Source organism: Triturus cristatus, chromosome 3_2 (genome assembly GCF_964204655.1).
Source record: "Triturus cristatus chromosome 3_2, aTriCri1.1, whole genome shotgun sequence".
Classification (NCBI taxonomy): Eukaryota; Metazoa; Chordata; class Amphibia; order Caudata; family Salamandridae; genus Triturus; species Triturus cristatus.
The window spans coordinates 56,065,191-56,137,279 of NC_140584.1; positions in this window are offsets into that span (position 1 = coordinate 56,065,191).

Consider the following 72,089-nt stretch of genomic DNA (forward strand, 5'->3'; position numbering starts at 1 on the left):
GGTTTGCCCTGTTCCCATCTTGCACTGGGACAGGTACAGACTAATTTGCATGTAGCCAGGTTCTGAGCTGGGATGGTGCAGTGAGCTAAAAAACGGTGATGGATTAAAACCATGATCTCTTGACTTGGTAAGAGTATTCTGCATCATTCAGAAACTCTGTCCATCACCACCCCCTTTTTCCCAAATCGATTTTATCCACACTCAGTGTGGGAGGGTATGCTCAGACGTGAGTCCCTTGCTCATTGCACCATCAGGATTCAGGCAAGCCGGGCCGACGAAGGCTGTGATGCCAGAAACCGGTCCCCGGAAGCTTGTTTCCTTCCCAGTATAAGAATTGGCTTGGTAGTTTGGTTTGCCCTGTTCCCATCTTGCACTGGGACAGGTACAGACTAATTTGCATGTAGCCAGGTTCTGAGCTGGGATGGTGCAGTGAGCTAAAAAACGGTGATGGATTAAAACCATGATCTCTTGACTTGGTAAGAGTATTCTGCATCATTCAGAAACTCTGTCCATCACCACCCCCTTTTTCCCAAATCGATTTTATCCACACTCAGTGTGGGAGGGTATGCTCAGACGTGAGTCCCTTGCTCATTGCACCATCAGGATTCAGGCAAGCCGGGCCGATGAAGGCTGTGATGCCAGAAACCGGTCCCCGGAAGCTTGTTTCCTTCCCAGTATAAGAATTGGCTTGGTAGTTTGGTTTGCCCTGTTCCCATCTTGCACTGGGACAGGTACAGACTAATTTGCATGTAGCCAGGTTCTGAGCTGGGATGGTGCAGTGAGCTAAAAAACGGTGATGGATTAAAACCATGATCTCTTGACTTGGTAAGAGTATTCTGCATCATTCAGAAACTCTGTCCATCACCACCCCCTTTTTCCCAAATCGATTTTATCCACACTCAGTGTGGGAGGGTATGCTCAGACGTGAGTCCCTTGCTCATTGCACCATCAGGATTCAGGCAAGCCGGGCCGACGAAGGCTGTGATGCCAGAAACCGGTCCCCGGAAGCTTGTTTCCTTCCCAGTATAAGAATTGGCTTGGTAGTTTGGTTTGCCCTGTTCCCATCTTGCACTGGGACAGGTACAGACTAATTTGCATGTAGCCAGGTTCTGAGCTGGGATGGTGCAGTGAGCTAAAAAACGGTGATGGATTAAAACCATGATCTCTTGACTTGGTAAGAGTATTCTGCATCATTCAGAAACTCTGTCCATCACCACCCCCTTTTTCCCAAATCGATTTTATCCACACTCAGTGTGGGAGGGTATGCTCAGACGTGAGTCCCTTGCTCATTGCACCATCAGGATTCAGGCAAGCCGGGCCGACGAAGGCTGTGATGCCAGAAACCGGTCCCCGGAAGCTTGTTTCCTTCCCAGTATAAGAATTGGCTTGGTAGTTTGGTTTGCCCTGTTCCCATCATGCACTGGGACAGGTACAGACTAATTTGCATGTAGCCAGGTTCTGAGCTGGGATGGTGCAGTGAGCTAAAAAACGGTGATGGATTAAAACCATGATCTCTTGACTTGGTAAGAGTATTCTGCATCATTCAGAAACTCTGTCCATCACCACCCCCTTTTTCCCAAATCGCAGGCGCTCTCCTAAGTCAGTGGTAAATTCTAAATTCTTTGTGATTTGCTCTTTACACCTTTCTGTGGGCTCGTGTAGATGCCTTCCATGCTGGTGTAACCATCTTTCTTTATGGGTGTAAAATTGGCTCCTTCTCAGAGCAGTTTGACTGGCTAACTACTGAACCTGTGCTTTCTCTAAAAAAACAAATCAGTAAAGGACTACTTGAAATATACATTTTGTCTGTAGTTTCTGGCTTCGCACATTAAGAGATGGCTGTAAGCCCCTAGCCTTGCTTTCTATCAGATCGATACCACATACACGATCTGGCCTTACGCCACATGAGATTGTTTTTGGCAGGCCCATGAATATTTGGGAGGTCCCTAAGCCTCGCCCTATACATGATGTTCCCCACATGTTGATGAGTGACTATTTGTCCCAGTTAACTGACAGATTGTCTTCTATTTATCAGCAGGTACGGGAAGCCCTTCCAAACAGGTTGCAGGGTGAAGGCCACGATCTGCGGCCTGGCGATTTTGTGCTGAAGAAATTTTTTCAATTGACAAGTTCCTTGTCACCTCGGTGGCGTGGCCCAGAGCAGGTCCTCCATGCTACCAGAACTGCAGTGCGAGTGACCAATCGGAAGAATTGGGTCCATGCCAGCCATTGCTGAAAAATTCTGCATGTCGTTGTGAGCCCTGCTGTGTTGACAGATCACCGCGACATCCTGATCACCGAGAGAGGATGAGCAGCATCACCTAAAGGGCCTGAGGAAGTCTTCCCGGACCACACGATCCCTGGTGTATCTAGATATCTGCTTCGATCCAGAAAGAAAGACACTTCATCTCAGAAAGAGACTGTTTGAGCTACTGTCCTGGGTGGTTAAAGACTGACTACAAAGGGGGGGGTAGTCTTTTAGTGACTACTCGTCTCAACGTTAGTGAAGAAACCAACGCCTGCGCAACTTAGGGCACCATCTGTTTTGTTGTTTTCTGACAAGATGAACATGCCTGAGGAGAAGAAATCGAATGCTGCAAAAATCTGTAGCAAATGTACAATGTTCGTTACTGGACTAACTTTGACTGCTGTTATCATTGCTGTAATAATGTGGGTTGTGGAGGAAATTACTCCAGCTTGAAACTTACTGTCTGCTACTACTCCTGTCCCCAAAGAACATTATTACTTCACTCTTCCCTATCATGAAAAGAAGCACTAAATGTCATATCTCAATAACACTTTCATACAAATGTTGCATCATACTCATAATGCTACAAACATTACCAACTGCTGGGTATGTGGAATGATGCCAGCCCTTCAGAAGAAGGGAGGAACTCCTTTCATTCCCTTGCCATTCTCGCATAATGGCTCCTGTAGAGCCTGGTTCGCACTGTTGTGGGTCTCTGAAATTAGTAATATTACTCCAGCTGATGTAGAAGGACTTAATGCTAAACTAAATAAGGTTTGTTACCCCGATGAGGAAGGGGACCCGCAAGCCAAAGGAACTGTATGGGAAATGGAAGAGTATCGCAAAGGAGATTCCTCCACAAGCTATGTTTTCCCCAACACTCGAACGGCCAAGGGTAACTGGCCTCCTGTTATTGCTGTTACTAGAGCTCGAGCGAATCTTTGTGTGAGCAGTTTTGGCAGTATCCCAGTGGAAAAAAAGTGACTGTACTACAGTATTGAATATCACTGGAACGAACAATAGCAGTTTTCTATCCTCAAACAACACTTATTTCATTTGTGGGATTAAAGGCTATCATCATCTGCCAATCGGATGGTCTGGAACATGCTACGTGTCCTTCTTGCTTCTTCCTGTGTTCTTAGCACCTGCATCTCATCATAAAGATCAAAAATTGTTTAATGACATTTCCTTGAACCGATTCAAAAGAACTAGAAATAATGATGAAGTGAATCAAACTGACACTGCATTACAGCAATATGTTGACTTTAATTTGGGACTCTTTTTCTTTGTTGGTGCGGCTTTGAACAGTAGGAAAATTAGACGCTTGACCCGAGTGGTAGAGGCAGTGATAAATCAAACAGCAATGGCTCTTGGAATATTACAGAAGAACTCCAAATTATGAGAATTGTGACTTTGCAAAATAGAATGGTGCTAGATGTAATCTTAGCTGATTGTGGTGGAGCATGTCACATTATCGGGAGGAGCTGCTGCGTGTTCATCCCTGACCACGCCCCTAGCGTTTATGATGCCATTTCCTAAATGCATAAAATAGCCACTGAGATACATCAAGACTCAGGAACATGGACTTGGACTAGATGGTTCTGGAACTTATTTTCTGTATGGGGCCTGAAAGTATTGTCGACCTTATTTATAATTGTTGCAATTCTCTTCTCTTATTGTTTATGTATTCAATGTGGGCCAATACTCTGTTCCCCCTGTATTTCCACTTGTACTACTTGTTTACCATCTAAAACGAATGTCCAAAAAGCAAATGCCTGTTTAGCAATAGAACGATAAATCTGTGAAATGATGTTAATTGACATTCATGATGTGTATCGTACCCCTTTGAAGAAATAAGAAAATGTCTTAAGATTATGTTAAAAGGGTCGTTTGTGGAAAACGTGTAATATTTTACAACAGCCATTTTTGCTGTGGTGACCATTTCATTTCCTTCGTAATTATTTCGTCCTCTGCTGTTCGCCTTTTCATTCTGCTTGTGTCATCTATTATAGTTGACCTACTGACATGGCTAAGCAATGTACGTGCTGGGGGTTTGTAGCTGCCGGTACACCTGGTCTTAGATGTTATTTGTTGACTGTTTACTGCTGCCATGAGCATTCCTGCTCCCCTCCCTATTTGCTGACCACGTAGTCATCCATCTGCCCTTGTTTTCTGATAGCTATTTCTAAACTCGTTCTTTCCATTTCTGTCCACATTGCAGCAAAAGCTGTATATAAGGACGATGGTTTGTGAGTTCAGAGTACCTCCTCCTACAACACTTGAGTGTTGTGTGGACGTGGTCCCACTCATGAGTGATAAATAAACTTTTTATTTTATTTCAACTCCAGTGCCGATCTCTCTTTTTGTTAGTCTTTGGACCCGTGGACGAGAGGGTGACCCTGCACCAGTGTGCTCACTTTTGGGTACATTTCGACATGCAGACAACTTATTGTTAATGCTCACCTGGCCAGAGATGTCTCTCCCTGTGGTAGTTCATGCTCTGGTTGACTTTGAACGGGTTTCAGCCTTTAGGGTTAATATGTCCAAGTCACAAGCCTTAAATCTCAAGATCCCCAAATTGGACCTCACAGCCTTAAATGGGCTCTGCATACCATCCACTATCTGGGTCTCAATTTGACCCCACCATATCGACCTGGACGAAAGCTAATTGGTAATTCCATGGCAAATTTATCTTAGATGATTTTTGCCACCGGTGGTCCCTGCATGTATCCTGGCTAGGGCGACTTAACGCTGTCAAGATGTCTACTCTTCCTAAGATCCTCTACCTATTTCAAATGCTGTCAACCTCTATCCCACAGGAGGACATCAAACATCATCAGCAAGACATTGTGTCTTCATCCGAGGGGCAGGGGGCGACCTAGATTCTCGAACTCTGTCTTGATGCTCCCTAGGGACCAGAGGCGACTCGCTTGCCCCAATCTTTTTGAATACTATTGGGCATCCCACCTCCTTTTTATATCTGAATGGGTGGCATGGAGGAGCGAGAAGCACTGGTTCCACATGGATAGAGCTGTCACCTAAAGACCTTGCATGGCTCCCAAAGCATGCCTGACCGTGGAGTGCTTATATTGCGACCCCCACCAAGACTGTCCTTGAGATTTATAAGGTTGCGATTAAATACGGACTCACTACATTTCCCTCTCCAGACATTCCCCTGGCCCGAAACCCAGACTTCACCCAGGCTCTGGAACGTCACTCTCTTCCTAGCTGAGAGAAGGGAGATTGCTGCACCCTGCATGATATTTTTAGAGGAACCTCCATTAAAACATTTGAACAATGCCAACATTCCTGAAACAGCTAGGCTGTAATATTGTCATCTGCGCCACTGGGCGCTACACCCCACGAGTATACAAGGGGCAACGATACAATTTACTCCTTTTGAAACATTGGTCAGGGCTTATGATGCAATGAAAGGTTTAATATCCCGTACCTACCGGTCCTTAAACACTTAGGCCCAGCACGTCTGCACACATATCAATCACAATGGCAAGCTGATTCCACTGAAGGTATCTCCCAAAAGCAGTGGTAGATGCTCTGGTGAGATATCCTCAGGATTTATCTCCAAATACCACAAAGCGAGTCAGTGTAAAATCTGATGACATAATGGTGTTACACACCGACACACCTTTGCACCATGTATCGCACCATATCTGATCTTTGCTGAGGCTGTAATTTGGCTCTTGGTAATTTTCAACACCTATGGTGGTCCTGCATTGTCATTTCCATTTATTGAAAAGAAATCCTAGACTACATTAAGGGCATGCTGGGCTTCCCCCTTCCTGCCTCCTATCTGACAGCGGTCTTGGGCCTATGCCTCATGGAATTAGAGGCCATGACACACACAGACTGGTGTCTGGTGGGCCACATACTAGCAGCTGCCGGGCAACTTATAGCTTTCCATTGGAAACAACCCTCTGTCTCCCCATGGCCTTATGGTTTACACGCCTCTGACGCGTTATGGACATTCTGATACTAAATTTACTTGCATCTGGAAACCTTTATTTGACTATTTCACATGTTTGCAATGTACCTGTTTCAATCCTCCCAAACCTAAAGTGCTCCAGCTTTTCAACTGAGATACATACACCTAGGTGGGAGAGGCAGGGTCCTGGTACCTTTGGCATGCCCACATGTATCTTTTCTCCCCGCCCATGCCTCCCAACAAATAATCATATTTCACAAACACTTCATGTGGACCGGTGGCCTCTGTGATGATAGGCTTTAACACATTCTTCCTTCTCGATTTTTGTACCGTGTTTTCTAAGTTGTATTATTTTGTAACAATTGCAGGTTCATGCAAAGGTTACAGACCTGTGTGTCCTTTATGCTGTCATTCTGTTGTGAATGGAGAATTTATCAATATACACCTTCTCTGCTTATTATAGCGTTTCATTCTCTACTGTTTCCCTGGCTACAACGGGATGGATATTATTATGCATGAATAATCATATGCTTGAACTGTTATGTTGACTAGTGAAAACATTTTCAATAATACGATTTCAAATTTAAAAAAAAACTACTCATTCAAAGAAAACCTATGGTATTCACAGACAACACATTTCCCTGTTGAGGTTGGGGCTCTAGTTTTTTCGTAGCAAGTCCCTCTCCTACCTGTTCCTCGCATTGTGATTGAGGATATTCCCCATTCGCTGGTGGCCACGTCCAGGGAATTCTCACTAGTAGGGATTTAACTCAAGAGTAACTATGTCTCTTCCATTACAGTCAAAAGTGTCTTAGCACCACAGTTCTCTTAGCAGTGAGTCCACCGGGGCCTGGTAGGACCTTCATAAGTATTATCCTCTCTGGCAAAGAGGAAGCCCGCGGGACTCTCAACAGCTCCGGTCCTGCTCAGGTGAGTCGATCGGACACGAGTGTCGTGGCAGCAGTCGGCGAGCGCAGGCTGTCTCTCTGAGTCTATGCAGTCGTGCTGTGACAGCAGTCAGCAGTGTTTCCATGCTGACAAGCCCGATATTGACAAAATGTCAATCTCAGGCTCCCAACAGAACTCTTTAGAATTCCCTTACCAGCCCCATCTCCATCCCAAGATGTGTCCAGGCCCCTTCCTTATGATATCTCACTGAATCAAAGAGCATCCTGAAGGAAGTGACCTGCTTGGGGACACCCGGGTAACCTCGGACTACCTCTCAGCCTTCCATACCAAATGAAGAGTTGGAGGAAAAGTGGAAAATATACCAATAATTGTTTTATTCAGATCACTCAGAGTGGAGCCCCGTCTGCAGTCTCGAAGAGTGGTACAGAGGGAACAAAAGATCAGCAAGCAAAACAATACATTATGTACATTTCATACCCTGGCGAAGGAACGGCCACAGTGGAATTTTTCAGGCAGATGCAGCTGAACAGTGAAATACAAAAAAAGGTTTCGGTTCTCGTATAGTACACAACTTAGAACAATACAAGTTCGTTTCACCCTGTGCCCACCACCAGACACGTGGGAGAGGGCCTCTATCCAGTGAGAAAGCTATGCCCTGGCACCAACAGTTCATTTTTGCAAATTCAAAACTCAACAGAGGCTTTTATCAGAAACAGTAAAGGATTAGTTTCGATCATCATTCAAAATGGCGTCTAAACATAACATGGTGGCCGTGAATGCTAACTTATATAGGGCACTGTGTAAGCATTCATGGGGCTATTCTAACACACCCTCCTTTTAGCATGAGCTAAAAAAAAATGTAACTAAGCAAAGAAGAACAAAATTGCAAGTGATAATAGAGTATCACATTGGGGTGTAGTTATGAGCACTTCATACCATCAACATCATAAAGCTAAACAGCAAGGAGGAATGAATTCTCAAATATTCCCTGATAAATATTCATCAAATCATCAACATATTTCTGAAGCATTATAGCGGCATTTGTGTCATGAATTGATTTTTTTTTTTGGGGGGTGTGAAAACAGTGGTACAATAAGAACAACAAAAGGGAAGACACTGAACGAGGTCATAGTCATAGCAGAGCATCAATACCACAATAAGATAAATCACTTTTTCAAGTATCCAGCCCTAGCTACCGAAAAGGGACCAACAACAATTCCCACTTTCCATTCCCTTGACATTTTCAAGAATATCTAAAATGTGTTTGGTAATATTCTTTTCCATATTCTTGATCCTGACCACACACTGATCGCGACTATCGCTCATACACCACCACTTTTGGCTAGAATAAAATCCACTGCATATCTAGTCTGTGCCGAATATATCCGCATACTCTCCAAATGAGTGGTGATTTCACACAAAGCTGCCACTGTAGTATTAGATAGAATTTGTAGCTTTCATACAAAGTATTCTCTAGCCTTTTGACCCCTGGCCATGGAAGTATTACTCAGTGTGAAAACAGAGGAAAGGATGTATCCAAAGGTGATACCATTACTGTAATTATTGACCTCTATATCGGTCACTCCCTCACAGGATTCTTTCGTTAGTGTCCTTTTAACCCATCTTATTTAGGCTTGGCATATTTACAGGGCACACCCAAGGGCTACGTCGTCTGTACCATTAGTCATTGGAACAAGTCCCATTAGACAAGAAGAAAAACCCTGGGTGTGCATAAATCGGCCCCTCGTAATCCACTGCAGCGTACTTGGAGTTCATTCTGAAAGTACTTAGATCCTCTTTATTCACTAAGGGGAACGTATGTTTGTACAACACTATTCCTGAGCAATTTATATACAATGAAGTATCCATACTGTTCACAATGGGGGAACACGTACGGTAAGAATCAGCCTCTCGGGGGACTGTAAATTCCTTGTAATGCCAACTCCCTAATGTCACATTCTGTTCTTCCATATAAAAATTATCACAATATGTATTGTTATCACAACCTGGATAACCCACTCCCAGTGGCTTTCTATGGTATAGACATGGCTCCGGATAACCAAAACCAAACAGTCCTTTCACTTCTGTAAACTGAGGTGGCTGAGTATATGTGTAATACACGAGTGACAATGAATATGCAGTCCACAGACTTGTGACAGATTGGGTGGGGTAACAGGCAGTCCCTTCACTGAAGAACACTTTTGTGTTTCCAAGAACACATTACTTGGGGCCATTCTTTTAGTTCATCTTGGGAAAATAACCTTACCCTTACTGCGTAAAGGTATGTTTTGAGCATCTTCCAAAACCCACACACCCCACACAATATTATCAAAAGAACAACGCATGTTATTTTACTTATCCTTGACCACATCATATTTCGTTGAACGGTGGCTGCTCCTCCTCAGCAACCTTTCTGCCAAAGGGATGCATAGGGAATTAAAAAGAAGGAAAATATAAAAGTTCCCAGTTTCCATTAGAGCCTCACTGGCACAGGCTCCTATTTGTCAATCAATAAGTTGGTGCTCTTGAGCACCGGCGGTGGAGCTTGCTCTGTCCTAACCTCTTCTCCTAATCTATCCCATGTCGATAAATGTGGTATGCTTTCAAAGTATACTAATGTTCAAACAACAAAAGCAAAGCAAATATAGAATTTTCACTTATTTCAATTATTTGTTGGTACTATTATTCAGTACAACCTATCTTCTGCAGTCCGTGACTAATCTTTTTTCTCCTTAGATTCAGTAGCCCTCAGCCAAGGACGCAAATTGTACCTGGTAGCCCCAGGCACTGTGTGAACAATGAAAAAAGGCTCTTGGATAACTCATATTTCTGGTGGGACCGCCTCGTTCAAAACATTGTCGTTCTACTTGTCTGTGTCCAGGTCAGTTGAGCATCGCTGAAGGGGACAAACCTGGGCACTTGCTCACATTCAGTGTTGTCAATACCCTCATTGACCCACTTGTCGTGTGGTAACCACAAAGGAATCCTCCGGTAATGGGTGGCATGCACTCAGTTCTTTCGACCAGCCACCTTTACAGCCTTCCTTGTCACCAACAGAACCTGTTCAGGGCCTTTCCAGCGGGGCTCCAGACTTTTCTTCCCCTGCAAGTTCTTGACCAAAATATAATTGCCAGGCTAAATGTCATGGCCGAGCCCCTCTGGCATAGGAGGTAGGGATTCCTGTACGTGTATGGTGAATAGAACGTAAACTTTCTGTTAACTGGCCAAGATAGTCAAGCAACACAGGCTATTCAATATCGGAGTATTTACAAGGACGTGGGACACCCCAGGCATTTGCCGGGCATCCAAACATGACCTCATAAGGTGACAAGCCTGTTCTAGAATGGGCTGTACTTCTTGTTGACAGAAGAGCTAACGGTAGAGCATCTGGCCATTTCAACTCTGTCGTCTCTTGCCAATTTCAGTTTGAGAGTACTTCTCAACCAAACCCGCTGACTGCGGATGATTGGCAGCATGACATTTCTGTTTAATGTGTAAACCTTCACTAATCAATTTAATCAATTTCCCATTAAAATGAGAACCGTTGTCACTCCAGATAATTCGAGTCAAACCAAATCGAGGAAAATACTCTTTAAGAAGTACTTTTGCAGTTCTAATGGCCGTATTGTCCTTAGTGGGGTAAGCCTCAACCCAATTGCTGAACGCACATATGCCCACTAAAACATACTAAAGATTATTGCATCATTCTAATTCAATGAAAGTAGGAGGTGCAAAATTACTAGGCGGTGTAGGGGTACCTTTCCCTGGATTATGTTTCATACAGATCATGCAATGTTTCACCAAATGCACAGCTGTCTTAGAGATGGTACCATTATGCCAAACGGGGGCTAACAACTTACAAATGGCTTTCACGCTGGACCATGTGCCATAGTAACCACAGTAAGTACATATGCATCGGGCAACATCCATTTCTGTTCTACAGATTTATCAAGCCAACATCCTTCCTCATTTAACTGTGCTGTACTGTCCTGCCATTTCGCTAATTCCTCTATCGTGGCTTTGTGTCTCCTTTCCACTCTCAACTGTATTTTCAAACATAGCAACCTCAGGAAACCACCTAGCTGGACCTGCAACAAACATTCTTTTTATTTTACTTTGGGCCATCTCCTTGGCTACCTGATCTGCAAATGCATTTCCTATACCCACGTCATCAGTAACCTTCCTATGGACGCTGTAATTGATTATTGCGAATTTCTTGGGGGGAGTTAAAGTGGACAAAAGCTGCAAAAAACTTGCCCATGTTGGATTTTGGTACCATGAGAGGTAAGAAACCCTCTCTCTGCCCACAGTCGCCCAAAGTTATGTGCCACCCCAAATCCGTACTGGCTGTCTGTATAGATATTGACAACCAACCCTTCACTCAATTCACAGGCTCGTATTAGAGCCACAAGCTCTGCCGCTTGAGCAAATTGATAAGGGACTTGTGATGTTTCCACCACCGTGCGCAAAGTAGTAATAGCATAAGCTGCAGTAGTTCTGTCATCTAGTGATTTAAAACAGGAGCCATCCACATATAGTAACCTTTAGTGTCAGATAAGGGAACATCAGTCAGGTCTACCCATCCTTTTGTCTCATCTTCTGTCCAGAAAATGCAATCATGCTTGTCAACTGCATCATTCTCCGAAAGGTGGGGTAATAATGTGGCTGGATTCAGAGTGGCACATCTTTTGATCTTAATATGTTTAGCAAACAATGTCAATTCATAACTGGTAAGGTGCTGTGTCGTCGTCTTTTTCAAAAGCGTATCTACTGCATGGGGTACCATAACTGTGAGGTCAGTATCAAGTACAAGTCCAGCCGATTGTCTGATTGAAGTGGCCACAGCCGCGACCGCTCGCAGATAGCTCGGGAGGGCTCTTGCAAAAGGGTCAAGCACAGCAGAAAAATGAGCACAAGGCCTCTGTTTATCCCAAAATTTCTGTGTTAAGACAGAAAGTGTGCAACCGGCCATCACATGAACATAAAGCACAAACGGTTTCCAATAATTAGGTGTGCCAAGCACCGGAAACTAGCAAAGCGCAGTTTTTAATTGCTCAAAAGATTGCTGACATTCTGGCGTCCAAGGCAAAGGCTCTTGCACTGCTTTCGTTGTTAATGCAAGCAAAGGTTTGATTAGTAAAGAATAATTTGTGATCCACTGGCGACAGTAGGAAGTAATACCTATAAAAGCACATACATCTTTTTGAGTTTGTGGAATGGGCACCTTGATAATGGAACTGATGCACTCTGGGGTTATCCTCCTACCCTCCTTCGACAGTGGGTGACCTTCTGTCGACAATACTGACATTTTGAAAGAAAGACCTTATGTCCAGGATGTGCCAAATGCAACAACAATTTCACTGTACTGTCCTTGAAACCTTGTTCCTTATCAGAAGCAATTAATGGGCAATCGACATACTGCACCAGTACATTACCTGGGGAAAGCAATAGTGAATCCAACTGACTTTTTAATGCTTGACTATAAATACTAGAACTCTCTGTATAGCCTTGAGAAGCATGACAGAATCTAAAGCTTCTGCCGGCCAGTGTAAATCCAAACAAATACCTACTGTCTGGATGTATGGGAATACTGAAGAATGCATTTTTCAAATAAATAACAGAAAATAATGTAGCAGTAGATGAGATCATTGTTAAAAGCATAGTAATATCAGGATCCTACGGAAATTGAGGAACTACTATTTAATTAACCTCTCGCAAATTAATCACAAAGCGATAGACATCATCAAAAGCATCAGAGGAACCCAAGGGTGTCCTCTTAAGGACCGGAAGAATAGGGCTATTGCAAATGTTCGCAGATGTTTCTTCAACTGCTCCCTTTCATATCAAATCCTGAATAATCTGAAGAAGGGCCCATTCCCCTGCCTGCGGTATTTTATATTGAGGAATATGGGGCAGAATAGCATTATCTTTAACTTGTATAGAAATTGGTGGTATATGCAACAGACCCACATCTGTATCACCTGTGGCCCATAGTGTGAGTGGCACCTGAACAAACTCATCTTGAAGGGGCGCATCCTGAGACAATCACTGTCTAGTACTCACATCCGGACCCATAGTAATATAGACACCATCAGGAGAACAATAAATAGTAGCATGCAACTTCTTCAACAAGTCCAAACCCATCAAATTTTCACCACAATTAGATGTTAACAAGAATAGAGACTCCACAATGAAAGGACCAACAGTAAGTGCAAGGGGGTGTGAAATGGGGCTGGCAATTGGTACACCGGAAAAACCTACTGAAACATTATTTTGGCCAGACAGGGCTGCCTTAGGGACCATATGTCGAGAAACAGAACTTTTTGTCGCACCTGTGTCCACCAGAAATTCCTTAGCCGAGCCTTGCAAATCCGCTGTGACGTAAGGCCCACGCTGATCTACTGGTATCTGAACTGGTCCCTCACCTTGTCCCTGGCTGTTCTAGCGTAAGACATACCTGTCACACCATCAACATCATAGTCATCATGATAATACTGTCCATCTCTGGGGTCATCGAAATAATTGTCAGAGCAGCCAACAGGAGCCACACCATTCTGATTTCTGTCAGTTCTACGGCCTCTATTACCAGAACCGCTTCCTCTAGGGGACGAAACCTTCTATAAAAGCACAGGGCACTGGCTACGCTGATGTCCTTCCTCCTTAAAATACGCACACTGCTTCTGTCCCAAAGGTGTCAGAGAAAGCTGCCTAGTACGTGGAAGTTGTCGGGGAGAACCTCCCTGTCCTCTGGTATTACCCCGAAATGCCTGCTGCAAGAACACTTTTGTCTCTAAATCCTTATGTTTTTTATCAGTTTTATCCTGTTCCTCCTGGTCTCGATGCTCATAATATTGAGCCATATTCAGAACAAGAGGTAGACCAAGTACTTTCAGACACCTGTAAACAAGTCATTATTTCAGGAAGAAGATTAGTAACAAACCTGTTGACAAACAAACTCCTCCCTCCGTGGACATATCCTGCCCACTAAAATCCCCAAAAGTATCTTCAAACCAAGTTAAAAAAATCAGATGAACTCTCATCCTTCTTCTGTCGACAGTTCGTCAATCTATCCCAGCTTACTTCCTTAGGTGGAATAAGTGTATGCATATATGTAATAATACGACCAGGCAAAGCAAGTATCTCAGCACGCGGCTTATCTCCTGGCTTCCTTTCTTGATCCCATCCTTTAATCACATCCCATGTACCACCCAACTCAGCAACATGATCTTGAGTATGCACCTACTGCCAAATATCGACCAGAACAAGAAGACCAAAAAACATTTCAATAGCAGCAAGAGTCATTACAGTAGAAGAGGCAGCTTCAGTTAATTCCTGATAATAAGCTGTGGGAGTTTTCCTAGGATCGGGCAGAGTAGCCTTAAGGGCTAAAACCTCACTCCTTTTTCCATAGTGTATAAACCCATTGCTCCTGGAAACGGGAAGCCACGGCCGGTCTAGTGGTCATACCGTGCTGATCCGTCAGTGCAGGTATTTCTGGATGATAAATTCATGCATTGGGAACTGAGTTATTTGAGTAGCACTCTCATCATACAATCGACCTCTATAAGAGATTATGGTAGAAATATTACCAAACACCTGTTCTGGGGCTAAATCAGTAACATAAATGCGTTCCCTAGTATCAAATAATATTTTGGGAGGCTCTGATTCAACGTGTGTATGCCAAAGGTCAATCAATGTAGCAGACATATGTTGAAGGGCATGCTGTTGTAAAAAGGGTTCAAAATCACGTATAACTTGCCAAATATCTCCTGCGCTATAAACCGCATTACGAGGCCACCACATTGCCTGACTCGCTATCACCCTCTTCTCATTCTCCAGATTGCATCAACGGGCCCATTCGTTCCCTAAATCTCGCCAAATCCCTGTCTTCAAAACCACATACAGGGGTATCAGCATCCAAAAACATCGGAGGATGAATAACCACTTTAGGAGGGGTGATAGGAGTAGTAGGTAGAACTGTAGTAAATGATTGCACCGAGGAGAAAGAACAGAGGGCACAGGAGTCAGGGCAGTGGATGTAACAGAGGCCACAGTCGTCAAAGATGATGAGGGAAGAGAAAGAATAGGGGGCATGGTAACCGGAAATATGCGTATAGCAGCTGTAGATACGGGGGCAACTGGAGCGGACGCGATAGACTACTGTGGCTGTAAAGGATCAACGGGATATATCCTCTGCGGGGCATAAGGCAATGGGGGTCGAATATCTAACAACACCTCTACGAAAGTATCATCTTCCTCTTTAGCCACATAGGTCTTGTCAATATGCAACCAAAATCTCCTATCCTCACATTCTATTCCTGTCTCCTTTGGTTTTCTATGATACACCACAGTTTTCTGTGTAAGAGTCTGCATTCTCCCTTTACGTGTGCCTTTCTCCATTTTTAACCGCCTTTGCATAGGCTCCTTCTGCCAAGTTCGTAGAGAGTCAAACATCGACTGTCTACTTTGTCTCTTTAACAACTGTTCCTGTAAAAAACACAATCTTCTGTTCATCAAAAGAGCCTGTCAGAGGCCACTGCAACTCAGCATTGTCCCTCGTATATTTGTGCCATAATGTACTAAACATAATAGGGCCAAGACCATGTTTCACATACATATCAAAATTAGGGCAACCATCAATAGGCGCAGGCTGAGCTACTTCCAACTGAGCATCTGCAGAACAACAACAACAACACAAACTCCAAATTTTGCTTAGACCAGGCATTGCAAAGGAGAAACAAAATAATTATTTTTACATGGCAAAGTTTATGCAAACACTTCTCATCAAGACAGTCCTTAGACCATAACAAACTCAAACCACAATGGTACCATATCCACGTAGAACCAAAACAGACTCACCTGACATCAGAAGTACAAACAAACCAGTTCTCCACTGCTGACTCTTCAGACCAAACAATCAGATCGAGGGCTTCACCATTCAGGACTCCAGTCGGTATGACCGCTGGGTGCGGCACCCTCTGGTGGGAGAAAGGCTGCAGCTGCGAGTAACAGAAACTCTTTGTGTAAATGTAAATGTATGTGTCTTGTAAAGCGCACTGCTGCCCTGAGGCGTCCTGGCGCTGTAGACCGCTGGGGAACCCGTCCTGGCTATCCCTGTGAGATGGTCCCTCCAGGGTATCTCCAAGGTGAAACCAGGCATCCCCGGCGAATGTGGGGGGCCGTTGTGGAGATGAGGCAAGCTAATGCCCAGAGTCGCCGAGTTAGAGTAGGCACCGAAGCGAGAATTATCGAGTCCGCTGGCCCTGGTCCACGACCCTGCCGCGTCGGGGATTGAGCCCTGGTCCCGGGCCGTCCTCTGCTTCTGGGTCTGCTTCCTCTAACCAGTGAGCCACACCGCTCCACTCCCTGAGCCGTCTGTCCGGCCTGATGAGGTCCTCGTCCTCCCCTCCGTCCACGGAAAGGGGATGGGTCAACAACCCGAAGGACTCCCTGTTCGGGCACCAACTGAAGAAAGTGACCCGCTTGGGGGCACCTGGGTCACCTCGGACCACCTCTCAGCCTTCCATACCAAATAAAGAGTCCGAGGAACAGTGGAGAATATACCAGTAATAGTTTTATTCAGATCACTCAGATTGGAGCCCCGTCTGCACAGCCTTGAAGAGTGGTACAGAGGGAACTAAAGATCAGCAAGCAAAACAATTCATTACTTACATTTCATTCCCGGGCAAAGGCACTCCCACAGTGGAATTTTCCAGGCAGATGCAGCTGGACAGTGAAATACAAAAAAAAGGTTTCAGTTCTCGTATCGTACAAAATCTAGTACAATCCAAGGTTGTTTCACCCTGTGCCTTCCACAGACAAGTGGGAGAGGGCCTCTATCTAGTGAGAAAGCTATGGACTGGCAAAACAGTTCATTATTGCAGAAACGAAACTCAACAGAAGCTTTTCTCAGAAACAGTGAAGGATTAGTTTCGATCAGTTTTCAAAATAGCGTCTAAACAGAAAATGGTTCAGCGAATGCTAACTTATATAGAGCACTGCGTAAGCATTCACTAGTCTATTCTAACATCCACTAAAGTGTACAGGGGGAACTTGGCTCTCCCTCCACCAGTGTGCCTCACCCAGCTCACAGGAATGCAGTTCCTCTACCCCCTCATGCCTTCGCCAGGCAGGCCTGGGACTTCCAAAATGGACTCCAGGGTCCTCATTGTAATGTACCATTAGAGGCACTCTTGCACGTAATGTGTTTACACAGCACACACACTATCCAGCACTGTTACCTCCATGTATCGTACCACAACAGACACACATGCACTCATTGACGTTTTGATACAAAACACTATTCTTATCTTATTTAATGATTGTGAATTTTAAATAAACCTTCAAGGTTTTGACTTTGTACTTGTTTGATGTAAGTTCAATTTGACTTGGTTTATCTCTATTCTGTACTCATCTTCCTTTGGGACTCACCAAAGACTTCTTATCAAGAGAATTAGCACTTCAGAATAATAATTTAATGTCAACAGAGAGCCCACAAATGAGCTCTTAAGAATAATAATTTAATGTCAACAGCTTTTGAGAGTAGCTATTAGGGCCAACAGTAGTCAGGTAAATTCACCCTTGGTGAAGGAGGGAAATGTTTCCAAACTTCAAAAATTTGCAAAGGCCATTCCTAAACTTCAGTTAGCCAATTATGGCGATTAACTGCCTCTGGGTGCTTCTCGATAGGACATTCTGGATAAGGATATTATGGCAGCCTACAGGGCTCCTCCTTTAAGAGGTGTCGGGCTGGGTCAGAGGCCAAGACGCCCACATGTGTGAGGAGTAGACACAAGCTTTTGACTTTACCACAGGGACATCAGATCCAGAACAGGAGATGCTGTATGGCTGCCAAGTGGCACCAGTCCCCCTTTAGTCCAGAGCAGCCTCTCATTTGAACATTTCCTGCTGTAGCAGAAGGTTACTGTTTCTGCCAATGTTTTTTAAACTTCATGAGCTTCACACATTGCATAGTCTGCACAGTTAAAAAATCATGAATTTATGAGTCCAGTTGCTTTGCAACGTCACACACTTCTTACTCAGACTTGCTCCGAACAAAACTTTTCACCAGAAAGTTAATGTCATGTGGGATTGTAATGTTAAATACTGTTCTTCAAACATCTTGAGTAAAATCCAATCAGTGCTTTATGCAAGATAGGCAAAGTATAAAACAGGATAACCTGCATTAGGGTTAAGAACGTTCTGGTGCAACAATAGTCTTTTTGTGTGTTTTTGATGAAAAGACACGAAGATTGAATAGGCAATTTTAAGATCAGAAGTTCACATAAATCAGATGGGAGCCACAGAAAATTGAGTATAATGAACTTTTATCCAAGAGATTAATTAATTTAATGTTTGAGGATGCTATCTTTTTGGTAGTGCCTTAGGCTGGTTTATCACTCTCTCTTTAGTCGGATCTCACTGATCAATGGAATACCTTGTGAGTCACTTCAGGTCACTTGTTTGGTTATTTGTTGAGACCATCTTTCACTTAGATAAAAAGGGGTCAAATTGAGCTGAGCTTTCTACGTCTCGGAGGGTGTGATCTTGGAAACCGTTGCAAAGACAATGTGTCTGCCCTCTTTTCTGCGGTCTGATGATGTGCTCTGGTATCCCATGCCATTGCTTGATAGTCCTCTACTCATTGGTGGCTGGTGACATTTGAAAGTGGTGAGGCGGAAACTTTCTGAGTGAGTACACCGTAGCAAGCGAGCGCAGCGAGCGAGCCCAAACATCTTAAGGGAGGTACGGGGGGTTCTCCCTCCGAGAAATTTTTGAAAAAAGAGTTGGTAAATGGTGCATTATCAAGCAAATTTGAGAAGCAGGAAGGTTAAATAAAGCAATTGTGAAAGTGTAGATATGACATCAATTAAGAGATTTCATATGATAATGACATAGGTAGCTGCTTATGCAATATAACCAGAGAACTTCACAACCCCCAAACACACAACGCACCGACTCACCTGTAAGCATTTTATTTTTATTTACTTTTGCCGTCTCAATATTTTTTCAAGCATGTACCTCCTTCACACATAGTTTCACAGAATCACAATTGCATCTGGAAAAAGTGACCATTGCTCAGTATGTTCAGCAGAGAGGCTAAGGATTGGATGACCAACTATTCTGAGCAACTTTTTGACACACTGACAGGCACTGGGAGACATTTGCGCTGCCTTCAGCCTCTAAAGCTCTCAATGGTCTCCCATTAAAAATGCCTGAAGGTGACTCCGTTAAAAGTATGAACTGTACAAGAGAAATATGCTACACAAAAAAATGCACAACTACAACATCATGGAATTGGATGCTCATTTTATAACAATTCAGCAGTCAGTTGCTGTTTTATGTAGACTCTTTCAGATCAGGGCTCGGTTTCCTTTGAAAGAGACTTCGATCCTGTAAAGTGCATTGCTCTGGAGGATATGGCATTTAAAACACAGCTTTATGGTGCATACATCATGACCCTCTGAGCCCTACTTATTGCAGCTCACAGTAGCATAAAATGGTTGGTGCCTTTAGGCAGTTAAAGAGAAAGCTTTTGACCCTAAGCCGCTCTCCTCTATCCTCTGCCCTCTGTGCTTAATTTGTAAAAAACTCAAAGTGCCAGGGCCCTCATCAGGAGGCCACTGCAGCCTACACCACCCATTGCCTCTGCTAACGCTACCAGTGACAGTACCAAACCAGCTGCTAACCATCTCACTCCTACAAGTGTGACAGTTCAGACTATTCCAGGTCTCCAGAGTTTAGCAAGGGTGGCAGGTATTAGCATTTTTAACTGTATAATAAATTAGTAAACAACTGTTGTTTTGCTCACTCTAAATCAGGCAAACAGCCCACTATGTAGCGGACTGTCATAAGTGCCTGTGCTGCCAATTAAGTGCCGGTGTGGAGCACCAGAAACCACCGGCTCAAATTAAGCACTGTCTGCCCCTAAGCAGCACGCGCATTCAACCAGTGCAAAGATCACATGTCACTTGTTTCTGGAAACAGTCATTACTGTATCCAGCTTTGCAGTTCAGCCCTCATTTGTCAGTACTGCAGCGGCTTCTGTGATCTTGTACAATTTTATCACCATTAGGCAGTTTCACTTAGGTAAACTCTTCACGTTCCGCCAACCAAACCTTATTTTCAGAAACACATGAAGAACATCAAGGTCAGCCTCAGACTGTCTGGAACAGAAAATACGCTCCAGCATGGGCACCAAAATAAAAGCAGACTCTAGATAGCTACAAACCGGCCCACATGATGACATTTGCAAATCAGGACAAATTTGAACTTGTGAAGACGTGGTGATGGTGTATAGTTATCTTACAGTACCTTAGACAGCATGCATTTATGTTTTTGCTGTTGTGAATGTCTGTGGTAATATGATCAGAGAAAGCAACAGTACACATGAACCCCTGTAGCAGCAGAACACAAAACAGGCCAACATACAGCCACAAAAATACAGTCCCACACACAGCTGTCGGACCAGCCCAACGAGCACTGGCAGATTGCCCTTCGTGTTAGGCTAGTCCGACCCTGCAGAAAGAACACCGAGCAGGCCCAGTCTCACCCAGAAATCAAACTCACTCACGCACACACACTAAGACATCTGAGCACTTCGACGTCTGGACAGGCCCAGTCTCACCCAGAAATCAAATTCACACACACACTCTAAGACATCTAAGCACTTCGATGCCTCGTCAGGGCTAATACATGCTATATAAATAAAATGACAATCTAAACTGTTGCTGTGCCTCACCTCCGCTCCTTTAAAAGAGTTTGGCGAGCATCTTCTAACATGCCTTGCCAACGAAAAAATATATGTAACCTGGAAACATTTCCTGCTTCAGCAAAGCACTTTAACGTTCACAGAGCCTAACTGGACGAAAAACACCTGTTTTCTTTACAGGGCAAAGGTTAATTGTATAGCAATCTCTTGTTATAACAGCGGAATTGGTCTGCGAGATTTGTTCTGGACTCAAACCAACCCTCGGGAACTGTCTGATTGCCCTGTTGGCCAGTCCAACCCTGGCCCTGAATATGACTTCCATGCCATCAAGCTGTAGGAAGCTCAGAGACAAGCATCATAGCCACTTTGAGACACCAACTTTTCCCCTACACTGCAACACTCACGAAAATTCTGCATTCATTTGAATTTCCAAAACAAAACTCAATGAATATAGCACATGAAAAGGAAAACAAACTAGCCAACGGACTGATTTTAATTTCATCAAAATTCATCCCATGGGTATAGCCACAACCACGTTGTTAGCAGCACCTTGAGCCTATTTTCTTCTCTTGTGGAATTCACTCAAAACCTCCATTTCAGTTTAAGTACCGGCATGCATAGATGCAAATTCAGAATAACTATCTCTTCAAATGACATTTCAGACACACAACGCACCTGAAGACTCAACAACCAAATCTTCTGAAGGACTGGCTACTTCCCTATAACAAGGCCAAACTAAAATGCTGGACTTTGCAACTGAAAAAAATATATGAACTGCTTTTTGCTTACTTTGGACCTATTTCAGTCTGCACACTAAAATAATACGCCTACTTTTTTGTTTTAAATAAAACCACCAACGCACAAATGCATCGCAAAATGTGAGGTAGGCTTGTGCTTCACAAACATTGTGCACCTTGCAAGTTTGATATTTGTACATATGATATGCGCTCAAAAGTCTAAGAAGTAAACAGGCACATAATAGGAAGCCTACATTCCAACACTCGAGCCTATAGCACATCACCACCAAAGTCGAAACTGTCAGTTAAAAAGGCAAACACAACATCACTACTTCAGCTAAACCCTCTTACCTGTTCTCCAGCAGAGTCATGTGATGGAGCGGGTAGTACAAAATTTTGTATACCTCCCCCATTTTGCATGAAAATTATTAATTCAATAATCCATTAACTATAATATTTTTAAATAAGTTTGCATGTTTGTTAATATTCGAATTACACGTGGGTTTTGCATTTTGATTGGCTAAATAACCTTTTTGACTAAAATCCTTACGCATACTAACAAGTAGTATATGTAGTAATTAGAATACTGCATGATATATGTTGCTTTTGTAATATCTTGTAATGTTGCCCGAGAAGAGGACCAAAAGGGTGAATATAATTGCTTTAAATGTTGCTATACGCTAGATAAATACAAGCACATAGAGGGATTAGTAAGGAGTTAACATTAGATTGATTATTTCCTTGTATTAATTACGCTTTTGTGTTTGTTTCGCTTAAGTTAGCGTTTGGGCCTAAACCCAAGATGGCCGCTGACGCTACACGACGATATGGCCACTGTCCCACGAGGCGCAGAGTGAACTGCACCTGGGCAAAGAATTCTCCTAAAACTCTTCATGACCTGAGGTCGCCATGTACTAGAACAAGGCCACAGTGGGAAAGCAGCCAAGACCGAGAGCAATCGACTTCACAATAAAAACCAGAACAGACTGACTTCTAAATGAACTCATGACCTCACCCCTCGAACTGTACTAAGATCTCAAAAACTTACTTCGGACGATCTCAACCAGCCAATCCTGACTGACCTAAAATATTTAATTTGTATCATCTTTGCTTCATTTTATTATAAAAATACGTAGTAGAATAGAGAGGGACGCTTAGCTCATCAACGATCGATGCTGCTCAGGAGGTGTGCTGCGTTTCCTGAATCTTGAAGGTCCAGATACTGCCCGATTATCTGATGACTGCGAACTGTCCTAAATCTACGGGCAATGATAGATGCTTGCACGTCTTTGGTCCTTTGCCGATCATTGGGTCTGTAGCGTGCTGAGCATAGAACTTTGAGCTTTGGCTTGCTTTCGGACAATTTACGACAAAATTATGCAGAGCCAATGAATTAGAGGACTCCAAAATAGCCAGATTAGGTAAATATAACGTTCTGCGATTTACTAGAAATTTGATAAACTTTCTAAAACTTTGACGAGACAAATGCAATTTCAAAATATTATGAAAATTTAGATAAACAAATTATCGATTAACGAGAAACTACGAGTTGTGAGTTTCATTTAAGAGATAGATTCTGAAGTCTTGAAATGTGTTTTAGCTAGTTCTAAATCACCATCAACCAATCCAACTAATTTGGTCCGATCGACCGAAGTGGGAGAAGTGCCTTGATGTTTAGGATTGAGAATCTGAAGGAGAAAGGGCGTTAATGTATATTTGTAAATGACTTTTCCTTCCCTATAGGTTATAAGGTGTTCCCATCACATGTCTGAAACACTCATCCCTCCTGTGTGAGCAGACCGGTATGGAAGTGACGTGTGAGTGTTGGTGTTATGGGCCCCACCAATGACTGCATGTGTGAATGAATTTAGTTTGACTTTGGGTCTGTGACGCAGGGAGGATACCGGTACGGGTTGTCTCCCGTCTCGCACCCCACCAAACACTTCCACTGGGGGGCAGGTGGAGATGAGCTGCGTGGGGCCCCCAGGAGGGAAATACAAGTCCTCACTTCGCAAGCTGAGCGAAGTGGGGCTGGGGTGCGGCCTGGCGGTGAAGTGCAGCCCCCCGTTATAGTTGGCCGTGGTGGGTGACCCGGACTTCTCTGCCGACACGTGGTGCCTGATTCTCTCCAGGAACGAGGCGCTGACAGACCCCACCTTCACCAGGTCTTCCACACTGCAGAAAGGTCCGTGCTCAGTGCGATAATGCACAATGCCGCGTGCCATGGCCTCCATGACGCCCTGGAGGCACATCAGCTGGGCGGCGGTGTTGATGTTGAGTTTGGTGGCGTTTGCAGAAGAAACAGAGGACAGGCGTTGGTGACACGGGGGGTGCTCACCTCTGTCCTTCCTCAGCAGAGAGGCATGGGGGGAGTGCTGCCCGGAGCCTCCCCTGCCGGTACTGCCCACGCAGATCTCGAACTTCTCTTGCTCAAGCTTGGCAGCCCCCACCTCGCACACCAGAGCCAGGTCTCCTCCACCTTTTTCAACCCCCTCTATGTACTCGCGGTACTCCACGATGCTCTGGGCCACCAAGCGCATGACGCCAGGCAGCGTCATGAGCTCCTCAGTGGCCGCGTTGATGTTCAGAAACTCCGGGTTCACCACGAGGATGTTGCTGAAGTTGCAGGCTGCGCTGAACTTACGGCTGCTCTGGCAGAAGTCCGACGCGACGGGTCCTTGGGGATGGAGCGATAGCATCCCAGATTTCCTCCTATGGTCCTTAACAGGGGCGACTACAGTCGTGTGCTCGAGGCGGCTCACATGCGGTAACGCTCACACCTAGCTGGCAGGTTTCCCCCATCCAAAACCAACATTATAAACCACACACTTTTACTTTAAGCCGGAGTCCGGACCCGTAGGTCTAACGTCCCAGATAGCACCTATGCTCGCTCCAGGTTGGCTGGCTTGAGCAGTAGTACGCATGTTCTGTTTAGGGCTTAAAGATTTTTGCGACCAGCCTGAACATGCGCACTAGGCTGCTCATTAGAAGAGCGGCATGGAACAATCCTCGCTCTTCTAATGAGCAGCATAGTGCTCATGTTCGGGCTGGTCGCAAAAATCTTTAAGCCCTAAACAGAACATGCGCACTCTTGCTGTGCGCTCCGCCAGCCACCTGTACATTCGTCATGCACTTGCACTGAACTCTGTCCTGCTGCGGCTGCCCCGCCCCCTTATGAGCCGACTGCCTCCGGTGAGCGAGTGAGACAGAGAGAGTGATGGCAGCAATGGCACGCACACTTGAAACTCGACTCGTGCCTCAAATTAATTAGTGGGGATACGCCCACGCTCCCTAATGGACGCATCACCCCTGGTATAGATTATATTAAGTGACCGAAATCTTGCCTTAGTTCTGCATTTCCCATGCTTGCACACCGGCCTGTTTCCGTACATACTGGCAACATTTCCTCATGAGGATAAGCGGGAGCAGAAAACGACTGTGCTGTTCTCCAGAGTTACCTTTGAATTCGATGTCTCTGTCATGTTGAAAGAGGATGGATATTTGTCAGCTGGAAGAGGGGTCATAAGTCTCAATTTACCCACATGCAAAAATTGCTACAAACTACGGAAATAAATAGAAATGTATCTATGTTTCATTATTTCTTTTTTTATTTTTATCCTCATCCTTATTCGTACAGTTATTTTTCTCTTCTTGTGCTTTTAAAGGTGTGATTGTTATAATTATTGTTTTTTTCATTGTTGTGATTGTTACTGTTTTTAGTGTTGCAATCATTATTATCATCATTGTTATTGGTGTTAATATCATCATTATTCCTCAGGGGTTCCTCATTGCCCTCTTGCAGCACTCATTGTTGTTAATTTACCTTCTTCAGTTTTATGCTGAACCTTTCGATGTATAAGTCTCTTTAGATTGAGCGGCTGTAGTTTGTGTGCCCAGAGCTTCATTGTGGTCTGAGTGTCCCGTTATTGTCGCTACCAATGAATGATTTTGGTCATCAAGGTTTGTCTTCTTACAGCAGTAAACACAGGAGCTCTCGCAGCTGACACTTTCTGCAACCCTCCTTGGAATCTCAGTTCTCTTCCTTTCTAACTCTACAGTGGCTTGTCATTTTGTTTATTATGCAGTGTGTGACATTTTCGGGGAGCTCCTTTCCTACGCTTTTTGTCTCTTCAGCATCCACAGGCAACCCCTCCATTTATTTTTCATAGTTTTTCAAGTGACTTTCTATATTTCATATAATATCACCAGAGGGTCATTCTTTGTCCATCAACTGAAGAATGTGAAACCTTGATGAGCTTGTGCTAGGAATGGCTTTGTGAGATTGGGGGAAGAAGTGCAAAACCTCAGAGTGGCTGGAAATATAGAAAAAAAAGCCACACCTTCTCTCGAAGGTTCTTCTTAGTCTTATTTTCAACATTCTCCCACTCTGATACAGTAAAGTCTATATTCACAGCTCGTTCATTCCAAACAGCTCATTTCCAAAGCCAAAAATTGTGTGCATCTCTGCTACTTTCCACTTTACAGACTTTACTTTTTATTTTTCCCCTTCTCTTTCTTAAAATTCTTTAAAAGTATCCACCACTGTGGTGTTTAGACATTTTGGAGCATTCACAACCATGTTTTCATATGCTCTTCCAGAACTTTCTGGGTCACTCACTTTCACAGCACTTGTATACAATGGCTCTTACATTCTATACAGTGCTGGCTATGGCATTTAAAAACAAGAAAAAAAATTATGATTTCAAATGCTTGAGCTAATGCTTTTTACTCATGAGAATTCCTCTGGGTGGCCGCCTATTCCGTATTATTTCATCTCCTCGGTGCCGCTGACAAGAGGAACCAAGAATTTGTAAACCGGTTTTGACTCTTCCTTTAAAGGAGCAGTCCAACTGAAATGTCACTGCACATTTGCACAGATGCACAGAAACGCACACATTACCTGACATTTTCTGCCTTATTGAGTCACTTGTGAGACCTAACTTGAGTTCCAGTAAGCTGCAAGATTGGCACCCACATTTGAGTGTACCTCTTTCACTTAGGGAGACTCACAGAGTCAAAGTAAAGTACCGGGGGTGGGGGAGTCACAACTAGATGTCCAGCCTGAGAGCGGTATTTTAGCTCTGCTCTTCTGATGACCAAAATGTCAGCCTTGGCCATGTTCATAGAGAGGAAGCACTGTTTGCGCCAGTGAAATAGGTGGTCCAAGAAAGAGGGTAATGTTCACTTGTCTTTTATTCTTATGAGTTACAAAAAAGCAGACAACGTTGTCCATCTATTAAATACCATGGTAAAAACAACTTGGGGGGCGATTACAATGTCAGTTGGAAAGCCTCCGACCGCTAGTCAGAAGCTTTTGGACTGCGTTCCGACGTGGTTCCGACTGGCTCTCTGAGTTTTCCGGCCGGTCAGACCCACACCGTAATCCCCTATGGTTGGTGTTTCCACCGTCAGGATTACAATGTGGGTTTCTGGCAGCCTTTCCATGCTGGCCTTTCCGACATGAAAAGGCTGCAGTAAAGCAAATTTGGGAGCCCCTAGAAGGGCCCCCTTGCCTCTGTGGCCTATGGTTGGTGGCCGTGGGGGTACCTAGCGTGCCCACCTAAGAATCCCTGCACAGTGTGGTAGGCACCATGGCGTGCCTGCCACAAGGTGCAGGGTTTTACACACACCCCATTTCTCTATGGGAGCCTGTATTACAATGGTTTACAGACGTAACACAAGCTCCCATAGAGAAACAGGAGTATTCGACTGAACAGAGTTCGGTCGCATAATAATCAGGTGGTCAGGCCGACATCCTATTAGGCCCCTTAATATTCAATCATTAAATTTTATCAAAATTAGCGTGATAATTCCACATATATATCTTCACCTGGCAAAGTGCAAAATAATAATTAAAAAAACAGTCCTTAGCATCACGAATTTAATAGCTGTTTTGCTAGTACCTCTTAAACTCCTTCCATTCACATTATTCCTAAGGTGTTTTTTGGAAGGATCCCGGGTTGAACATGACACACAGACGCCAGTACAGCCATGTTGACCAGTGGTTTTACAAAGCCCAAGGGCCTCCCTGCATGTTGAGGTGAGGGGATGTGGGAGCCTCTGTTACGGGCCTGTCTGGAGCTGTGCTGAAGAGGGAGAGCTCGATCTTCACTCCCTCAGAGAGACATGGTTAACATCTTCCTCACCATGCCTTTCTTCCTCATTCTGCCTCTTATTTCATTCCTCATTCTCATTCTCACTTCCCATTTCTTCTTCTCTCCCCTCTAACTTCTATCTATGGTTGATTTTCTTCTCTCCCTTTTCTATTTCACCTGTCTTCTCATCTCTTACTTTCTCACCTGTCTCTGTGTCTAACATAAATCTCCCTCTCTCTCCAAGCTGTCTCTCTCTCTATCACCTATGTCACACTCCTCTCCTTCAGTAATAGCCTCTCTCCTCCAATGGTTGTCTTTCCCGTCTCGCTTGTCTGTCACACTCTCACCCCTGCTGTATTGCTCACTATAGACCTAACACAAAAGCACACACAAGTTGCTTTATACCATTCTCTCTCACATATTACTAGCCTGTCGGTGGTGTCTCTTACTCTTATCTTCCACTGGTCGATTCACCCCTTTCTCATATTTGTCTCTATCTTTTCTCCTCTGTCTCAGCTTTTTTCTCACCTGTCGCTTTATATTCACTCTCTATCTTCTCTCTCGCTGTCTTCCCTCTTAGATCACTGTCTCTCGCTCTCAAACATAGATGTCTCTTACACTCCTGGCTCCTTTGCTGTTTCAGAGGCTCTGTACTGCCCCCTCTCATTTACCTTCCTTGTTTATTTATCATCCCTAGTTGACTCATCGTTCTCCACCTCACATGCTCAGGGATAGTCATGGGGCAACGTTTTGCCTGGTCTCTCTATATTGCAACAATAAATATTCAAAAGTGTTGCAACTTTGTTGCCTTCTCCTTACTGCCTTGGACAATGTTTCAGAAACTATGTGTAGCAACCCATTGGTGGTTCTCGAGCTGATTTTGTGGGTCATGAAATTCCAAGCAATAAATAAAGATACCTTTAATTCCTGTATTTATTTTTTCACATTGCTGCACTTCAAAGACAGAGGTAAAATGTCAGGTTATTCCTTCTGACAAATTGCTACTTACTTGTTAGCATGGCAGATGGTGTTTACAAACTCCCCTCACTTTGTAGTCAGAGAAATGAATGTGAAGTGAATTATGTAACAATCTTGCTGGGGAACAGGGAGTGAGAAAGGAAAGGATATAGGATGTCTTGTTTTTGTAATGCACATCAAAATGTATATACCTGTAAATGAACTGTACACATTCAGCAGTTAGGAAAGACAAAATGAAGCAAATATTTTGGTAATTCTGAAGTGTGATAGAAACAAAGATTTTATTAGGGTCAAAACAAATCAAGACACTTTACTTGGAAATGCACAAATGATAAATATCCACTGAAACACGATTTCCCCACATTATCATTTGTGCGCAGTATAGTTTTATTAGTAAAACTATATGTCTGTGCAAACATGGTGGATATTTCAATAGGAAATGTGTTGTCTGTAAATTTCCATGCGCTACCACACAATGCCTTAGTTACATGAAAAAATTGCCCACCTCAGTTCCATTAAAGTTAGGTGGGTCACAAAAGTTTGTTGTTTTCAAAATTTAGTCATGGTTCTATAAAGTTTGGGGAGCCATTGCACATGGCAGGCTGCAGCCAGACAGCAACTGGGACCGTTTATCATTTTGCCAAATTCTGCTGTTGCTGGATAAGTCTGTGAGGGGCCCATGCAGGTGCATAACACCCATTGGTCTAAAAGGACCCCCCCCCCCCCCCCCGCCCCCTCTTCCTGTTGTGCCCGGGCTGCTGCAGCCTCCGGACACAGGATTCTTTCAGCAGACTTGTACTCTTGGTCTATTGTACAACAAAATGAGGGAGACTTTAAAAAAACAAATCTTAAAAGCTTTCTTGTGCTCTCTGCGGTCGGTCGACCTCTCCTCTGCCCGCAAGGTGTCAAAGACTTGGTTGGGACAGATGAAAGGCCTCATTAGCTCATCTTTCCACCCTCCCAATTGACAAAGACACTGCAGCAGTACCTTGTCACAGCTTAACTTCTAAAAAGGGAAAATAACATGCATACCTTTGTTTTAAAATGTAATTGAGCAAGATAGTTAAATTGTGGTATATTGTCACTTTTTTTAGGCCTTTCCCAATGCGTATGAGGCCCAAGACGCTATAACATCAGAAAAACAAATCTGAGCGCAAACAGAAGTTTATGCACCAAATGGATTCTGAATTGCATATCTATAACTATAGTGCCCAATTTTTTCTAGACAGGTTTCACAGCGAAAACCCAGGTGAAATGAATCATAAGGAAATGCTCATAAATGAATGCTATACATTTACTACTTGGTGCAGCAAATACTTATTCCACATTTTAGGCCTCATTCTGAAGTGAGAAACTCAGAAAAAGGGTAACATCAGCCAGTAAATAAGCCACACCAGGGTAGCAGTAATTACCGGGTACTTTGTCACCCGAATTCTGTACAACTCAGAATCAGAGTTTAAATCTCCAACACTGTCTTTATGTTTGTATTATGGTGATATCTTTAAGTACATTACACCACATAGGTATGTATATAGGCAGACATAAATATAATCACATTAAAACTGAAACTCTCTGAAATTCATAAGATTTGGCTAAGAATTCAATCCATAACTTGCACAACAGCTATGCAAACAATAATTCACACACCAAATGTCCAACAAAGGTTCATGAGTTCTTGCTGAGGGTTTGTGGACCACGGGTGCTGTTCTGAGGAGGACCACAAACACTGCCTCATGCTCTGCAAACCTTGTGGCAAAATTGAAATTAAAAAAAACCAATATCTTGGGTGTTCCCTTTGGGGCCCTCCACCTGAGCCAGCGTGTAAGGAGATGCTGTCCCTTACCCTTACCCTCCTTCATTTTTTTCAGGATATCAGGACTGAGTCCCCATGTCCTGTGATGACAGCTGGAATATTTTTGATCAAGTTGTAGCCAGCACGGAAGCTCGTGTTGGGTCGGTTAACCCAGCTTTAGGATTGCAGACCCAAAATAAATAATGGGAGAATAAGCTGCTTGTCAAATTGGATTAGGTTATTTAAAAAAAAAAAATATTTGGATCTTTGAGATGTTTTCCGAACTCAGGTTCATAGATTATCCACGAACTAAAGGTCCAGATAAGTCTATCCATCAAAGCTTGTTGACATGCTGGCTAAATCTGAGGCCTACAAAACTACTTCTCCAATTCCAATTTTTCAAAAATTTCTAGACAGATCTATACCAAACTAAGCAAAGGTACTTCTTTGAGTAAAGTTCTACTTTCATGCCAAGTTTAGTGTAATTCTGGTCAGCTATTTTTTTTATCTCCATCAACTGCTTCCTGTAAGAATTAAAATGAGAAATATAACTATTTTTACTTTTTTGAACGCCTTTCCCATTTGTTTTGTCCTCGGTTGATGGACGAGCATGAAACGTGCCATGCCAAACCCCAATGGAAAGAGTTTTTTTAATTCAAAACTCATGAGAGCTGGAGCAGATTTCATATTACAAATGCTTTACACTTGGAAACAACTTTCTTATGGTCAAGCGTCTTCTTCACTGGTATTTCACCTTACTGCGCAAAATAAACCCCTTGCATCCTGGTTTTGGTTATTTTTGTAACACAAATAAATATGTGAACATTATGTACTAGTTTCAGAAATTATGACCGAAGCTTGCTGTAGAGAAAATTGCACACACTTTGGCACAGACAAATAGGTAATTTTGTAAGATTTGGAATCCTTTTGTTCAATACCTATCTAGGATGGAGCACTTGGACATTATGTCCATCTTCACAGAGTACTGCGTGTATTTGTTTGAAGAAACGCCATAGGCTATTACAGCATTGAACATTGTGTGTTGGAGAAGAACAGACTGCTACTCCATGTATGATATAAATCGACCGTACTGTGAACATGCATAGTTGTTGGAGAAAATGGAGGTAGGGATGTTAATCTGGATCTCTATTAGATCAGGCTCTGCATTACAACTTCATGCGAACATTTTACTTCACAAAAAGTGTGGCTGGGGGAATTCAGTGCATGAGCTGATTTAATTGTCATATTCAAACTATGAAATGTTGATTTCGAAAAAAGATGTCATGCACGTGCTAGGTGTCTCACAAGAGAAAAAGGCAGTGAAGGTGGTTGGTTTTCTTACACTTCCTAATTGTGGCAATACTTGCCATTGACTGTTCTTAGGTCTCGCCTAGCGACGCAGCGAAGCTGCTCGCTAGCGAGATCTATTGTCGTCGACTTGAGTTTGGAAGGGGGACAGGAGATGTGCATTTATCCAGACAGCCGATGTGCACGCTCACGGCGTGTCTATCAGCTTTGTCCCGGACAGCACTTGGGCACGTGCACGGCATATCTTTCAGCTTGCGCCGATGTGCACGCTCGCAGCGTCTCTTGTAGGTTGCGACGCATGGCGTGATCACAGTTCCTGCTCGCTTGCTCACTCGCAAATTCAAATTTGGCCCGCATTCACACATCGCCTTCTGTTTTCATAACATTTCTCCTTCTGTTTTTATAATATGCCCACCCTTCGGCATTCTAATATGCCCATACATATGCCCTTTAATATATTTTTTTTATTGTTTCACGTATAATTTTGACCACCTTACCACACAATAGCGCTTTACCATACAACAACTTCTGCACCCTTGTTACTCTGTTTGAGAGGGAGCGGGCGCAGCGTGACTTGCTTGAGTAGAGTGTCCTTGGCACGCTCCCACCTCTGGAGTGCCGCCTCTGCGACCCCTCACCTAGAGCATGCCAGGAGCGAGGACCCTCGGCAGGACAGATCATAGCTCAGGGCGGCGGCCGCAGGCAAGCGCGTGCTGCTTGGGCTCAGGCTCCATTCTGGATTGGGATTTTACACACGCGGTGAAGCTAGACTGAGCGATAGTCTTCAGTCGGACCGGTGAGATCAACGCTTCACGTTACTCCTCAGTAAGCGCAACGTGGAATCAGCTCATTAGGAGTGACATGATCTGGCCGCTGTCAGTGCGTGCCCGTGGACGCTACTTCCCGCGTGAAGAGGTAAGAAGAATGCGGGGAGGATACGGGGACAGAGGCAGTGCAAATACCTCGGGACAGAGTGGAGGCACAGGTGACACATGCACAGGGAGGGTGCTGATGCTGGCCCAAGGCGCAGGCTGCATTGCCAAGAGGCACTTTTGGCATGCTTGTGGTGCATGATGGGAGATGTGTGCGAAGGGGGAGCATTACAAGGACGGTTGAAGGGGCATATACAATTGTACACGCCATTGTTCTCATGCGTTCCATAATATAGGTGTTTGTTTTAATACCTCTGCATGTTAGTGCACAACTCTGTGAGAATGTCTGTAGAAACGTCTCTGCATTTTTTTGTACATACTTCTGTGTGCGTGTCAAGAGTCTCCTCTTGTCTGTAGATGACAGCGTGTTTGCACACCCCCTGCATGCGAGTTTGCGTGTGTACAGCGCCCTTATAAGTGTGTCTGCATCACAGCACTTCTGACTACTTGCCTTTGTTAAGTGAATAACTGTGTTTTCTTGGTTGCCTTTTACAAAAAAAATAAGAACTGAAATTATTCAGCACTCTAGTGGCCCGTAGGCAAGCTTGTGTTTGTTTTTGTGGACGCTATGGTGTATGCAATGTAAATTCTGGGGGTGTAGTTGGGTGTTTCTGTCTTGGAGATTTTGGATTGGAGCGAAGCCTTGCTCCCTCTCAGGTCTTAAAGGCTTCTGATTGCACCAATGACTCCTGCAGTCAGTAGCTACCTTCTTTAGCAAACCATAACATTTTTTTAAGACCACCATTCCCCATTGAAATTCAATGGATTTCGGTCTATGTGGGGATTTTAATTTCTGTAGTCTTCAAAAGGAGATTCGGGTAAATAGATTCAGCACTTCCTCTAGGTGTCCACCAACTCCTAAATTAAGCCATAGACTACTGGACTGTCAGAGAACTCCGGAGTGTGTATGAGGCACTAATCCGCCTGTTCCTTATTCTCACTGACGAGGAAACTTCTGACATCCTCTTCTCCATCAACGTTTTTTCATCATTAGCTGTAAACTTCCTTCATTTGCCCTCTCCTTCCTCTCCCCTTTTGTTTCCCATCCTTCACTCTGTATACCAACACTTAGCTAGTGTCTCTAGGTTCCAATAAGTAGCTCTGTTATGTGCATCCTGGCCAACCAAACTTTAGCTTTTGCTTTGTTGAATATATCTACACCAAAATCGAAAGCATATATTCAATGTGGAAATGTGTTAATTTTCAGAACTCGTAAACTGATGTTTGGAGAAAAATGACTGAATTTCCCAAATATATTTAAAGCCGATATTTGAGTCATAAATCATGTAGTGTTGGGAAGACCTAATACTAATATGACCTTGATGTCAGGGGCAGTACTACCATGGCTGTGATATATTTCTCACATAGAGACAATCTACATTGACAAACCCTTTATTACGTTACTGCTAGCAACCATGCCTGGAAAACTAAGCCACAATGTGTGCATCCTCAGGCCACCCAATTATCATTCTGCAAATAACAATGAATGGACCTAATTTATGGTTTGCTCACACTACCTCTCACCTGCAGCAGTCTTTTGGTTAGAAAAATCTGCCCAGGTATGTGGGGGCTGCTTTCGCCAGAGACAAAAAAAAAGCATTTGCAATGCAATAGGTCTCGCATTTGCGAGAGTTTGAGTTGTTGGCATTGTAAATGGCAACGCCTTTTATTTATGTGTTTTCAAAACCTTCAAACAGTGCGTAAACCCCCACTTTGTACTTATAGTCATTGCTTATGAGAAGCAAAGCTAGCAGTAACTGCGCCTCTTTTACTGCCAGCCTTGCTTCTTGTAAGCAAAGACAATAAGTTCAAATTGCGTGTGTACGCACCACTTGCAGGTTTTCACAATGCATAAATAAAGGGCATTGTCATTTACAATGTCAATAGCTCAAACTCTTGCAAATACGAGACCTATTGAATTGCAAATGCTTGTTTACTGGTTTTATGGTGCCCATCAGCACCCGCTGTATGCAGTGCAGGTGGATAATTTCAGAATAAGGTTGAGCTCAAGTACAGTCTTGCAGTTCATATCTCATGCTGACCAAATCTCTGGGCTATGCAATAGCATAGGTTGGCAGCAGAATACTGGAGTCCCTGGACTCCGACCAAAAGTTACCAAATCATAAATGTCTACATTTGGTGAACTCTCAGAAGTTGATTGGAAAGTAACAGATGCACCTAGCCCTGATTTATTGCCTTAATAAATGTACAGAAATTGACATTTTGAGAATTGATAAAATGGTGATACTTCTCTATAGTCTTCCCTAACACTGGAGTATATATGTAGTAAAGATCATCATACATCTGTGTTCCCCTGTTATCCCATTTGTTGTGTTATTTTATGTGGAATTGTGGAGCACATTATCAACCGGGTAAGAGTCTAACCCCACCTAGGACAGGTGGGGCTATTGGAAGAGCCAGGTCTTCAACCTTTTGCAGAAGTCAAGGAAAGGAAGAGGCTCTGTGAGAATGACCGGTCTCCGGATCCATTTGAGCATGTATGGGATGTGTGCGAGTAGGAGTTTGGCTGAGCAGGAGTGCTTGGAGGGTTTTGTGGAAGGAGATGCATCTGTTTAGGTAGGTGGTGACGATGTTGTGTAGTGCCTTGAAAAAGTGAGTAAGGACTTTGGGTATCAGAGGCCAGTAAAGGTCCATGAAGTGTGGTGTGATCTGGGTTCTGCATTAGAGGTTTAGGGTGAGTCTAGCTGCCAACTTCTGGATATTTTGAAGTCATTCCTGCATAGAAGGTGTTCTTGTTATCCAGTTTGATGGTGACTATGGCATGTGTGATGGTCATTCCGTTGTTGCTTGGGAGCCTTTTGAAGATTTTCCTCAGTATGTTGAGGGCATGTAAGTAGGATGCAGTGATGGTATGACTTGGGCAGTCATGTACAGTTTGATGTCAATGATGATCCTGAGGTCCATGGCGTGAGCGTTGGTCTAAGGTTGGCCAGCCACCAGGTGGAGTTCCATGATAAGGTTGCTGAAAATCACTACTTCTGTCTTGTCGGTGTTTAGACTGAGATAGTTGACTTCATCCAGCTGGCAACTTCGGTCATGCACACTTCTTTGTAAACAACACATTCCAATGTTTCAATGTGTACATCACATTTTTCCCTGTAATTACTAAAAGACATTTCAGTACCACCTTTACAGAGACCCGAGTCATTCTAATAGAAGGCGCTCTGAAGAAATTAGTAACAAATGACACAGTTTATCGAGCACATTCAAGATTTACCACTAATATATTTGTGTGGTTTTGATACTGTATGTGCTGTGGGTCTTACAAGAGAATTGAAAGCTGGGTGGTATAATATACATTTTTACGAGACACTATTTCTGTTTTTTAGGAGTGCCGTAGACACAGGACATAGCACCAGCTTGGTGGCTAACTGCATGGGTGAAGATCAGTGATGCATTCCATAAAAGAACTGTTCAATGTGGGGTACTAACATCAATTATGGAATGCTTAGGATGGTGAAGATTTATGGTAGGGCAAATAACATGTTATAATATTGCCAACGGAGTGGTATTCAGTCTATTTCCGGAGAAATTGATGATGAATCAGGAATCAAACCTGTATCTTGCTAGTCATTCACCCCAATCAGGTGTGTTAATCCACTAAGCTCAGTTTTTAGGTCTCGCCTAGAGTTGCAGCGCATGCGTTGTTCGCTCGGCGAGAGATATTGTGGATGAGGGGTTTTCAGAAGGGGAGTCGAAGCCCCGCCCCTCATTTTCATTGGCTTGCGTCACCGTTTATGCTAAACGGTGGCCTGCCATTGGAAATGGGGTATTTTTGTTACCGCCCTTTCGCCTTTCGTCTGGCCCATCCGGACTGGCTCGTATTCTTTGCGGCTGTCGCAAAGCAATTTCTTATCTTTAGTAGGGGGCCATCTGTTTTCACTCAACCGTGTGTTTATTTTTGCATCGCACATTCACTTAAAATGAAAGTGAAAGCCCGATACAAATATAAACAGGCGGCTGAGTGAAAACCAATGGACCCCTGCCTTCCCGCAATGCTTGTTATTCTTTCTTCTCCTCCTCTGACTTTCCTCTCTTTGAGCAACAAAAGTTTTCTTTTTAATTATTACGTTTCATTTCCTGAACATGGTTCCAGAGACTTTCCAGCAGCCCTTCCAAGTCATGGCACCGAAGGGTCAGGCGGTAAACGAGAAAACATTCAATGGATACCAGCCATCTTGGTAATTGTCTCCACATGTGCTTTCTGTTTTCCTTTGCAGAGAGCAGCTTAGCGGCTGAGCGGTGCTGAAATGTGCTGGGAATGGATGAGCTTGGAAGTAACCTAAGTGGCTGGCAAGGAGTCAGAACTGTCACACTGCTGCGTTTGGAGAACTAATGAGACCTATTCCAGTGGACCTGTACAGCACCGGCCACCCCAGCGCAAATCCCTGCACCCTCCCTTCTGCCCCACACCCGCAGCCCCTGCTTTGCGATCCAGCCAAGAGATATTGAGACGTTAGGCATACTTCTTGGAAATACCTCAAAGGGGATTCTGCAATTCGCCGCCTCTCTCTCCTCTCTCCAGTGTCTCTTTCTCAGTATCAATAACTTTATTCTATAGTTTGTATTCCCTCCAGTCTCTCTCCCTACCTACTTCTCTCTCTTATGCGTGATGTGCGTCTATTTTTTATGCTCTCTTACCTTCTATGCACCTCTCATGTTTTTGTTGGGCCTGGGGAGATGAAGTGATTTTCCCAGAATCACAGGATGCAAGAGTGTCCAAGCGAAAGTTATTTGTGTGTTGGTAATACGTTTTTACAGAGTGCTGCCAGGAGCAGATGATGAATGCAGACCATGTAGCATCGGCAGTGCGGACACCGGCCTTCAGAGTTACCAGTAAATTGCACTCTGTACAAACTCCCAGGCTCCCCTCCACCTCCCCCCTCCAGGGCGGAATCTAGGAGGTTGTTCCTCTCTTCGTCACTGTATCATGGGCCTGGCGGCAACACACTTATTCCCAGCTGCACCGCACCCTGCTGCTGGCTCACCTGCCAGGGAAGACCAGATAGCGCCTTGCATCTAGTGAACCCTCCGGCTTCTGGGAGCTAGCGCACTCCTGTGCATTCTAGGCGGGCTCGCACAGCGTCAACACACATTTTAAACATCAGGAGTTAAAACAAATCACCCCAAAAGGTCACCATTTCATATGTACAGTACTGTTACTGATCCCTCCAAACATCCACCCCTTATAAACCAACAAACAGAACAATAGCACAAGATGTATAAATCGGGTTTAAAAACTGCGGTTTCCAAATCAACATCTGGCCACCTGTGCTGAGACTTGGGTAATCAGCAGGGTTAGAGATGCCACAACTTCTGATAAGAACAGAGACAGACTCAAGTTTGCCTTCCTGACGTTTTACTGATGGGGTCAGTGAACGATGCTGTGGTCCTTTTGCTCGGAAGAACACTTCCAGGCGAGGATGGGCTTTGAATTGGTTTATTTTACTGTCTCAAATGTTGAGAGATTCTCTTCAAGTATTTCTCGGTTGCGCTGGCTTGGGGCAGCAAAATGGTGTCCAGACATCGGAAGCATTCCGTTATTTTCCTCCGTACATTCTCTCAGTGTCGGCCTGGTAATGTGTGTTAAGTTCCTTGCGTTTTAATGTGAAGGCATCTGCTACCAAACCCGTTTCAGGTGCCCATGTATCAGAGCACAGGCAAATATACTGTGGGATTTCGAATTTCTCCAAGGCAGCTGTTTTGTCACCATCATATATCATTTTTAGTACAATATGTTCCATTTTGGGGAACTAGGTTTGAGTCTCCACTTGGGCAACATCGTGTGAATCTCGGCGAATCACTTTCTCTCCGTGTACGTCCTGAAAATGAATGTGTCCTTAATTGGTGCTCAAGCACCGGTGTTGACGATTGAGTGCCGGTGCTGAGCACCGAAAACCACCGGCTCAAATTAAGCACTGACTGGGTTACATTCAATTTGCTTTTACAGAACAAAAAATATAAAAATTATTTTTTTCCTTCTTTAAAGATCTATATATTCCTATTGATTTCCAAATCATATTAACAATACATTGTAAGTATATTACAAGAGTGTAGATTCTACAAGAAAATGTCTGTATGAAATCTGAAGAGGATTTCGTGAAATATACTACTTGTTTAATCTATCAGTGACAAAACAATATTAAGGCTTAGAAGGTTTTGCACAATGTTTAAAGGGAGCAAAGAACAGAAGGAAATCCTCAGGCTATTACACTTTTAAACCATCACTTCAAGCAAGAGAGGCCCATCACTGGTTTCCAATCGGTGATACTGCCATACCACAAAGAGACTGTCTAGGGGATTTATCATCTTTGGACCTTTCATCAATGGTGTGTCCCAGGACAACTCTAATGCTTTGTTTCTTGTTCTGATGTTTTCAGCCTTCGCTATGGTTGTCAAATCAGCACTCCAGCGTTTCACTGCAGAAGCCTTATTGGGTGTCCATGCAATTGTTATTTATGATTGGCAGATGCCATCGCTAACTCCATAAACCTACAGGCTCTACTAGGCCGCGGCATTATTCCAAGCGGGCAAACCTCAGGGAACAAGAGTCCCATTCTACCCATGATTGCAGATAGAGTCTCAGTCACTTCATGCAATATGGAGGACACCCCGAGGCATGCCGGTATCACATGGAAAAGGATTGTAGCCTCCTTTCTGCTTTTAGGGCATTCGTCGTCGCCACTTGGATAACTTCTAACAAGACACATTGGTGACTGATAAGTATAGTGCAGATACGTATATTGTAAGAACTTAAAATGAGTTTTTTAGGCATCCATATAATATGTCAGTTTCATCATAATTCATCATGAATTTCATTATTCAGGTCTGCCTGCCTGTTAAAGCAGACACCGCATACAGACGAGTCTACCCAGTAACACCATTATAAGGGACAATTGTTCATTGTTTGAATTGCTTTCGGACAGGTGTGTATCACTTGTTCCTGAAAATCAACATGGGGGTGAAGGGTGTAAATCCATCTTTCTAACGCCGCCAATGTAATTAATCTAATGATTGAATTTTTGGAGGGATATATCCCCGCTCCTCCCTACTTCCCCCGTGAACCAAGGACAAAGAAACACAACACACTTCAAAGTTTGATGCAGGATGCTAATTTAGTTCACTGCCCCATTTGGCACGCAAGTCTGTGAATGCATCCTGGGATTACACTGCTGCGCCCTCCCGCCCGGAAGCAATAGAGAGAGTGTTTAGCTGCTGTTTGAGATCAGAAGTTGGATCTTTTTAAAAGAGTTTTATATAGTGCAAACTTGACCCGAAGATATCCGGTATAAGAACGCTTTACATGAGAACCAGTTTCGTTATAGACAGACACACTCATTGTGTACCGTGGTTAATATATGACCCAGAAGCAGCCGCCCCCTAGGCATCGATACTGAAATGGTCAGTTTTACCCCCAGATACCCCCAGGGAGGTGGATGTGCTGGGGTGAAGGTTCAAGCCTGTTCCTGAGGGCCTGCGGTACCTGCCACCTGGTTACACGGTCACTTCCTTACAGGCTCCCACAGCAGAGCTATCCCTCAGGTTACACAGCCTCTTCCTTAAAGGCTCCCACAGCAGAGCTATCCCTCGGGTTACACAGCCTCTTCCTCTAGTCTTGCAGTCTCACACAGCAGAGCTATCCCTTGGGTTACTGCTCCTCATTTCATCCAGTGGCACAGGCTCCCACAGCAGAGCTATCCCTCAGGTTACACAGCCTCTTCCTGCAGTCTTGCAGGCTCCCACATCAGAGCTATCCCTCGGGTTACTGCTCCTCATTTCATCCAGTGGCGCAGGCTCCCACAGCAGAGCTATGCCTCGGGTTACACAGCCTACACCTAATAAGACATGACAATTCTGCCTCCAGGTGTAACTGATACCCCGGCTATAGGTATATTGGTATGTTTGCTGATGTGTTGTAAAAGAGTATGGAGTTTTGAGAGAGAATGTACTATAGTAAAAATGCAATGCAATAGATTTCGCAATTACAACAAAGTGAGCTATTGCCATTTTCAATTACACCATTTGATTAATGCTTCATGAAGGGAAAAAAAAACAATAACATTTTCATTGCCAACAGCTCAAAACAATGTCATTGTGAGACCTATTGCATTGTAAATGCTTGTTTTAAACCTGTGCATGAGTGCTGCCTCTAACAAGCATATGTTGCAACATCCTTATCAGCAGACTGTAAACATACCTTTGGCCAACAATAGGGCAAAAGCGCCTTTCTATACCTGCAATAATAAATACTTACATGCTATCCTGCCAGGAAGGAATTGTCAGAGAATTGGCAAAAAGGCCAACATTTTAAAATAACTTTACGAAAACTTGTTAATGTGCTTTGTACAGAAATCTGTTCCTTCATTTCTCTCAACCCCTCCTTTAACATTCTGTATAAGCAGTCAATAAGCGTCCAATCCACACAATCATGTTTGTTCTAATAATATTGGGTTTGTCCAATATGTTTAAAATACACAGTTTGTCACTATTTTGTTCTATTGACTCTTAGGATAAGTCCCTTCCCAATTGTTTGAAGTATTGGCTCCGCCTCGGTTGCTTAGTGTGTCAGCCCCCCTCTACAGCTCCGGTACAGTTGTGCCCCTAGCAAGTGGTGAAGCCTTGGGGCCCCCCGCACCACAGGGGCTGAGGAGCTCTGCGTTATGCTCCAGATATTGATCCAGAATGCAACAATTTGAGTGGAGCCGGAGGAGCTGCAGTCCAGGACATTTCATAAATTCTTTGTAAATTCCGAAGAACAAGTTAGTTACCTTTGATAATGTTCTTTATGATGTATCATTTAGCTCCTGCTGATTCTTCACTTGAACTTTATCCAGGGCTTGACTGGATCCAGAAATATTCTTTCATAGCCAATTACCAGTCTCAATGGCACTGTTATAACCTTAAAAGCGAAGATGTGAGGTCTCCGGATATGACGTCATACTAGGTGTATGGTGCCACAGAGCCAATGACCTCAGGTCCATCCATTTATCCCATGCTTTCATTGAGGCAAAGATAGAATTACCAAAACAGTTATCAAACAAATATAACTGACTATCCTGCAGAGGGGAGGCAGGAAGGTGTTGAGTACTATGGACAATAAAATTGTACATTACAATAAAAATTCCAAAAGTAAAGTACTTGTTCCTCTAATTGATGCTCATTCCCATAGATTCCTCACTGGAACCACACTGAAAACATTCATCCAGGGGGAGGGTTGAGGATATCGCTGCAAGAATGTAGATTTAGAAAGGCTGAAGAATGTCTTTCTAAACTGGGCATGTTATCTATTCTGCAGATCAAACAGTAACGTTTTGTAAGAGTGCGCACAGAGGACTAAGTAGTTGTGAAGGACGTGACCCCCTTAGGGCCTCCCGGGTAATCACTGACCACCTCTCAGCCTTCTGTACCAAATGAAGAGTCGAAGAGACAGTGGAGAATATATATACCAATAACTGTTTATTCATTTATGCTCAGAGCGGGGCCCCCTCTGCACAGTCTCGAGAGAGTTCTACAGATGGAACTAATGAAGAGCTAGCATAGAGATACATTATGTACATTTCATGGTTAGGCAAGAACACGCCCACAATGGAATTTTCCAGGTAGATGTAACTGGACAGTAAAAGACAAAAAAAAGGTTTCTGTTTTGTATCTTGCACAACCTAGCACGATCCAAGGCCGTTTGACCCTAAGCGGCGATCAAACCACCATACAGGTGGGAGAGGGCCTTTATTTAGTGGGAAAGCTATGCACTGGCACTAACAGTCTTTATTGCAGAAACAAAACTTAGCGAAGGGCATTTCTCAGAACTAAGAAAGATTCGTTTCGATCACCATGCAAAATGGAGTCTAAAAAGAAAATGGTGCGGCGAATGATAACTAAAACATGGCATTACATGAGCATCAACGGGCCTAATCTAACAGACCCTCCTTTTAGCATGAGCTAAAAACATTTTCTTAAACACAAAAAGAAACAAGAGAAATAGATACATGGGCGGCATTACTGGAACGACATCAACACATCAAAAGCCAATAGAGTATCAGAATAAAAAAGAAATGCAAACGGGAGTGAAACTATGGCCATTCTTTACAATTAGCTTTAGAAAAGGGAACAGCAAGGACGGAGGAATCCTCAAAAAATCCCTCATCAATATAGATAAGATCATCAATATCCTCCTGGAGCATCATAGCGGCATTTGTAACATGGGCTGATATTTTCTGTTTAGGTGTGAAAACAGAAGCACAATAGAAACAACAGAGAGGAAGACATTGAATGAGGATGTAACAGAGTACCAGCACCATTATAAGATAAATCATTTCCTTAAGAATCCAACCCCAGCTGCCGGAAAGGGACCAATTCCAGTTCCTACTTTCCACCCCTTTAACATTGTCAATGATATCCATGATGTATTGCGCTATATTCATTTCCAGATTTTTGATACCAACCACACACTGGTCGCTGACCACTGCTTATACACCACCACTCTTTGCCAAGATAAAATCCACTGCATATCTAGTCTGTTCTGAATACACCCACATGCTTTCTAACTGGGTAGTGATGTCGAGCAAAGCCGCCACTGTAGCATTAGATAGAATTTGTAACTTACATCCAAAACATTCCCTAGCTTTCTCACCCCTGGCCATAGCAGTACCACCCAGTGTAAAAATAAAGGAGAGGATGTATCCAAATGTAATACCATTACTATAGCTATTTACTTCCAAATCTTTTACTCCTTCACAGAATTCTTTTGTTAGAGCCCTTGTTTACCCATCTTGCTGTGGGTCAAGCATATTTACATGGAACACTCAAAGGCAGTACCTTCCCAAGAGCCACGTCATCGGTACCATTATGGACGTTGGAATAAGTCCCATTAGACAGAAAGAAAAACCCTGGGTGCACATATATTAGCCCCTCATAATTCACTGCAGCATATCTGGAATTCATCCCCAAAGTGTTTGGATCTTTTTTATTGACTAGAGAAAAGATGTGTCTATATAGTATTGTCCCTAAACAATTTATGTACAAAAATGTATCCGTACTGTTCACTATGGGGCAACAAGCAGGGTAATACCCAGCCTCTCAAGCTACTGTTAATTCCTTGTAATGCCAACCCACCAGCGTTATATTCTGCGCTTCCATATAGAAATTATCACAATATGTATTGTTGTCACAACCTGGATAACCCATCCCCTGGGGCTTGTTGTAATACCGACATGGCCCAGGATACCCAAATCCAGACATTCCCTTTACTTCTGCAAACTGAGCTGGCCAGGTGGACATGTAATTCACAAGTGACAGTGGGTATGCAGTCCAAAGGCTAGTAACAGAGTGGGGTAGCAAGCAGTCCCTTTCTCAAAGAATCTCTTATGGGTCTCCACAAACACATTACTAGGGACAGCCCTTTTATTAGGTCCATGGGAAGTGCCTTCACCCTTACTACGTGTAGGTATACTATGTACATCCTCCAAAAACCACGATACTCCAGATATTGTTATTATCATCGTTAGCAAAAAAATGACACATGCTATTTTACTCCGGATTGACCAAGCCACACTGCATTGTATAGTGACAATTGGCTGCTCCTCCTCATTAATTTTCTTGCCAAAGGATGCATAGTGAGTTAAAAGAAGAAAATGCAAAGAGAAATATGAATGTTGCCAGTGTTCGTCAGAGCGTCACTGGTACAGGCTCCTATCGTCCATCAATTAGTTGGCGCTCTTGAGCACCGGCCGTGGAGCTTGCTCTGCCCTAAGCTCTTTCCTAATCTATCCCATGCTGACAAAGGTGGTATATACTCTCAAAGTATACTTTTCCTAACTAGTGTTCAAACAACAAAAGCAAATGCAGAAATTTCACTCGTTTCGATCCCTTGTTGGTACTACTACTCAGTACTTTCCTACATTGTACAGTCCATCCCTAATATTTTTTCTCCTTAGGCCAGGTGGTCCTTGTCCGAGGACGTAAATCATACCTGGCAGCCCCAGGCACTGTGTGATCACTGAACAGAGGCTCCTGGATAGCTCATATTTGTGGTGGTACAGCCTCATTCAGAGCATTGTCGTTCTCCTTGTCTTTTTGGGTGCAGATTAATTGTGCATCACTTAAAGGCACAAATCTGGGCACTTGCTCACATTCAACGTCTCCTATTCCCTCCTTGACCCACTGGTCATAAGGCAACGGCAAAGGTATCCTCTTACAATAGGTTGCATGGACCCAGTTATTTTGACCAGCAACCTTTACAGCTGTCTGTGTAACCAACAGAACCTGCTCAGGACCTTTCCATCTGGGCTACAAACTTTTCTTCCTCTGAAAGTTTTTAACCAGGATGTAGTCTCCAGGCTGGATGTTGTGGTCAGGTTCCTCGAGTTTAGGAGGTAAGGAGTCTCACACCTGTTGGTAAATAGAATGCAAACTTTCCATTAACTGCCCAAGGTAATTGAGTAACACAGGATATTCAATATCTGAGAACCTTTTTGGCCTAGGGGTGCCCCAGACATTCGATGGGCATCCAAACACAACTTTAAATGATGATAAACCAGTTCTAGAATGTGCTGTAGTTCTAGTTGACAAAACAGCTAACAGAAGAGCATTTGGCCATTTCAGCCCTGTCTTTTTCTGACTTTTTGCCAATTTCAGTTTGAGCATACCATTGTACTTCTCAAGAAGACCGTCTGACTGCGGGTGATTGGCAGCATGAAGTTTCGGTTTAATGTGCAAACCTTCACAGATTAACCCAATCACTTTCTCATTAAAATGAGACCCATTATCACTCCAGATAATTCAAGACATTCCGAAGCGAGGAAAGTACTCTTTAAGGAGAACCTTCACAGTTGTGGTGACCGTGTTGCCTTTGGTGGGGTAAGACTCAACCCATTTACTAAACGTGCATATAGCCACTAAGACATACTTTGGATTGTTAAATCTTCCCAGCTCAATAAAGTCCATTTGAAGGACTTCGAATGGGAATGTAGGTGGTGCGAAGTTACCAGATGGTGTAGAGGTACCCTTCCCAGAGTTGTGCCTCATGCAAATCATACAGCTTTTCACTAAATGTGCAGCAGTTTTGGAAATAATATCGTTACACCAAACTGAGGCCAATAATTTAAATCAGGTAACATCCGTTTCTTCCCTCCAGACTTGTCAGACCAAAATCCTTCTTCGTTTAACTGTGCTGTACTTTCCTGCCATACCGACAATTCTTCTATCATAGCCTCACTTTATATCTCTTTCACACTCTCAACCGTATTTTCAAACATGACGTTCTCAGAAACCCATCCAGCTGAAACTGCAACAAACATTCTCTTCATCTTAGTTTGAGCAATCTCTTTGGCCGTCTGATCTGTAAACGCATTCCCTCTACCTCCGTAATCTGTCACTTTCCTATGGGCGCTACACTTCCCAATCTCCATTTTCTTAGGGGGTGTTAGTGCAGATAAAAATCGCAGTATGAGATGTCCATATTGTATCTTAGTGCCATGGGAAGTAAGGAGCCCTCTCTCTGCCCACAATCGTCCAAAATCATGTATGACCCCGAATGCATACTGGCTATCTATATAAATGTTGACAACCAATCCTTCACTCAATTCACAAGCTTGTATAAGGGCAATAAATTCTGCGGCTTGGGCTGACTGATAGGGGACTTGTGATGGCTCTACCACTGTGCGCAACCTTGTGATAGCATAAGCTTCAGTTGTGGTGACATCTGGTAATTTAAAACAAGACCTATCAACATATAGTTCTCATTGGGGGTCAGATAAGGGAACATCAGTCAAGTCTACCCGTCCTTTCATTTCTTCCTCTGTTCGGAAAATACAGTCATGTTTATCAACTGCATCATTCTCAGAAGGGAGGGGTAGTAATGTGGTTGGATTCAGAGCGGTACATCTTTTAATCATGATATTCTTAGCAATCAATGTCAATTCATAGCCAGTAAGATGCGCACGGGTGAGATGCTATATCCTGTGCCTTATTCAAAAGTGTACAGACCCCCCAGGATATAACGGCATGGATTAGCAAATTTAGCGGCACAAATATGGAAATTTAGCGGCACAAATATGGAAATTTAGCGGCAATTTTGTGGCGTTTTATTTGGCAGTTTTTCCTACAACAAACACAGATCTTTGTTTTTTAAGTTATTTGACAACATGAAGCTATGTATATTTGGTTTATTTACAATGTAGACACTTTGTTTGTCTTCAAGACTACATATAGGACATAAACCTGTTACTGAATAAATGCCCAGGGTACCTGTATGCTTGTCGTGTTAATCTTGCAGTTCTTCTGAGTAGTCCAAATGTAGCCCAATATTGTGCTGCTGATTATAATGCAGGAACAATAATGCCCGGATGGATTGCTCTGAGAGGGACCGGCGTCTGGCTGACAAAATAATTTTGTAGATGCTGTTGCTCCTTTCAGCATCTGTAGAACTGGTCACACAGTCCTTGTACACAGCTGCAAGCTGTGAAAGGACTGGAATGCGGTCAGCCATCCCACACCAAAAGAGGTCAGTGTCAATCACCCCAGAAACAGATGCCTGTACTGCTTCTGGGCCTACATGTTCAAAGTAGAGGCAAAGCTCCTGATCGGGGACTTCGCTGAAACCAGGGATGGGAGAATATGTACTCTTTGTCCTTAGGCAGGATGCAGAGTCGTGCAGGATTGAAAAGGCGCACTTGCTTCAAGAACCCAATGCCCGGTTGGGCCTCCCCCATGTATTTGCCCGCCTTTTCCAGAGAATTTTCAAAAGCTTCATGGAGCTGGGCTGTTATCTTTTTTTTCTGTGTCAGAGTTAATTTAGCCCCTGCAGTCGTCTGCAGAAATGGTTGTAGTGACTCCAGAGTGAGGACTGAATTGTTTGTAAGGTCGATGTGAAGGTCCTCCAAATAATCATACACCTTCATTGTCACTGGTGTCTGACTCTGGAATAAGTCCATCAGATGCAAAATGTTTTGGCATTTTTCGGCCACAATGTCCAATTGCACTTTTATGCAGTTTCTTTCGTCGCTGTTCAAAATCCTTTGCAGATTTTCAAGGGAATCTGGGGGAGACTTGCTGAGTTGCATCTCAGACTCAACAAACCCAGCATAGGCCTCAAAATGCTTGCAATGGTACTGGACAGCAGCAAACCAAGAATTCCACCGGGTACTGCAAGGATCAGGTGCCATCCGTGGTTTCATCCCATGGTTCTCAGCAAGATGGTGCAGGTACCTTCTCTTTCTGCTCCCGGCCATGTAAAAGATGCGCGAGAAGTACAGGAGGAAAGCATTTAGCTCCACAAAAGGCTTCCTAAATGACTCTCCAATAAGGTTCATTATGTGTGCCAAGCAGGTGATATGTATGGAGTTTGTGTACAGATTTCTCAAAACAGTGTTGTATGCCTTGAGCATGTATGCCGCATTGTCAGTGTTAAAGGAAATAACGTCCTGAAAGGCTATGCTGTACTCTGTGAGCACCTTCACAACTGCTTGCGCTACAGTCCCATGGTTGCACTGTGAGAGGAACACTGTGTCTGCTAGGTGGGTGTGGATCTTACGGCCACCCTGCGCAGAGACAGCCGCAAATAACACCTTCAATACACACCGCCCTTCAACATCAGGTGTTTCATCAAATATAACACTGATCTTCTGATCTTGCAAGTGTTCTTTCAGCTCGTTCTTTGCTACTATATATCTCTCTGGGAGATAACGTTCTTGAAGCTGATGACTTCCAGGTATTGCTCCACCATTTCCTACTCGCTCATGGAGAAACTTGCGCAACACAGGGTGGTCGGTTTTGCTCAGCGGAATGTTCAGCGCTGTGCAGACATTGACCCACTCACTTATAATTTCCTGGTTTGAGGCACCAGCAGCTGTACTCTTTGTGAAAAGTGAGTTGACAGTCATCTGACGGGCACGTTTTGGCGAAGAGTGAGGGTCTGGATCATCTGAACAGCGCTTCAAGTGTTTTTGGGACTTCACATGCATATCAACCGTGTGTTTCCGGATGTGGTCCACCGCCACATTGCACACACTGCAAAACAGCACACCACCATCCGCATGCATCACAGCGCTGTACTCTTTGGCCCGATCTGCTGCAGTTATATGGGTGGGTAGATGTGATCGGTGCTTCACAGTCTTCTAAGGCTGCATAAACTTCTCCATCGTGCTTTTGTTGTGGTGGCTTGCTGGCCGCTTGGAATCCAAAAGATCTCTGGCTTGTGGCACACTCGCGTTACTCACCTACAAATATATTTGTTGTTACTAGATGTGTTCCAAAGGGGAAAAGGACATTGCAGTTGTTGGATGGAAAGTTAAGCAAACATAGGGTAAACGTGGTTAGAAATGCATGTAACTCTGAAGCAAAGTTGCATACATGGCGCGTTAACATACAGGTAGGCAGAGGTCCTTCGAAAGGAAATGGCACACATGTGTTGTCCCGCTCGGCAACTTTTAGTCTGTGGAGGGCAGTGGGGGTGCGAGGTAAACATAAAAAACATAAAAATCACATTTGGGCAAAAATGGGAAGAAGGGGAAGGATGAGCCACCTGCAAAGAAAGTGAAACCTAACCGCGCGAAACAAATTTGTACAAGTTTAGTTGCAGGAGCACATATGCCCGGCGTTTACACTCGCGGTGGGGACCAACAGTGCTTACCGGGAGTCTAGGGGAAAACCCCAAGACAGCCCCAATCCAACCCCAAGACATACAAAAAACAAATTTACAATTATGAAACACACATGATCACGCAGAATCCCATCACCAAACCATGCACAGCGCTCCCACCCATCGCAAGTAGGACTTCACAAATATTTAGCATATGTGGTATTCATCTCCCCGGAAGTATACAGAAACCAAAACTTAGTCTTACCAGTTCTGTGCAGCAGAAAGCATATATTAGTTGCCAGACTGCCCAATGACTCTTGAACCAGCAGCTCCTTGCCTCCGGGACTCTACAAAAGAAGAAAAAGGAAGAAAAAGGAGTTACAGCTGGCTTTGCTAGCCCTTCCCATGGCACTCCCCCCACTACGCTGCTCTAAAAACCACAGCACCCCCCTTGTGCCCCTGGCCCCGCATGACCAGCTGGCCTCAAAAGAATGGCACCTGGACCTGCCGCACACCTTGCACGCGGCGGGGACAAAACTTACCTGTGCTCTGCACCGGATCTTGAACCAGCAGCTCCTTGCCTCCGGGACTCTACAAAAGAAGAAAAAGGAACAAAAAGGAGTTACAGCTGGCTTTGCTAGCCCTTCCCATGGCACTTCCCCCACTACGCTGCTCTAAAAACCACAGCACCCCCCTTGTGCCCCTGGCCCCGCATGACCAGCTGGCCTCAAAAGAATGGCACCTGGACCTGCCGCACACCTTGCACGCGGCGGGGACAAAACTTACCTGTGCTCTGCACCGGATCTTGAACCAGCAGCTCCTTGCCTCCGGGACTCTACAAAAGAAGAAAAAGGAAGAAAAAGGAGTTACAGCTGGCTTTGCTAGCCCTTCCCATGGCACTCCCCCCACTACGCTGCTCTAAAAACCACAGCACCCCCCTTGTGCCCCTGGCCCCGCATGACCAGCTGGCCTCAAAAGAATGGCACCTGGACCTGCCGCACCCCTTGCACGCGGCGGGGACAAAACTTACCTGTGCTCTGCACCGGATCTTGAACCAGCAGCTCCTTGCCTCCGGGACTCTACAAAAGAAGAAAAAGGAAGAAAAAGGAGTTACAGCTGGCTTTAAAAAAAAAATGCCCCCTTGAGGGCCTGCCGCGTGCCCTGTGTGCGGCGGGCCCCCAACAACCAAAATTGCCTCGGCTCATGGCAGCCGGGGCCTGCCACGTGCCCTCTGTGCAGCGGGCCCCGGCAAAAATGCCTCCCGAGGGCCCACCGCACACTGGGCACGCGGCGGGCCCCCAACACAGTAATTATTTAAAAATGCCCCCTTGAGGGCCCGCCACGTGCCCTGTGTGCGGCGGGCCCCCAACAACCAAAATTGCCCGGCTCATGGCAGCCGGGACCCGCCGCATGCCCTCTGTGCAGCGGGCCCCGGCAGAAATGCCTCCCGAGGGCCCGCCGCACACTGGGCACGCGGCGGGCCCCCAACACAGTAATTTTTTTTTAAAAATGCCTCCTTGAGGGCCCGCCGCGTGCCCTGTGTGCGGCGGGCCCCCAACAACCAAAATTGCCTCGGCTCATGGCAGCCGTGGCCCGCCGCGTGCCCTCTGTGCAGCGGGCCCCGGCAGAAATGCCTCCCGAGGGCCCGCCGCACACTGGTCACGCGGCGGGCCCCCAACACAGTAAATTTAAAAAAAAAATGCCCCCTTGAGGGCCCGCCGCGAGCCCTGTGTGCGGCGGGCCCCCAACAACCAAAATTGCCTCGGCTCATGGCAGCCGGGGCCCGCCGCGTGCCCTCTGTGCAGCGGGCCCCGGCAGAAATGCCTCCGAGGGCCCGCCGCACACTGGGCACGCGGCGGGCCCCCAACACAGTAATTTTTTTTTTAAAATGCCCCCTTGAGGGCCCGCCGCGTGCCCTGTGTGCAGCGGGCCCCCAACAACCAAAATTGCCCGGCTCATGGCAGCCGGGGCCCGCCGCGTGCCCTCTGTGCAGTGGGCCCCGGCAGAAATGCCTCCCAAGGGCCCGCCGCACACTGGGCACGCGGCGGGCCTCCAACTCAGTAAATTTTAAACAAAAATGCCCCCTTGAGGGCCCGCCGCATGCCCTGTGTGCGGCGGGCCCCCAACAACCAAAATTGCCTCGGCTCATGGCAGCCGGGGCCCGCCGCGTGCCCTCTGTGCAGCGGGCCCCGGCAGAAATGCCTCCCAAGGGCCCGCCGCACACTGGGCACGCGGCGGGCCCCCAACTCAGTAAATTTTAAACAAAAATGCCCCCTTGAGGGCCCGCCGCGTGCCCTGTGTGCGGCGGGCCCCCAACAACCAACACTGACAGTGAAAATGCCCCTTACCTTTGCTTTGTGCCTCCCGAGACGACTCCAGACCAGTGCAGCGCCGCTCCAGACCAGACCAGGTGAGGGGTGAAAGAACAGCAAGGAAAGAACAACACAGCAGGCAGGTGAGGGGTGTAGATAAACATCACACCTCGCGCCTGCCTGCTGTGAAGAACCCCTTCTATTGGCCCCGTGGCAAGAGCCACTGGGCCAATAGAAGACTAGAAGAGGGCGGGTCTGCTGGATGCCAGGATTTTGCGGGCACTTTTGTAAAAATCGCGGCATTTTTACAAAAGTGCAGATTTCGCGATTTTTTTGCAAATCGCGAAATCGCGAAATCCTGGAGGGTCTGAGTGTATCTGCAGCAAGTAGTACCATGACTTTGAGGTCTGTATCGAGTATGAGTCCAGCCGATTGTCTGATTGAAGTGGCCACAGCCGCGACCACTTGGAGACAGCTCGGGAAGGCCCTTGGACAAGGTCCAGCACAGCAGAAAAATAAGCGCATTTCTCTGTCTATCGCCAAATTTTTAGTCAAGACAGAGATAGCACAACCAGCCATCTCCTGGACGTACAGAACAAAAAATTTCCTATAATCAGGCGTGCCTAGCACTGGAGCAGAGCAAAGCGCAGCTTTTAATTGTTCGAAAGATTGCCTTGGACGCCAGATTGTCAGCAAAGGCTCATGCACTGCCTTAGTTGTTAATGCAAGCAACGGCTTTATTAGTAGGGAATAATTTGGGATCCACTGCCGACAGTAGGAAGTGACACCTATAAAATCGTGCACATCTTTTTGAATTTGGGGAAGGGGCATGTTAGTAATGGTACTGATGCGTTCTGGCTTTAACCTTCTACCCTCCTTCGACAGTAGGTGACCTAAATAGGTAACCTCCTGTCAACAGTACTGGAACTTCAAAAGGGAGACCTTATGTCCGTGATGTTCCAAATGCAGCAATAATCTCACCGTACTATCCTTACAACCTTGTTCCATATCAGAAACAGTTAACAAATCATCGACATACTGGACCAGTACATTACCCGGAGGAAGTGAGAGTGAATCTAACTGACCTTTTAATGCTTGACTATAGATAGCCTTGAGGAGCGCAACAAAATCGGAAACATTTACCAGCTAGTGTAAATCCGAACAAATACCTGCTATCTGGATGTATAGGAATGCTAAAGAATGCATTCTTTAAATCGATTACAGAGAAGAACTGAGCAGTAGATGGAATCATAGTTATAAGTGTGGTGATATCAGGAACCACTGGGAATTTCAGGACAACTATTTTATGAACCTCTCGCAAATCAATCACAAAACGATACACTTCACCAGCACTGTTAGGAGAATCTAGAGGTGCCCTTTTTAAGACCCGAAGATTGGGACTATTGCATACATTACCTGTAGTTTCTTCGACAACTCCCTTGCATATTAAATCCTGAACAATATCCAGAAGAGCTTGTTCTCCTGCCTTTGGTATTTTATACTGAGGAATGCGGGCCAATAAAGCATTGTCCTTGACCTGCATAAAAACCAGGGATATATGCACTAGACCTATGTTGGTGTCACCAGTGGCCCATAACATGGGCGGTACTTGATCAAATTCAGGTGGAAGGGGAGCATCTTTAGATAGACATTGTCTAGTACCTGCGTCCGGGCCCATAGTAATATAAACACCGTCAGGGGAACAATAGATAGAAGCGTGCAACTTCTTCAGTAGGTCCAAACCCATCAAATTCTCACAAAAATTAGATGTCAAAAGAAATGGAGAGTCCACAGTAAAAGGACCAATGGTAAGTGCAAGAGAGCGTTCTATGGGACTTACAACCGGTACTCCTGAAAAACCCACCAAAACATTATTATGGCCAGACAGGGGCACCCCAGGGACCAGATGTCTGGCAATAGAGCTTTTTGTGGCACCTGTATCAACCAAAAGCTCCTTAGGAGATCTTTGCAGATCTAGCTTGACATAAGGGCTGCTCTGGTCTACAGGTATTTGAACTGGTTCCATACCCTGTCCATGGCTGTCCTAGCTATAAGACATGCCTGTCGCATTATCAAAGTCATAGTCGTCATTATAGTACTGTCCGTCCCTAGGATCATCAAAATAATTATCAGAATGGCCCACAGAGGCCGTATTGTTGTGCTGTCTGTCAGTCCCATGACTCCTATTGCCAGAACCCCTTCCTCGAGTGCACAAAACGTTTTGCAAAAGTACAGGGCACTGGCTGCGCCAGAGACCTTCTTCCTTACAGTAAGCACACTGATTCTGTCCCACAGGTATCATTGGAGGCTGCCTGGTATGTGGGAGTTGTCGCTGGGGTCGCCGTCCTCTGATGTAACCTCGATGCCTGCTGCAATAATACCTTTGTCTTCAGATCCTTATGCTTCTTGTCATTTTTGTCTTTTTCTCCATTGTCTCCGTGCTCGTAATATTGGGCCATATTTAAGATAACAGAAGGAGAGGATGTAGACCAGGTGCTTCCAGATGCCTGAAGTCTGGACAATATTTTGGGGAGGAGATTTGTGACAAACCTGTCAATGAACAAACGGACTCTCCCTTCCGTGGACATATCCTGCCCACTGTAATTCAAAAATGTTTCTTCAAACCTGGTGAAGAAATCAGACACACTTTCATCTTTCTTCTGGTGACTGGCAGTCAATCTATCCCAACTAACTTTCTTAGGTGTAATAAGGGTATGCATATATGCTATTATACGACCAGGCAAGGCAAGTAACTCAGCGCATGGTTTATCTCCTGGCTGCCTATCCCGGTCCCAACCCTTAATTCAATCCCAGTGCGACCGAACTCAGCGACATGATCTTGAGTATGCACTTGCCGCCAAATATCAACTGGAACTAGCAGACCAAAACATATTTCAATATTAACAAGGGTCATCACAGTGAAAGAGTCAGCTTCTGTCAATTCTTTATAATAAGCAGTAGGGTTTTTCCTTGGGTCGGGCAACGTAGCCTTAAGGGCCAGAACCTCACTTCTTTTCCACGAAGTATAAACCCATTGTTCCGGAAAACGGGCAACCACAGCCGGTCTGGTAACCACCCCATGTTGATCTGTCACTGAAGGGATTTCCAAGTCGTAAATTGGATGAACCTCTCGCATTGGGGACTGAGTTATGTGAGTGGGACTCTTATCATGTAGTCTCCCTCTATATGTAACTAAAGTGGAAATATTCTTAAACACTTGTGCCGGCTCCATGTTAATCACATAAGCACCTTCATTATTATCAAATAGTATTTGGGGTGCTTCTGTTTCAATATGGGTGTGCCAGAGGTCAAATAGGGTGGAGGACAAGTGTTTAAGGGCATGTTGCTGCAGAAAAGGTTCAAAGTCTCTCATGACCTGCCAGATATCCTCAAAATTGTAAATTGGATTGCGAGCCCACTTTATTGCCTAGTCCGCTATTTCTTTCTTCTCTCACTCTCTCTGTCTCTCTCCCACTCCGGATCACATTAACGGACTAGACCGCTCTCTAAATCTAGTCAAATTTCTACCTTCTGAACCACGTACCGGTGTGTCAGCAATCGGTAACAATGGAGGATAAATAACCGGAACAGGGGTAACAGGTGTTACTGTAGTCAAAGATTGTAACAGAGGAGAAGGCGTAGGGGTACATTAACTGGGGCAGTAGGTGTTATAGCCATAGAAACTAGTGCACCTTGTGCAGGTTGTTGTTGTTGATGGGGGACAATGGGATATATCCGTTCTGTGACATAAGGTGGCGGGAGTCTGGTATCTAACAGGTATCTAAAAGGGCCTCCATAAAAGTATCACCATCTTCCTGAACCATATAAGACTTATCAATTTGCAAGGGAAATCTCCTATCTTCATGTTCTATTCCTGTCTCCTGCTTGTCTTTGTCATAAGTTACAGCTTTTTGTGTAAGCATTTACATCTTTCCTTTTCTAGCATCTCTCTCCGTCTTTAACCGCCTTTGTTTGGCCTCCTCTGCCAAGTACGAAGAAAGTCAAACATAGACTGTCTACTATGTCTTCTAAACAACTGTTCCTGAAGAAATCTGATCTTCTGTTTGTCAAAATAGCCTGTCAAAGGCCACTGTAACTCCGCGTTGTCCCTCATATATTTGTGCCATAATGTACTAAACATAATAGGGCCAGGCCATGTTTTACATACATATCAAAATTAGGACTACCTTTACGAGGTGCAGGCTGGGATTCTTCCAATCGTGCATCTTCAAAATAACAACGACAGCACAAACTCCAAATCTTACTGAAACCAGGCATTGCAAAGGAAAAAGAAAACAAAATTGTTATTTTACTTGGCAAAGTATTTGCAAACACTTTTCATCAAAACAGCCCTTAGACTTAAACTAACCCAAACCACAGTGGTACCAAATCCACATAGAACCTAAACAGACTCACCTGATATCAGAGATACAGATAAACCAGTTCTTCACTGCCATCTCTTCGGACCAAACAGTCAGATCAAGGGTTTCGCCGTTCAGGACCCCATTTGGGATGACCACTGGGCAAAGCACACTCCGTGGGACAGAGGCAGAAGCAGAGAAGCTGCGAGAAACAAAGCTCTTCATGCAGGGATCCCTAAGCCGTCAGTCCGACTTGATAATGTCCTTTTCCTCCCTTCTGTTTGGGGTAAATGGATGGGTCATAACCCCAAAGAGTCCCTATTCGGGTGCCAATTGAAGGAAGTGACCCGCTTAGGGCCACTGGGTCACCACTGACCACCTCTCAGCCTTCCGTACCAAATGAAGAGTCATAAGAGACAGTGGAGAATATATATATACCAATAACTGTTTATTCATCTACGCTCAGAGCCGGGCCACGTCTGCACAGTCTCGAGAGAGTGCTACAGAGGGAACTAAGGAACAGTAAGCATAGAGATACGTACATTTCATGGTTAGACAAGAACACGGCCACAGAGGAATTTTCCAGGCAGATGTAACTGGACAGTAAAAAACAAAAAATGTTTTCTGTCTCGTATCTTGCACAACCCTGCACAGTACAAGGCTGTTTTACCCTGGGCTACGATCAAACCACCAGACAGGTGGGAGAGGGCCTTTATCTAGTGAAAAAGCTATGCACTGGCACTAACAGTCTTTATTGCAGAAACTAAACTTAGTGAAAGGTATTTCTCAGAACTAAGAAAGATTAGTTTCGTATCACCATTCAAAATGGAGTATGACAGAGAAAATGGTGCAGTGAATGCTAACTAAAACATGGCATTGCATGAGCATCAACGGGCCTAATCTAACAGTTGCCTCATAAATCAATTGTAGATCAGCCTCCTTAGCAAGGTAGACATAACAGCCATACTGCTTGTAGAATGTTTGTTAAACAAACTTCAGGTGTACACAATCCAGCCAATCTATAGCAATGTTTGACAGATAAAGATCCCTATCTCAAGATGGTCTGCTTCTTGATCTTTTAACCCTACAATCAAATTGTGAGACTTTCTCAAGGGCTGAATTCTCTGAATGAAATATGTCACTGCCATTGTGGGTTCAACCTGTGAAGCCATTCTACATCACTGAACAAAGGGGAGACATAAAAAAGAAGGCATATATTAAATCTTGTTGATATGTGTCAGAAATGGGGTAGATAATTTGCGAGGGAGCACCCCTGCCAACTCCATAAACTCACTTTGTCTAGGGCAAAACATAGTTGTGAGAGAATCCCTGCTTAACCCCCAGTAGCTAGGGCACAGGCAACAAGCAACCTCCAGAGAATCGCATCCAAAGTTCAAGCAGTACCAACAATTATAAAACATAGAACACAACACAATAATATTCTTAAATCCATTTACATAAATAGAGGAAACTTTAATGAGCAGAAAGACACAGAGATTGTGGAACTGGATTATTGAAAACCCACTGGTGCATGGTCCCCTCTTCGTCGGAGCAAAGTACAAACCGTAGTTCTTTTATTAGTATTCATGAATGGGGCCTCGTCCGACAAGCACCATAGAGATACGCAAGGAACAAGCACCCCAAACGATGGTTACATGGGTTTTTATAGCAAAAGATCACAAACAAGGGACGCCCAGAGGTAAATAGAGCTTTGGGAAAAACACACAAATGAAGTACCGGTAAGAATCGACAGCCTTGGTGCCTTGTGCAATTGTCGCGTCCTGAAGCTGCACAACAAGATATGCAATCTGGGTAAACTTTATTTGAGGCTTTACCATTGTCTGAAAAACCCCAAGCAGACGCCGGCTGTTCTTTTGCACTGACTCTACATGTATACGCAGCCTACAATGCCCCAATCTAGATTCTTTACTCATGTTTATACAGATGCAGTGTCAAGGATAAAGCCGGGCTGGACGTAGGGCAGGGGTATAAAATGGATGAGGCATAGCTTAATCAAAAAATGAGAGAATCAGATTTTACATTTTAACAAGAGCATCAAAATAGCTTAAGGGGAACTTGAGATTTGAATTTTTTAAGTTTTAAGGCAAAAATAGCCAATAAAAAGTCAAGTACTTTGTAAAGACAACAGTTTGTGATTGACCAGGACCCATCTGCCACCAAATTGGCCTGTCTTTAGCTTCTTGTCATTCCTCTACCTGGCAGTGTCAAAACTGGCTTATCCTCGTACAGTGGCTAGAGCTTATCTGTCAAGGAAGGCATTTGGCATAATGCTAAATTATGCCCCCCCTGCAGACTGTGATGAGGGGCCCTGGTGTCAGATATGCACAGATATTCATGGGTCTTGCATGTTTTAGACTCATGTAGAATTTTAAGTGGCTGGGTCAATTAAATCAGAGTACCCTTGTAGAATTATTGAAAATCCCAGGGGCCAGGATGCTTCCTTGGGTAAAATGTGTCCGCATATGGATGGAGAAGCTGGGACTACAAAGGTACCGGGTTGACCCTACTGTAATCCCCAAAACAGATTTGACTGCATTGAAGTCTTACTATTGGGCCTATATTAACGAAGAGTATATAAAAAACAGCTCAAATGGTTCCCTTACTAACGTGTTTTTAGACCACAAGTTTCTACTGTCATTTTAGCAATATCTAGATTTAATGCCATTTCCCCTGAAGAACCAGAACCTTTTGGGTCTGGCGGCGCAGGGCACGCCCAAGTCTCCTGAGTTCTCCTGCTTAGCTACACAGAGACACGGGACACTCTGTCGGCGTTAGAAGATCAGATTTATTTAGCTGCAGCCAGTACAGTTGTCGGATAACTCGGAAAGATCTCTCCTCCAACTATGTTTGTCACCCCTCCCTCAAGCTAATTTATTAACAGATTCATAACTAACTTGCAGGTGGCGAGATACGTTTGTGTGTGTGGGAGGACAGTTGTGAAACGAGAGAATGCTAGCAGGAGACAGTGAAGGCCAGTCGATAAAATAAGGACAGGAAAGAATAGTGTGAGCCAACAGATAGTTGAGACGCGGATTAGAAAAGCCAGACAGGGATTAGTGTACTCGGCTACTTCTAACACCAGCTTTGCAAATAGAGGCCGAAGGAGTATTTTGACACCAGGCTACAGAAAAGGCAGAATAGACTTTGTTCACCGTGCTGCCTGAGTGATGGCAACACAAAATGGCGGCGGGCCACAAAATGGCGGTTCGATTCAATCGTGATCGAAAATCGAAGTTCCTCAGACCCTCCTTTTGCCAGAACTCAGGCAAGATAGACTCATGCTAATCTGAGTCCACGTCAATAGCCATGAGGTCATCGAGCTGTTGCTGTAACATCATTCGGATGTTCTCGGTTACTTGTGGTTTGGGTTTTGGGATGCACATAGTAGCACAGAGATCACAGATAGCGGGACCACGGGGCATACAAAGGCAACAGGAGAAAATAATGGTCAAGATTATACCAAGAAACGTCCGTGCTTTCCAACCCCATTTAGACAGTAGTCCCCAAAACCATTCCGTTAAAGACCAATCTCCTTCGTCCTGATGAATAGACTCAGAGATTATGTGCAACTTGGAGATAGCTTGGTATACTGTCGGAGCGTCATTAGGTATGAAAATACAGCAACTTGACCCGATCAGTTTGCATACTCCACCACGGTCTGCAAGAACAAAGTCTAAGGCAACTCGATTTTGTGATGTCATAAGACGATCCGCCTGTAGTTCTGCCGTGATGTTACTCAAGGCTCCTACAGTGATGTCTATCGTAGTCTCTACGACACGGACCAATTGCCTTATATTTCTGCTGTTAGCCATTGGACCCCAGAAGGGAAGAAATCCCTTAAGGAAATCTCCTCCCTCTTGTCCTGCGGTGTCCTTTGAGTCGATAATCCCTCTGCCGTATCTGGTTCGGTGATGACTTGCGGAGGCGGTGTAAGTAGGGGGAAGAAGGAAGGCTATGTAACAAGTACCAGAGAAACCCGTGGGTAACCAGGTATAAGCTCTAATATAGCAGATGAAATAGGTGCCTTGAGACGGAACTAGAGGAGGCGATTTCTGAGAGGAATAAACGTACGTGTAGGAGCAGTTATTCCTCGGTGTAGTGTCAGGAGAGTGATCATTTATCTGTAAGCAGAAGTTACCCTGATGTGGTATGGTCCAAATCGGCGAGGACTGTCCTTTCTTAACTTTATCACTAAGACTGGACATATATTGGGTGACATTCCAGTTAGTGTATGCCTTTCTTTCATCAATGGCGATTTTACTATTTTCCATGATTTTAGCCATAACTACCATACCTTTAATCAAAGAACTATGACTAAAATCCGGATAATTGATATGTGAACCAATAGATCGTCTGAATTTGCTTTGATAAGCATTAGAGAAAATGACGAAGTAAGCCCAAGCAGAACCCTCATAAGAAAAAGGGAGAACTAGATATGGCATTCCTTTCTCTGTGGTGTGTGGCATAAGTCCACACACCCAACAATCAGTTGTATTAACCACTAATTGGTGCTGATGTAATAGTTGGATAAAGGAATTGTTATAATACTCGGTTCTTCTAACAAGTTCATGTGAAGGAAGAGTATGGAAGAGGTGTGGAGAGACAGTAGAAGAAGGCAAAGAGGAAGAAGGGGAGACATCTTTTGGTTGCAAAGCATAAATTATCCAACGAACAAATGCCAAAATAATACACAATAATATAGTAACACATAAAGTTATGCTGAAACGACTGTACATTATTTTACAGGATGCTTTCTTCATTTCATCTTTTCTTTCTTTATTACCTAGTGTAGTTTCCATCTTACTAAAGGATGCTCACGGCAATCTTCCTCAATCACTTAAGTCACGATGTACTACCTTCCTATGACACTGAAGATCCTGCAGGCCCATTGCCACTTACTCAGGTCGTGACTCAGACTCCTACCGTGACCCTGCAACCGGGACAGAATACTACACAAGAGAAAAAGAGTTTAAATGTTCTTTGGTCTAGGTCTTAAGTAATAACGTTCTTTCCCTGGAACATTCTGGTCTTGGAACAATGTTCGTGGTTCAGTCATATCCAAGCGACGATGCGATGGAATTGCTTCCTGTAAAATGTCGTCGTCCTCTTTCTCAGTGTCCCACTCAGGTGTGCATCGCTGAAGGGTACGAATCGTGGAACTCTTTCACTTTCACAGTCACCAACACCTCTGCGTACCCATTGATCGTATGGCAAAGGCAAAGGCACTTTTTTACAATGCACACCGTGAATCCAATTCTTCTTCCCTTCGACCTTAACTGCTGTCCTCGTGGTCAACAGGACCATCCGGGGCTCCCGCCATCTGGGTTCCAAATTGCTGGACCTCTGGAAATTCTTCACGCAGACCCAGTCACCTGGTCGGATGGAGTGACCTGGATCTGTGGAAGCCTCCGGCAGAGCACTCTGAGCCTGTTGATGAAGAACACGCAATTTAGTCGTAAGGTCATGCAGATAGTCAATCAACATTGGATATGGCAAGTCTGAGTATTTCTTAGGACGAGGGATTCCCCATACATTAGCCGGATGGCCAAACACCACTTCGTATGGGCTAATTCCCAAACGAGAGTGTACTGCAGTTCTGGTGGATAGCAGAGCTAATGGCAAAGCATCGGGCCAATTGAGTCCTGTGCTTTCTTGAATCTTTGCTAACTTCAATTTCAAAGTTCCATTGTAGCATTCTACTAAACCCGCTGACTGTGGATGATTTGCCGCATGGAACTTTTGCTTGATACCAAGACCTGCACAAACTTTCTGCATAACTTGGCCAACAAATTCGCTCCCATTGTCACTCCAGACAATGCGCGGCAAACCAAACCTAGGGAAGAATTCTTTCAGAAGGATTTTAGCTGTGGATAGGGCTGTATTATCCTTTAGAGGGTATGAATCTATCCATCTTGAAAAGGCGCATACTACCACCAGAACATATTTGAGGTTGTTGCATCGCTCCATATGAATATAATCGATTTGCAACACCTCAAATGGATATGTCAGAGGAGCAAAGTGATCTGCTGGAGTTGGGGTTCCCTTTCCCGGGTTGTACATTAAACAAATAATACAGTGCTTTACTACATTATCTGCACATTTTGGGATACTCTCATTCTGCCATACTGGAGCCAGAAGTTTACAAATGCCTTTTGCACTTAAGTGGGCTGGACCATGTGCCATAGTAACCACTGGGAGAACATAGGCATCTGGTAACAGCCAACGTTGATGTTCGGATAATTCCACCCAACAACCCATCTCATCTAACATTCCCGTACTTTCTTTCCACTTGCTCATCTCCCTCTCTGAAGCCTCTTTCTGAATCTCTTTCACGCTTTCTATTGTATTCTCATACATTCCTCTTTCTTTAACCAAACTCGCAGGACCTGCCACATACATTCGACTTGTTGAATCTCTCGCTGTTTTCTTTGCTATTTCGTCTGCAAACGCATTTCCTCGACCAACATCATCCGTAATCTTTTTGTGTGCACTACACTTCACGATCGCTATTTGCGTGGGTAAGGCAAGTGATTCGAGGAGATCAGTCACTAACTGACCATGTCGGATTTTGGTGCCATGTGAGGTGAGGAAACCCCTTTCCCTCCAGAGTCCCCAAAGTTGAACGCTACACCGAAAGCATATTGGCTGTCAGTGTACACGTTCACTCTCTTCCCTTTTGACAATACACAGGCTCTTGTTAAAGCTATCAATTCTGCTGCTTGTGCTGAATTATGTCTAATACGTGCAGTTTCCACAATTGTGTTTAAAGTAGTCACAGCATAGGCTGAAACTGTATCTCCATTAGGCATTTTAAAACAAGAACCGTCTACCCATAGAGTTCCATCCGGATTCTCTAGCGGTGTGTCTCTCAAGTCAATTCTTCCTTTTGTCTCTTCCTCAGTACGGAAGAAACAGTCATGCTGGTCCTGAACACTTTCCTCATTTGGAAGGGGCAACAAAGTAGCTGGATTTAGGGTATTGCATCGTTTAATGTGTATGTGACTAGTCAACAGCGTCAGCTCGTATCCAGTTAAACGTGCACTCGTAAGATGCTGTGTTTTAGTTCTGTTTAGTAAGGTATCCACTGCATGTGGCACCATGACAATAAGAGTGTTATCCAACACTACTCCAGCAGACTGCCGGATAGAAATTGCTGCTGCTGCTGTCGCTTTGAGACAACTGGGCAATGCTTTAGCTACAGGATCTAACGTAGCCGAAAAATAGGCACATGGCCGCTGTTTGTCTCCAAATTGCTGTGTTAAAACTGACAATGCACAACCTTCTTTCTCATGAACATAGAGCGTGAAAGTTTAGTGTAATCTGGGGTGCCTAGTACAGGAGCAGAACACAGAGCGGTACGTAAGTCAGTGAAACTCTTTTGGCACTCATCAGTCCATGGAAGGGTCTGAGGCGTATCCTTTTGAGTGAGTGCCAACAAAGGTTTGGCAATTAGAGAGAAGTTAGGGATCCACTGTCTACAATAAGAAGTGATACCCAGAAAGGCACGTACTTCCCTTTGTGTGGATGGTACAGACATTCGCACAATCGCTTGAATTTGTTCTGGTGTCAATCGTCGTCCCTCCTTTGATAGGAGATGACCCAAATAGGTAACCTCTCGACAGACATACTGTAGTTTGGAAGGTGAAACCTTGTGTTTCAGTTTAAACAAGTGGTGTAACAATGCAACAGTGACATTTTTACAAATCTCTTCTGAATCAGCAGCTACCAACAGGTCATCCATATACTGGATGAGAGCAGCACCAGACGGCAAATGAAAATTATCAAGATGACATTTTAGAGCTTGGCTGTAAATAGAGGGACTTTCACAATAGCCTTAGGGTGCGCGCTTAAACCGGAAGCTTCGGCCTCCAAGAGAAAAGCCAAAAATATCCCTACTCTCTTCTGCAATGGGGATGCTAAAGAAGGCATTCTTCAGATCAATAACAGAGAACCAGGTCGCTGTGGAAGGTATCATTGTCAACAAAGCAGTGATATCTGGAACAACAGGAAATTGTGGGACAACAATTTTGTTTACCCCCCGCAGATCAATTACAAAACGGTACACAGGAGGCTGAGAAGGATCGGTGCGTTTGAGAACAGGAAGAATAGGACTATTACATGTATTACCTCTTGTTTCTTCAACCACATCCTTCCGAATCAAGTCATGAATTATTTCCAAAAGCGCTTTCTCACCTTCAGCAGAAATTCTATATTGTGGGATGCTCGGTAATTCAACATTAGGCTTGAGAGTGACAACATAAGGCGGAATCTCAAGACAACCCACATCATTCGGACCCGTGGCCCAAAGCGCTGTTGGAAGAGAAAGTAATTCAGGTGGAAATTGATCTTTAGACAAATACCTTGGGGAGACCAATTTCTGTCCCAAAGTAAGATGTACACCAGAAGGAGAACAATATATCGTAGCATGCATTCTTTTCAATAGATCTAGACCCAACAGATTCTCACTGCAACCATTCGTTAACAGAAGTGGAGATTCTAGATCATAGGGACCAACTGAAATGGGCAAAGGACAAGAAATTGGATTGCGGACAGGGGCGCCAGAAAATCCTACGGAAACATTTGTTAAGCCAGACAAAGGTGCCCCAGGGAGTTTAGAATGAATGATAGAACTTCTCATTGCCCCAGTATCTAAGAGAAATGGCTCTGAAACACCCATCGTTAACATAAGGTCCATTTTTATCTACTGGGATTGGCACAACTCCCTTACTTTGTCCATGGCTGTCCTAGTTGGCATGAAGACTCTCATTTCCATTTTCAACATAATAATCTTCATTATAATATTGCGTAGACCTAACATTCTGCTGATCAAAACAGTTCACAGAATTGGGAGAAGGAAGGGCACGCTGTTCTTGGGTCAACACACCTCGACCTCTACCTCTGTTTGCTGACTGGAGGCCAGCACAACCTCGTGGAGCAGTTAACGCTCCATTGCGCTGCAATAAAACCGGACAACTATTCTTAAAATGACCTTCCTCTCTACAATAGGCACATTGATTAGGACCTAACAAAGGTCGCGGAATGTATGGCTCAGGTTTTTGATACAACCTCTGAAACTGTGGGGGCTGCTGAATTTGAGGCTGAACATAACGTGGCGGATAGGCTTGTTGCAAGAGAACCTTCGTTTTTAATTCTTTCGTCTTTTTCTCTTGCTTTTCTTTTTCTTCCTTATCTCTATTCTCATAATATTGTGCAGTAGCCAATATCTGGGCAGAAGAAGAAACAGCCCATGAACTTTCTGAATCTTTTAATTTGTGTGACAGCTCGGGAAGCAAATTGAATACGAATTTGTCCACAAACAATCGCTGTCCACCCTCTGTAGCCATATCTTGACCACTGTGATCAATAAAGGTCTCTTCAAAACGAGTGAAGAAATCAGAAACACTTTCATCTTTCTTTTGCTTGCACGCTGCTAATTTATCCCAATTAACTCTCAGTGCAGGCATCATAGTTTTCATTAACGTAATGATCCTACCAGGGAGTTCCGAAATCAGAGCGTCAGGCTTTGCGCCACCCACTTGGTCTCTATCTGTATCAGTTATCATATTCCAAGTAGCACCTAGTTCCTGCGCATGATCCTCTCTTCGAATTTTAGCCCATATTGTCTGTGGGACTACATTTTCCATTAGCATGTCAATATCTGCTAGATTCATAATGCAGGCGTCAACTGTCTGCGTTAGTTCTTTATAATAACCTGCAGGGTTCTTACGGGGATCCGGTAGAGTTTGCTTAAGGGCCAAAACTGCAGATCTTTTCCAAGGGACATGTACCCATAAACGCTGAAAATGAGCAGGAATAGCTGCATTAGCACCTACTCCCGCAACCTCTTCTTTCCATATGGGAGGAACCTCTCTCACAGGATAATTTTTCGACGTCAGTCTAACCGACGGATCGGAATCAGGGAAAATTTGAGAAAACAGTAAGGATCTATAAGAGATAAGCGTCCTTATAGCTTCCTCAACCTTAGAACCCACAATGAGACCTTTTTCAAAATCAATCTGAACATTTAACAGATCTTGTGAGATCGGTCTCAAACTCACATCTTCCCATTCTTTAATGAGAGTATCGCACATTACATTGAAAGCATATCTTTGCGTAGGCGCATTCCATTGCAAAAAGGTAGGCATAATATCAAGCACACTGTATTGTGGACCCTTCTTAATCCATTTTCGTGCCAAAGAGTCTAACTTCTCTCGTTCCTCAAAATCTGGGAACTGACTACGAGACTGTCTTCGAGCAAAAGCCGGAGACATACTTAAAGCTCCAAAGAAAGGAGATAGAATACCAGTGACAGTGTCTGTGAGACGCTTACGCACAGATGGAGAATGAGACATAAGAATTGGGGATAAAGTATTAGGGAAACTGACAGAAGAAGAATCGATAGTTGCAGGAGGAGCTGAAGGCAAAGGAGATCTAGGATCAGGAGATGAGGGTAAAGAAGTTGAGACTAACGGTAAAACCGGCAAAGGCGGTAATACTGGAGGAGGCAAATGCAGAGGAGCCGGAACAGGTGGAAGTACCACTGGCGGCTGAACAAGCTGTAATGGCTGAGGTACATTGGCATTTTGCACATAAGGCGGAGGCAATCTTAATTTGGGACATTAGGGGATCTTCTTCTATATCTTTCTTATTATCAGAAGGAGAAACGGGCAACACCGGATAGCATTTATCTATCGCCATACGATGCTGTCTTTCTGAAATCTCAGTCGCATTATCAATTTCATCGTCTTTGAACTGTTGGGCAGCCTGTATAATTATCATACCCTGTGATTTCCTATCTCGTTTTGCTTGTTTAATTTCTTTCTGTTTGGCTTCCTTTTGCCAAAGGCGGAAAGAGTCAAACATTGCCGGCCGGGCTTTTCTCTTAAATAAGACTGCTTCTAAATTATATAACACATCAAGATCAAAGCTACCATTTTCTGGCCATTTTAGAACACCATCTTTCTTCGTGTATCGGGTCCATGTCTCGATAAAGGCAATGGGGCCGATACCATGTTTTGAATAGAGCTCATATGTGGGAGTTCCAACCGAAGGAATCGGACAAGAGTCCTCAAGTCGGGAATCCCTATTACAACCAAGACAACAAATTCTTCCAAACTTAGTCAGACCAGGCATCTCTCGATCTTTCCTGTCTGTTCACAAACTTCAAGGGAGTAAAACTCAGTTTACGCAGCACAAATGCACTTACCCTCGGTTTTGGCTGTTGCAACAGTCAAAGACTAAGGTCTACAAATACTAAGAAAACAAAGGACAAAAATTGTGGGCGCGACCCACGAAGATACTTAACTAAGGATGTCTTCTCACACCAACAGAGGCCCGTCTATCATCTCGCCTTACCATAAATCATCAAAGGAAGGGCCAAAGCAGGGCGGCAGTCAGGGCAGCAGTCGTCAGTAGCCGTCAGGAAGGAGTAACCACGCTGCAAAAGACCTTCGGACCACTTTCGACATACAGGGGTCGCTTAATGTGGCTCGCGAACCCTCCGGAATTTTCGTGCGCGGTTCCTCACGACCTTCAGGCAGAACCGGTACCACTGAAGCCGCCCCACGTTGGGCGCCAGTTGAAGAACCAGAACCGTTTGGGTCTGGCGGCGCAGGGCACGCCCAAGTCTCCTGAGTCCTCCTGCTTAGCTACACAGAGACACGGGACACTCTGTCGGCGTTAGAAGATCAGATTTATTTAGCTGCAGCCAGTACAGTTATCCTAGAAGTACACAAAGTAGGTTCTCAGGAGACTGCCACTTCACTCTGTGGCGCATCAGGTTAAATACCATACAATGTTATAATCATTAATAAAAGGTACTCCCAGAGCATACAAGAAGGAGCCAATAAGGAAAGTTGGAAAACAAGATGGAACCAATAAGAAAGATTTGAAAACAGAAGTGTCGGATAGCTCGGAAAGACCTCTCCTCCAACTATGTTTGTCACCCCTCCCTCAAGCTAATTTATTAACAGATTCATAACTAACTTGCAGGTGGCGAGATACGTTTGTGTGTGTGGGAGGACAGTTGTGAAACGAGAGAATGCTAGCAGGAGACAGTGAAGGCCAGTCGATAAGATAAGGTCAGGAAAGAATAGTGTGAGCCAACAGATAGTTGAGACGCGGACTAGAAAAGCCAGACAGGGATTAGTGTACTCGGCTAGTTCTAACACCAGCTTTGCAAATAGAGGCCGAAGGAGTATTTTGACACCAGACTACAGAAAAGGCAGAATAGACTTTGTTCTCCGTGCTGCCTGAGTGATGGCAACACAAAATGGCGGCGGGCCACAAAATGGCGGGTCGATTCGATCGTGATCGAAAATTGAAGTTCCTCACCCCTATCCAAGAGCTTGCATGTACGCTTTCGCCTTGGGATCCTTCCATTAAGATTGTTCACTTACAAATGGTGTTAGGAACAAGATCCTATTAGTTGCCCAGTGTGCAGCCTGAGCGATGAAAATGAATCACACGTTTTTCTGTCCCGAGTACCAAAGCTCTCGTCGAAAATGGATATGTCCTTTATGCCATGACATGGGGATAACTAGATACCTGGTAGCTTTCAGGATTTTAAAAGCTGATACTTCTCTGGAAATTGTAGTTGCTGTGAGTAAATTTCTACAGGCAATTTGGTACGAGAGAAGTAAGATTTTAAAAGCTGCTATATAATGATTTTATCCACCATTCCAGTCATTTTTTAACTTCGTGAATAGTTTATACATTTTATTACATCTTTTTAAATTGACTGACTCCTATGATGAGATTGTCTTTGTACTTTCTGCTACGTGTTCATGGTTGTTGGTTGAAATTGCACTGACCCCATTAAGGGGGCTATTTTTCCTTTAAATTTTTTTAATCTGTTCATTGATATTCCACATCATTATGGTTGTGTTGTTGCCTTACAACCTTTTTGGATGTTGCTATTGTAGTTCTTTTTTATTTAAAACTGGGTCATGCACTCAGCACAGGCCATACTACAAATTAGGATAAAATCGTATGGCTGCTGACCACACTATTGAGGGGTTGTGATGCAGTATGTAATCAGTTGAACTGTATGCCAGCTGTTTTTATGAATTATTTTAAATAATTTTTTTTATTTTTTTTTTATTGTGGATGGACACTTTGATGGCTTACTACAAACTGAATAAATAATTATTTTTATCATTTTTATTATTATTATCATGGGTCTTGCACTCAGTGGGGGCTCCCTGAACGAATGCGGGCCCCTATGCCATAGGGGCCTGCATTACACCCCTGCCATAGACACCTGGGGTACCTTTTGCAGGGCATCTGTCTGCTAGGGAAATTAAATTAACAGTGTTGCTTTTCTGCATGGGGAAGCAGAAAGTTTATATGTATATTTCATGCCATTGCACACTTTCTGTCAGGCATGCAATGGCATGGCTTAAGAGCTGAGGGGGCCTCCTCCAAAGCAAGGAACTCTGGGATTCCCCTGCACCGCCGGGCTGCAGGGGCCTCTGTTACGCCCCTGATGGACGGTCCTAGAGATGAATAGAAAAAACCTTCTTTGTCATCTGTAAGTCAAAAGATTTAGTGCTAAAGCTGCCCATTGTTCTGGCAACTGTTCCTGTTCGCTCCCAGAAAGCTAATCCCTGCTGAGTGGTCAGCAGTTAAAACATGTTGCCCTTTCCTGGGCCAAGCAGCAAGCCATTGTCCTCTGAGACAAAGCTGTTTATTTCCCCAGCCAAATGTATGTATTCCAGCTCTTGAAGTGCAATGGGGTGCAAAACGTGTTCTCCTCCTTACTGTGACTGGGGACAGGCAGTCTAGAAGGATCTTGCTAAATAATATGGGAAGCCCTCCCTGGAATCTCACAATTAAAAGAGGCAGTGTAAATGCTTCCCTTTGTTCTGCCAACTGTTCTTGTCTGCTCCCATATAGCTTATCCCTGCTAAGTGGTCATTATTAAAACCCATTGGCCTTTTTAGTGCTTAACAACAAACAAATGATGGACGGAATGCTGACAATGCAGACATTCTCCCCCAGTCAAGAGATCTGGGTTAAATCCATTGTTCTTTTGCCCACTACACCACCCCAGTTTAGACATGGCCATATGCAAATCAGTCTTGACCCTGTGCCTCATAGGAACAGTCCAGCCCGAACTGCCAAGCCATGTCTTCCCTGGACCGGAATCAAGCATCCTAGGACCGGTTTCTGGCTATCAGCCGTCATCAGCCAGGATAGCTTGACTCCAGTGGCGTAGTGAGCACGGGTCCCACGTCTGGGAATACCCATCCCACTTAGGGCGAAAAGCGTTACAACAAACAAATGATGGACGGAATGCTGACAATGCAGACATTCTCCCCCAGTCAAGAGATCTGGGTTAAATCCATCGTTCTTTTGCCCACTACACCACCCCAGTTTAGACATGGCCATATGCAAATCAGTCTTGACCCTGTGCCTCCTGGGAACAGTCCAGCCCGAACTGCCAAGCCATGTCTTCCCTGGACCGGAATCAAGCATCCTAGGACCGGTTTCTGGCTATCAGCCGTCATCAGCCAGGATAGCTTGACTCCAGTGGTGTAGTGAGCACGGGTCCCACATCTGAGAATACCCATCACACTTAGGGCGAAAAGCGTTACAACAAACAAATGATGGACGGAATGCTGACAATGCAGACATTCTCCCCCAGTCAAGAGATCTGGGTTAAATCCATCGTTCTTTTGCCCACTACACCACCCCAGTTTAGACATGGCCATATGCAAATCAGTCTTGACCCTGTGCCTCATGGGAACAGTCCAGCCCGAACTGCCAAGCCATGTCTTCCCTGGACCGGAATCAAGCATCCTAGGACCGGTTTCTGGCTATCAGCCGTCATCAGCCAGGATAGCTTGACTCCAGTGGCGTAGTGAGCACGGGTCCCACGTCTGGGAATACCCATCCCACTTAGGGCCAAAAGCGTTACAACAAACAAATGATGGACGGAATGCTGACAATGCAGACATTCTCCCCCAGTCAAGAGATCTGGGTTAAATCCATCGTTCTTTTGCCCACTACACCACCCCAGTTTAGACATGGCCATATGCAAATCAGTCTTGACCCTGTGCCTCATGGGAACAGTCCAGCCCGAACTGCCAAGCCATGTCTTCCCTGGACCGGAATCAAGCATCCTAGGACCGGTTTCTGGCTATCAGCCGTCATCAGCCAGGATAGCTTGACTCCAGTGGCGTAGTGAGCACGGGTCCCACGTCTGGGAATACCCATCCCACTTAGGGCGAAAAGCGTTACAACAAACAAATGATGGACGGAATGCTGACAATGCAGACATTCTCCCCCAGTCAAGAGATCTGGGTTAAATCCATCGTTCTTTTGCCCACTACACCACCCCAGTTTAGACATGGCCATATGCAAATCAGTCTTGACCCTGTGCCTCATGGGAACAGTCCAGCCCTCCTGTGCCGGGCGTTTCATTAGTGGGTGGGGTTCATGACGAGATAGTCTCGTCATGGGCACAGCGCGACCGTGCTCCATGACGAGACTATCTCGTCATGGGCACAGAAGAGGTGAACACATGTATCGATTTGTAGTAACCCCTTCCCACAATGTCCAATCAGAACAATGTGTAAGGTGGGGTTGTCAGTCATACGATGCATCTTCTTCCGATTCCGATTCAGAGTCTGCCCTCTCGTCATCTGAATTGATACAGTCCTTTGGCATACTTGTTACATGGAGGGAGGGGGTTATGTGAACCCTTTTACCTAAGCTAAAGACGCATTGTGAGTTTCAGAACAGAAAACAAAAGCTAGTTAGCAAATGGGGAAACATATATCGAGTTAATATTAAAGCAACATTATAAGTCTACATCAGAATTTTTTCTATTCAGTTTCAATAAATGTATTATTCTTTATGGGAATGATCTAGCATGGGGCGAGAGGAACTGAATGAACATAATACCAAAGTCAGCATATTGCTCTGATAACTTCAATGTTAAGCCATTGCACTGTGTATTTCACTATGAGCAAAGGTCAAAAAGATGCTTCGGGCCTAGTCGCTGCACAGGCTAAAGTATAGTTGCTTGCTTGGTGCAAAATTTTTAAAATACATGCAATTGCAATGAAGCATTTCTAATAGCATCTTCCACGTCTACATTTGTCACTCTACAATATGTTTTAGTTTTAGTTACTTATTCT